The sequence below is a fragment of the Papio anubis genome, chromosome 9, assembly GCF_008728515.1.
Source record: "Papio anubis isolate 15944 chromosome 9, Panubis1.0, whole genome shotgun sequence".
Taxonomy (NCBI): domain Eukaryota; kingdom Metazoa; phylum Chordata; class Mammalia; order Primates; family Cercopithecidae; genus Papio; species Papio anubis.
In genome coordinates, this window is record NC_044984.1 from 82754340 (window position 1) to 82826428 (window position 72089).

The 72089-nt window shown below is 36.2% G+C and overlaps 2 long non-coding RNA genes and 1 pseudogene across 2 annotated transcripts; 2 read left to right on the forward strand and 1 right to left on the reverse strand.

Moving 5' to 3' along the window:
* Nucleotides 1–4848: 4848 nt before the first annotated feature.
* LOC103875935 lies at nucleotides 4849–12320 on the reverse strand. The gene is made up of 3 exons (XR_002515754.1): nucleotides 12242–12320; nucleotides 8245–8933; nucleotides 4849–7107 (listed from the first exon to the last, which is right to left on the reverse strand). It is a non-coding gene; the product is annotated as an uncharacterized LOC103875935 (long non-coding RNA).
* On the forward strand, nucleotides 12185–58868 carry LOC103875936. The gene is made up of 3 exons (XR_002515755.2): nucleotides 12185–13093; nucleotides 25192–25298; nucleotides 55610–58868. It is a non-coding gene; the product is annotated as an uncharacterized LOC103875936 (long non-coding RNA).
* LOC116269098 lies at nucleotides 19060–19161 on the forward strand (annotated as a pseudogene).
* Nucleotides 58869–72089: the final 13221 nt, after the last annotated feature.

Consider the following 72089-nt stretch of genomic DNA (forward strand, 5'->3'; position numbering starts at 1 on the left):
GATAGGAGGGACAGCCTTAAAGTTCTCTAAAATGACTTTGGAATCTTCCTTCCACTGTCTTAATAAATAGCACCTGACTTTCTTCTGTCCCTGCTAATCCTTTTAATCACAGGATTGCTTGGTTGCACCCTTGTTTGTGTTCTTGTTCTCTACATGGCCAGGCTGAGAATTTTCCAGATTTTTACATTTTGCTTTCTTTCTTTTCTTTTCTGGGTTTGTTTTTTTTTTGTTTGTTTGTTTGTTTGTTTTTTGAGACAGAGCCTTGCTCTGTCACCCAGGCTGGAGTGCAGTGGCGTGATCTTGGCTTACAGCAAGCTCTGACTCCCAGGTTCACGTCATTCTCCTGCCTCAGCCTCCTGAGTAGCTGGACTACAGGTGCCTTGCTTTCCTTTTAATTATTAATTATGTGTTTAAATAATTTTTCTCCACTCTCATTTTACTATATGCAGCTAAAATAAGCGACATCGCTCCTTCATATTTTGCTTAGAAATTTCTTCTGCCAGATGTTCTAGTTCATTTCTCTTAAATTCTGTCTTCCATAAAACCCTAGGAAACAATTCAGCCAAGTCCTTTCTAACTTTGCAATAAGGATGTCCTTGATTCCAGTGTCCAATAAAATATTCCTCATTCCCGTCTTAGACTTCATTGGAATGACATTTACTGCCCATATTTCTAATAGCATTCTGATCATGACCATTTCAATAATTTCTAAGAAGTTCTATACTTCCCCTATAATTATCTTCTTCTGACTCTTCACTAGGATTGTCCTGAAAGCTCTGTTGACAGCAATACAGGCTTTTCCCAGCCTGCTCCTCCAAACTCTTCCAGCCTCTGCTCATTATCCAGTTCCAAAGCCGTGTCTACATTTTCAGGTATTTGTTTAGAAATACCCTACTTCTCTGGTATAAATTTTCTGTCTTACTCTGTTTTATACTGCTATACTAAATACCACAGATTGGGTAATTTATAATAAACATAAATTTATTGGCTAACAATTGTATAGACTTGGAAGTCCAAGATTAGGGGCTGGCAGCTGGTGAGGATCTTCTTGCTGCATCATCCCATGACAGAAAGTGGAAAGGGCAAAGAGAGGGCAGCAGAGAGACAGAGAGAAAGGCCAAACTTTTTTTTTTTTTTTTTTTTTAATAAGGAATCCACTCCTACAATAATGATGGCTGCATCATTATTGGCTGCATTGAGGATCAAGTTTCTGACATGTGAACTTTGGGGGACACATTCAAACCATAGAAATGCCTCAACTCATTTTGTATTTAAATTGTCATTTCTTTATATCAAGACCCTTAAAAAGCATTAAAAATTTTAAACAAGAGGGCCTATCAATTGGTTATTTCATTTTTTCCAAGCAAATACATTTTAATTTTATAATGCTTGAAAAATATCAAAAGATATGAAGAAGAAATTAACAATCACCCATAATCCTACCCTCAGCAATAACCAATGCCATCAAATCTTTATTATGACAGCTTAATCTCACCTGCTATGTGAAATGCTTTCAGTCAGTTACCCACTAACGAGGAATGATTTTGTCATCTGAATATGTTGAATTTTGCTACTTTATGACCCTTTCAGAGCACCTTCTGATCACTGCCTCTAATTTCTATTTGACCTTAGGTAGTGGATTGGTTTCTATCTCAAGTCCTTTTGGAGAGGAGACCAGCTTCTAGTTTAATTTCCACCAACAAAATGACTTTCTATTGGAGAATATCAAATATGTCTTCATACTTCATCATCAATATTATTAAATACCGCTTCTGACTATAATCGTTACATGACTATTCGACCATTTTATCTCTACTGTCATGTAGGCCAACACTTTAAATATAGAATTATAGTCATAATAAAGCAATTCTGCACATCAACATGTATAGTAAGTGACTCAAAGTCCTGGTTATATAACTCTAAGTGGCTCTGATGTTGCCGCCTACTTCAATTGCCACAGTCACAGAGCTCAAAGAAGTAATTTACTTATTCTCTTAAAGAATGATTGTAGTAGTTGTCAGATGTAGTCATGAAATATTTGAAACTTTTCATCTTCTGAGTACATGATAAGAGGACACTTTCTCCCTATTTTTGAATCTAGGAACAGGCATGTGGCTTGTTTTGGCCAGTGAAACGTAAACCAACTTTTAAAACTTAATGTATGAATTATCACATTCTTCTCTATGACTACAGAGCATGTATTCAGATGGTGGCAGCTCCGTCAGTCTGTGTTGCAGAATTAGAGAAACAAACAGAGCCTCCAAATGACCTGCAGTGGACATGAAGCATGAGTGAGAAACACATATTGGTTGTTTAGGCGACTGAAACTAGGATTATTTTTACTACTATGTTGTAACGAAGACTTTCCTGAGAAAACCACCCTGCCATTAAAAGTCAGATGTGCTCAAATGGAGAGCATATGTCGAATCCAGGAGAAAGCTGTCCCTAAGGTTATCTTATTTTATCTCATGAGATCATCTGAAAGTTTCATGTCTGCATGCCGAAATTTAGCTTGCTAACATTTAACTTGACATAGCTCCCTAGACATAGGAAAAACTAAAATACTCTAAAATCTGATCTGTCATAGTGATACTCTTCCTCACAGGGATTTTACGAAGGGACAGGAAGGGAAGGGGTAGAATAGAGCTGTAATTCCCTCCTGCACATCCAGCAGAGCTTATATGCTTAATAAAAAAGCACAAAATATATATTTGATGACACCAAGTACCAACCATCAAAGGATAGAAATATGCTAGTACTGTTACATCAAAGTTTGGTTGTCATGCTTTATCTGAAAAGGACTAAATCAAATTATAAATTGGAAGGAAATGATAAGAGGTGTTTTTTTAAAATGTAAGAAATCTTAGGAAAACAAAAATACATGCCAATTTTTCAAACACTAGGACTGCAGAAACTCTATGAAATATTGTGATTTTCTGGATATTCAAGATTGCTTTGTAGAGCCTGATGCGGAATTTAAAACTATATTACACATCCCCCCTAGATAAACCATTAGGAAAAAATTCTCATGACTTATAAATCATTGAAGGTTTATTTTTCCCAGTAAATAGTCTTGTTGACATATTAAAATCTACAAGATACTCAGATTTTACCAATCATCTTCAAAATATAAAATTGTATGCTGTCAATACATTCAAGATTACCTGAATATTTTGATAAAATATGAAAATATTTATTTAAAGCAGTGCAAGAATGGACTAATACAAATTGAATCTTGGTGCACCAAATACATTTGTAATGTTCAGATTACTTTAGAGCCTTGGTTGAAAGTGCATATTATGGAAGCATATATTTGGAAGTTATTTTACAACTATGCATTAAAATAAATTTTCAATCTCATTTAATGTTTTATGGTGTGATTTTAATGGCTGTTCTCCTAAATACCACCACTATTCAAATTTACTTTTGAAGACAAATGTAGTTTTTTTAACTTTTTATCAGCCTTTCAGATGCAGAAATTTTAATTCTGGTTTGTGTGGCTCTTGCTTAGAGAGAGAGTCTATAAAATATTTTCATAGGTTGGCAATCATTAAATGCATGTTTATTCATTGGGTTGCTGTGGTTATATTTTAGCAAAATTTCTATTGAATTTCTTTTTCTTTTTTTTTTTTTTTGAGACGGAGTCTCGCTCTGTCACCCAGGCTGGAGTGCAGTGGCCGGATCTCAGCTCACTGCAAGCTCCCTCTCCTGGGTTCACGCCATTCTCCTGCTTCAGCCTCCCGAGTAACTGGGACTACAGGCGCCCGGCACCTCGCCCAGCTAGTTTTTTGTATTTTTTAGTAGAGACAGGGTTTCACGATGTTAGCCAGGATGGTCTCGATCTCCTGACCTTGTGATCCGCCCATCTCGGCCTCCCAAAGTGCTGGGATTACAGGCTTGAGCCACCGCGCCAAGACTTTAAATGGTGCCTATATTTTTCTGTCATTTTCTTTCAGTTTCCATTTCATTAAAGTTTCTTAAGTACTTTACTCAGCACGGTCTGCAAGTTATCCTTCAAAAATAAAAGTTACAATAACCCTGCTTCAAATACACTGATCCAATCTCTTAGTTCTATAACTTTAGTCTTTTATGTCCTTGTATATCTTTTGTAACAAAATTTAACACACCAAGATTTCCACAAGATCTAGTAGCATTTGGCAGATAATAATGCATGTGTGTGTTTGAATATCTTCTGGAGCCAGTTTTCCTAAGATTTCTTTAAATAATGGCCTATAGTCTGTCTTTAGTGGACTAAACAAACTGCAACATTTGAGAGTGTGACTATTTGTAATCAAATATATTACACGATTGACATTTTACAATCCAACATTTCATACTAACTAAGCAACAATAAAACTGCAATGGTTACCCAGCAAAGGATCATAGCACTGCATATATTTAGAAATCTTCAAGTAAGCTGCAATTAGATGTTGTTACAATCCCAATAGAAACAATTATCTTGAAATGTCATTATAAATTTTTATACAAATTACTCACAATTCTGAGGACTTTTAATGTGTTTTTTTCTATGCTGTTCTGTATAAGAAAACTACTTAAAGTATATTTATAGATATGTATACGACAGTTACAAAAGTCAAAAATTGGCCAATTTGTAGATTGTGCATAGGCTAATACTTTTAAAACAAACAAACACAAAAATTAACTTTTTTTTTTTTTCTTTGACAGGGTCTTGCTCTATTACCCAAGCTGGAGTACAATGGTGCAAACACAGCTCACTGCAGCCTTGACCTCCCAGGCTCAAGTGGTCCTCCTACCTCAGCCTCCTGAGTAGCTGGGACCACAGGCACATGCCACCATGCCTAATTAACTTTTTTACTTTTTGTAGAGATGTGGTCTCATTGTGTTGCTCAGACTGCTCTCAAACTCCTGGCCTCAAGTAATCCTCCTGCTTCAGCCTCCCAAAGTACGGGGATTACAGACATGAGCCACCATGCCTGAGCAAAAACATAAAGTATTCTTCATTAGGAATTTGTTAAACCTGCCAAAGTGATGAAGTGGGTATGTTCATTTATTCTTTGGGCTAGTTTTCTTTCCTTGAGCTTTTAATAAAGTCAACTTCAGGAATAAACTGTCAGTAAACCTGAGTTTCTTATTTCCTTTGTTACCAAAATGCCAGGGGTTTGGTCTAGGACCTGTTCCTTGCTATACAGAAAACCAGTCATGAGACAATGAATATTACCATGAAAGAAAGGCTTTAATCAGGTGATATCAGCTGAGGAGATGAGAGATAAGTCTCAACTCCTCTCCAACCAATTAAAATTGGGAATTTATATAAAAGGGAAGGAATTGCGCTACATGTGGGAAAACAGGAATAAGGGAGGGGGAGGGAAGTAATCATAATGAATAAAGGGTCTGTTGTCTCATTGTCTGGATGTGGTGACCTGGTGAGTTTCAGTTCCTTGATACTCAGAGCCCTGAGTTTTTGTTTTCTGAGGAAGGAACTCAGGCAATGTACGTTTCAAGCTTGAAGACCACGAGGGTCAATTTCTATATTTATTCAAAAAGATCATAAACATCAGTTCTATGGGACAATTGGGGTGGTTTCAGTCCCCTCTTTCCACTTATCAGTTCCTCAATCCTGGGGAAATTGGTCATTGATCTTTCTGACTGCTTTATGCTGAAGAGGAGGCATCCTGGGATAATGATGAGAAATGAAAATTTCACACCTATAATTGGCAGTACTCATGAGTACCTGGCTGCCATTCAGCTTGTTGGAGCACCATGATATTTGTACTTTATTTGGTTTCAGAAGAACGTTTTAAGCCACATTGAGATTGGATGATTAATAAGATAGATAAACCAAATTTTAAAATACCAGATAATATGGAACAGATCCCCTGGAGAATCCAAGAGAACAATCCTAAGCCTATTAAAAAGTCTTCCTAATTCATTACATCTTGCATGCAAAGAACCAGCATTTGGGAGAGAAGAATAACCTGAAAAGTGCATGTTCCCTTTCTGAAGTATTATCCAGGGTCTTCAACTGGACTTTGAATGTTAACTTAAGCCTGTCCGAGGATTCACAAGAAAATCACTGTTTAACTTGGAGTTATTCCAAAGGGACTGGTTTTCCCTAAGTATGAAGAATCTGTGGCTTAACACCAGCTAACTTGACAGATTAGTGGATGGTCAGCGACACCTCAAAAGGGCTAACTCATTGTGGTTGCAGCTGGTCTTCAGACTGGTGGGATCTGTAGGTCTTCAGCATGATTTTGTCCTCAGCTTCAAAGAGTGTAGGGGCACATCTGTAGGAAACGGGTGCCTATTGGAAGCACACTCAGAGAGACTAGTTAATGTATTTCCCAATCATTTTATATATGATTTAGCTTCTGTTTCAGGGAAGGAAAAAAATCTTCAGAGGTCAGGAAGTTCAGGGGTCAGAGAAATGGTCTTCCATACAACATTTCAAAGGATCTAAGACCTAGCCTACTTCTGGCAGCTATTCATATCATTGGCAGGACAGGGGGCAAGAATTTTTCCCAGGTATGATTTGTCTCTTGGAAACTGGGGTCCCCTTAGCCACAAGTAGGTCTGTTCAGTTGATAAGGGGCTTAGAACTTTGTTTTTACGTTAGCCCCTTTTGGTCAAGATGTGCCAGAGGCAGCAATGATGGCCAGTCTTGTATTTTGCTCCATTTCTTTGCTGGATTGGTGTGGCTACCTGCTTGGGGTCTATTCTGTCCCTTGTTGGGACCCCAATGGCCAAAAGACTTAGAGTCAAAAGACTTATAGCCAATTCAATGTTCTAGGCAGGACAGGAAAGGAGGTGGTCAGGCACTCATTACCCCTTAAAACGCTTTAAAAAATATAAGAGCAAAAGTCCAAAAGCCAAAAAGAAAGATTAATACTCCTGTCACCATAAAGCCAGTTTCCCATGGCTTGCATATGAAGCATACCAACTGCTTCACCTGGGGTGCTCCACTTGGCATTGATAGTTGGAGATGGACAGTTTCTATTCTCAGGGTAAACAGATCTTATAGTGCCTTTCTATCCAGTCCACCAGGCTGGCTGTTCTCTTGAGAATAACGTCCTCTGTGTCTGGATTGTATACACCCATCTGCAATTGTTCAATTGTGAGCTGTGGGTCCTGTATCAACCAAAATATACTCCTTCACTCTGTAGCATTTAAAACCAAAGACATTGCTCTTGAATTAGTAACTTTTACAATACTTTTTAGTAAAGGTTCATCAGAATGTCAACGATAGCAATCTACAAAATGGAACAATTCCTTTGTGTTATACCCTCTGGTTTCAATAGTTACTTGGTTTTGCCCTTCCCCCACACTATCTTGTTAGAAACCACATGTCTCAGAGTTACTTTCTGGCATAATTTTCTCTTTTGTGGGTAATTCTGAAGCTAGTGATCTGAGCTCAGACAGGCCCATATATGAGCGTGGTCCAGCCTCAAGGACCATCCCAACACTCTCTTACTTTTATTTTAGCTATCATAGATAACAATAAACAAGGGAATAATATTTTACTTTCTCCTTATTGGTTTGAATTTTCTTATGTGTCCATGGGACTAACTCCCTAGGAGTTGAATCTATCTCTAAATCCCACTGGTAACTTTTACCTTTAATAACTGAATGCAGAACATTTGCAGCGCCATACAATGGGTGACCATATGGCCACCCATGAATCAAAGGTTAATCTAATAGTTTTCTTCTGAAACATAATTGTTCTCTCTCCAGTCCTTCATTTTTAGCAAAGACAAATCATAGTAGGACCAATTTATTTGCAAAAATATGGTTTAGTAGTGGGCGTGGTGGCTCACGCCTGTAATCCCAGCACTTTGGGAGGCTAAGTCAGGTGGATCACTTGAGGTCAGGAGTTCGAGACCAGCCTGGTCAACATGGTGAAACCCTGTTTCTACTAAAAATACAAAAATTAACCAGGCGCAGTGGCATGCACCTGTAATCCTAGCTACTTGGGAGGCTGAGGCAGGAGAATTGCTTAAACCCAGGAGGCGGAGGTTGCAGTGAGCCAAGATTATGCCACTGCACTCCAGCCTGGCCGACAGAGTGAGACTCTGTCTCAAAAATATATATGTTTTAGTCTTATTGTATTTGTCCTGATTATTTGCATAAAGTTCAGCAAGAATTATTGTTTACGTAAGTTCTTATCAATCAACTTTGCAGGAACTTTTTCATAAGGAATCTCAGAATTGACTTTTAAAGTCTTCTTGAGCCCAGCCCAGCCAAGGATTTATCTATGCCTGAAAATACCTGTATGAATTCTTTTCTTCTCTAGGTCCCAAAATAACTTGAGAATCTTGGGCCTGTCAGAATGTGACATCCTTTACATACCACAGGTCAGGAACCCTGCGAGGAACTACATAGACAAGGTACAAGGTCAGTCTTTCCAGGGGACATTTATGACTTTACAAAGTCAAACTTGATTTCTCAAAGCAGTCTGCCTATATGTGAAAATATGTCATTTCAGTAAAAGCCTTGGTAAAAAATAACCAGTTCCTCCAATTTTGTTCTGTTATTAAGAAAAGATTTTCATTTAACTTATGCAAATAACTGTTGCCATAAATTAGGAATATTCATAAATAGTTTCTGAATTCTGTAGAAATCAGGTATAGAGATAAACATGCTTCAAATTTTGTTTACAAGAGTATACTCTACCCAATTGTTAAAGGCTATAAATACCTTGAAAGAAAAAAATTTTCTTGGCTCTGATAAAACAGAAATAATCAGCAAAGTTTTCTATAAAAAAGTCATAAAAATTTTGGTTCCCTATTAGTTCAGTCCATGTAATTAACTCCTATTTTACTTAATATTAGACCAGTAATTCTCCTGGATATATCACCTCTTCAATGAGAGTCCTGGAAGTTATCTCCCTAGTCCAATGGCACAATCTTCAAAAGTTGTCAGAAACCTTCATTCAAGAGTCATTTTTATGAACTCCCCTAAAGAAGCAAGTTTTGGACGTCAGCTGATTATAAACTGCTTTTTAAGAGGAATCAGAGTAAAACAATAATTTTGGATGACAGAAGTCTTAGGACAGCCGTGGTTAAAGATACAATTGACAAGAAAATTTGAGTATTTCTATGGCATATAACAATTTAATATAACATTCATAATTACTACTGATGACATATACTATGACATATCAAAATTTTAGGAGTCTCATAGAATTTCAAACTACATACTAGTAAACATATGGAAATTTATATATTTATATAAATATAACTCAAAGAAAATTAAGCAGTTTTGGACCTTGAGGGACCCCAGCATCCAAAAAGTTAGTCTGAGATTTAAAAGAAGACTGAATTCAGAATTTGAAATTTTGATATTGGAAAGTTTGGCAAATGTCAAAGGTTTCAAACATGTAATATCATAAAACAGCATTACATGTCACTATAAAATAGTAATCCACTTAGCCAAAATGATAATGCAAAGATTTCAAAAAAACAAAAACCATTACTCTTTGATAAAGAGTAGACTGAGTTTCCCCACCAAAAAAAACCAATAAAGACAGCACAAGACCAATTAAATCTGTTTCTCTCTCTGCTCTTTTATTTTTCAGCAGTTTACTCAAAAGTTAATCAAAAATATTTTATTACCTCTTATTAATATTACAGAAAAACATTGTTCATAAGAGAAAAATTTTACCTCTCTATTGTGTATTAATAATACTAAAGCTAATTTTAATGAGGACTTGTAAACAAACCTTTCTAATTTTAACCAGGTTGATCATAAGATCAGATCTCCATAAACCTCTTATAACCTTTTACAATTTTCTTTCTTTTTTTTTCGAGACTGAGTTTTGCCCTGTCACTCAGGTTGGAGTGCAGTTGTGGGATTTCAGCTCACTGCAGCCTCTGCCTCCCAGGTTCAAGCGATTTTCCTGTCTCAGCCTCCAAAGTAGCTGGGATTACAGGTGGACACCACCATTCCCAGCTAATTTTTTGTATTTTTAGTAGAGCTGGGGTTTCATTTATATATATATAAAAAAAACTGTACTAATTTCATCCCTCAAAATTGACCCTTATAATCTCATGCACCTACTACTTCTATGATAGCCTCTGGGCCTACAGGGATTGGATTGTTTTAATTTATGACCCTGTGTCTCATGAAAGCAGTTCATTGTGATGGTCACTTTCTCCATGTTTGAAGACAAAGCTTTGACCGATGTTAATTTCAAGATTTAGCAGGTGTCAGTGCCCTTTTCAGACCCAGGAGTCAAAGCTCTGTAACATATTAATAACAGCACAAGGACTTTAAAAGCAATATAGAAAGTTACATGAATATAAAAAAAACACCTTAATTCTTTTAAATCTCAGTTTTCCTAAGCATTCAAAAACCTAATAACAATGACATAGACATTCTTTCCATAAAATGTAATATCTGTTGGTTAGGCCAGCAGCCAGAAAGGAAAGAAGGAACTGCTACAGTGTGATTGCTTCTCCTCATGGGAAGTCCCTTTAGATAACCTGGAAGTCAAATCTGATGAAAGGATACTTGAATTAATGAGACACGGGAAGAATGTGTTCAGGGCAATGAGTGAACATAATATCAATATTATAGAGGAAATAAGAAACTAGAAAAATAGTACCTTGAGCAGGGAAATCAAGTTATGCTAGAGGAAAACACTGCTTTTCTAGACTTTTCAGGTAAACATTTTAACATCAGGCCACAAGAGCAGTTAGAACTTGAGGGAAAAAATACAAGAACTGTTGAAAAAGTTGGAGGAGAGAGTTACTTCAGGCATTTTCAAGAGAAGGAAAAAAGGCTGAAAGCAGCAAGACACAATCAACTTGAACTTCTGAGATACGAATATGAGAAGTTTTCAAAAAGAAAGATTATAGTATCAAAATACAAGTCTCTTTTAATTTTATTTATATCAAACCAATATTTTAAGAAAATAATGTTTTAACATAGGGGACCAATCGTTAGAAAACTGTTGTTAATAATTCCCCTTTAATTATAGCCAAGTTAATCACATGTGAAATTCCTTTCATAAATTCTCTTTTCATGAACCCTATCATGATTTACACAGATCGTCTATGACATGCTTGGACTTTCTTATTTGACACACTTTATATGTAGAATTCTTATTTTTAGTTACTTTAAATTTTAGTATCTTAAATTTTAGTGAAACTACAGTAACCAAGAAAACCTGAACTTTCAGATTTATTAGCATTTTATAAATAAAATCACAATTTTTATAAATATGTATTCCCATATTATAACCCTTTCTTATTTAGAAATAACCCAGACATCCAACAAGCATTTATTATTCAATCAAAATAACTTTAAGATTTTATATTCCACAAAAGGTTTACCTATAAGCATTTATTCCATTTACATGTATTCAATTCTTAAACAGTTTACCTGAATTATTTCTGAAAATGGAGATATTAGACAAAACTTCTCATCATTTCAAGTTAACTCCTCCTTAATAATTTCTTATAGTCTGTGAATATCAGACGTTCACCTAAATAAGAATGTTAACACACAGGGGTTTTTCTGATAACTCAGAAGATTCAGCTGTTGTTTTCATTGAACCAATAATATTAAATTAGTCTTACTTGTCAAAAAAATCATACAAAGATAATTCTGTTTTTGTTTGTGTTTATAATTTTATAAAAACAGTGACATCTTAAAGTATCTAACAGAGACAAATATAAAATCTGGACAAAAATGTATACTGACAATTCTGAAGACATTTTTATTTTTATCTTAACAATAATTTTAAAGTCAGCTTATTTAACAAAAGTGTACTTAAGGCACATGAACTGGAAAAATGCTTGAACTTATTTACTTAATTTATGAGTGCTCTATTATTTATAAGCCAATTTGGTGCTCTATAAAAACAACACATAACATCCAGACATGTATACTCACATAAAAACAAAGATCCAATAGCTTTCACCTTAGAAATATAGCCATGAGAGAGCAATATAATCTCATAGGTTTATAAATATGTTCACACGGCTGAATTTGGTTTGCCCTAATAGGTAATCCAATAGAGGCTGTGAACACAAATTTAGGGTAAATCAGTTTCCAAAGCAGTTTGATTTTTAAAGGTCAAATCTCCCTATCCTCCAAAGAACATCGAGACTAATCAGCATGATATTAGAACAAGGTACTAATCAATTGGGCTCGACCCTGTGTAGAATAGCAGCATAAAAGCCTAGATATACAGACCTCCACCCCACTTTCCCATTCAATAGCAAAATTAATCCAATTGTAAGCTCTGCAATTCAAAGACCTTGTGAGATGAGATCAGGTATGTTCAGAGTAGCATGGCTGAAGACTTTCCCTTACTCCATCAACACTCAACTACATTCTGGCCAACTCTGAAGAATGCACCCTGGGGTGCTGCTCTCTGGGATCAAACCCCAACCTCCCATGATTATGATGACACACACACACACACAAACTGTCACAAAAAAACACAATCCAATCTGCAGCAATGAAAAAACCACAAGAGTGTCAAAACTGAAATAGTCAGCATGCTTCCTCTTTCCATTGGTCAGGCTTGTTCAACCTGCAAATCGTAACTCCTTTGGAATGTCGCAGACTGAGAGGAGGCAATCCCATTGTCTGGTATCCACAAAAGACACCTATCCAAATACAGATGTCAAATTTTAATGGCTGTTCTTCCTAGGCAATCAGGAGTATGGTTGGGGCTGGCAGTGGTGGATCCAAAGAGAAATAAACCAAAATCCACTTCTGACCAAAAATGGGCAGGCAACTGCTTAGGAGAACTTCTGAAACTCTCCCAGCACATGGCAGCTGAGCCATGAGCAATGCATTTACAGTCAAGGAACAACAAAATTTGTTATCAAAATGCCAGGGTCTCAGTCTAGGTCCCATTGCTTGCTGTGCACAAAGCCAATGACTGAGACAATGAGTATTGTCAGCAAAGAAAAGCTGTAATTGGGTGATGTCAGCTGAGGAGATGGCATATAAGTCTCAAAGGCTCCTCAACCAACTAAATTTGGGGGTTTATATAACAGAAGGAATGTAGCTACACATGGGAAAACAGAAATTAGAGAGGGGTAAGGAAGCAATCCTGATGAATAAAGGGGTTGATGTCTCATCTGGATGTGGTGATCTGGTGAGTTTTAGTTCCTTGATACAGTTTCAGAGGCCTAAGTTTCAATTTCTTGAGGAAGAAACTTGGACAATGTAAGTTTCAGGTTTTAAGACCAGGAGAATCCATTTCTATGTTTATTGAAAAAGACTGTGAAGTTCATTCTATGGGACAGTTGGGCCAATTTTCCTTTCTCACACAGGAGAATATTTAAATACAAAATGGTCTAGTTTCTGTTGGGTAGGACTGTTAAGCATTGACTTTAAAATTAAGCTGAACATTATTATATTCCTAATAGAAGTTCTTTGCAAGAGTCAAAAAATTGGGGATATAGCTTGACTTCTGTCACACGCAATTTTATAAATTGGAGCATCTCGCCTAGTCTATCTGAGGCTGTTTGAACATCTGCAGAAGAAATGGGCTTAATTAGGGGTTGTGAAGTTTGCTCCAGCTTTACATTCTGTAATATATAATAAAGCTTCCTTTGTTAAAGTTACTCATAGGGGTTCTTAGCATTCTTAAACATAAGATTTGTTATATTTGAAGATAAGTTGATTTCTTAGAGTTACCAGATAGTTTTAATCCTAAACTCCATGCTCCCGAATCTGAGCATGGTAAAATATTATATATTACAATTATTGAATATAATCATGCAACTGATACTTTCTTTACCTGTAAGCCAATCATTAGCCTGTTTGCATTTAAATCTCTTCCCTTTCTCCTCCTGCTTTGCTGAGTGTTGCAGATGCTGACCATAGTGATCTGTGTTTTTTAGGTTTCCCTGCTGTGGCAGCCATGGGGCGTAAGATGCCCTAAGTGCCCATACCCACTTCAAGAGTGACTCTGCCACAGGAAGGTCAGGACACCAAGAGTACCCATCTGTGGTGCCTTCATAATCTGCCTTAGCTTTGGAGCAGAGGTTCTTTGCTACTTAGGCTGCCCCCAGCCTCAGTGACTGAGCATGGAGGAATATAATACCCCTCAATTGTAATCTATATGCCAGTGCAAACTATCGGGCTCATCAAGTCTTTCTCAGTACTCTATCACAGCTGGGGGCTCTTACTACCCAGTCCTTTGATCTGCCCCCGTTCCTTTCATAAGCCTCATTTCACTATCAGCTCTCAAGTCCTTCCCTACATACTCCTTTTCCTTCTCCACTTTATATTTCATAGGCATTACCTCTAGTAAACCTCTTGTACATCTAAATTCATCTTGGCATCTACTTCCCAGAGGATATGAACTTATACATCTGTCAGTTGCTTCTGACTACCTTCAGCCAATGAGATATACTGTATGGGGCTTGCAGGGGGAACCAAGAGTGACACTGGGGAACAATTTCTCTCTCTGCTACAGGAGGCATACCAGTTGTGACTGTATCTTCACCATGATACCAGCTGCTGCCCCATAGCCACTCTCTCTGTGAATCTTTGTTTCTGTCAAACTAATTAGCTTCTAGTATCCAATAATATTACCTTCTCCCAATGTATTCATGGGTATAAGTGGCTTCTTGTTATTGTTATCTTGTTTACCTCACTATTTTCACTGTCCTTTATCTGGAAGATAAACATCCAGTAAAATAGGGTTGTTAAAAAGCACTGTGTTTTACAGAATACTTTGGCATCCTCCTGTTGCCAACCTTAGATCTGAGTTACTTGAAGGAAAGTCTGTTCTCTAGCTTTCTAGTAATTTTCTTTCAAATTGTGGCTTGAAATTGACTTTTCTAAGCCCGGTATTCTTGCTCTTCTGATAACAAATTCTTTCCCTCTTTTCTTTTACAAGATGTTCCTTCTCTCCCTAGTGGCGACCCACATTGAAGGTATGGCATGACACCTAACCTTGACTAACTAGAATCCTTTTCCAGGAACTGCTAGGGATGCAGAGGAGAGAGCAATCACCATTCGCCTCTGCAATCCTGTACCTACTGGGGGCTATTTTGTAAAAAGAGTCTGTGAATGGGGCCAACACCAGTGGAGGCTGACCTAAAAAATGCCTGATAACATTTTTATACTAAACTCCTGGATAAATTTGGAAGAGAATACTATTAATGCAAAGAATAACCCAACTCATAAAACTCTCAAGTTGTAAAAGTCTTTTCTGACTATCTGAAAGGAAGTTTTGAGTAGAGTGGGAGGAAGGGATGAGTAGGGGGTTGTTGAAGATAAAGTTAATTTGGGTAACAGATATAAAGAAGGAGAACACATCTGGGTGTCTGGATGGTTGCCGAAGGTGGAGGGAACTTGGAAAACTGAAACCCAGCATATATTGATTTATCTCCACATTTTCATTTCAGAGTTTCTGGCTCTTTCTGACACTTATGATGTCTGTGGCATCTATTCTTTTTATTACACTGTTACAAATCTTCCCTAATCCTTTGAAGTCAGAACCTTTGCTTTCGCTACCACTTCATGCTGACATCTATGACTCAGCTCCCTGGCTTCTTGGGGATTTGTTTTTAAACAGATATCATAAATTAGAGAAACAGAGGTTACCAAAGATTAAACTGTTTATCAAACAAATAATGAAATACATTCTTTGTGTTAGGATAAATTATTTGTGTTAAAATATATTTTAAATGTCTATGAAAGAATTATTGAAAATGGCATCTAAACAATCATCCCTGTTTTTCTTAATTTTTGAATGAGTTGCCTTAGGAGATGTTTTCTTTAACAACAGAGTCATATGGTTTAATGTCATTGAACGTTTTACTGCACACCATGAACAGATAAATTTCTGACAGAATCTCAGCATCAGCTGGAAATTCAGATCAGTAATTTTTTTTCTAGGTTGCATAAACTTAAGTTAGGCTAGAAACGTTTTCATTCAGGTGCTCTCAGCATTCAGAACTGGGCTGGCTACCTATTATGCTTTAATTTTCTGTATGAATCCCTTATAAATTGTCATCTTTGTCCTAGACATAGTCAGAAAACTAGTGTTTGTGCCACCAAGTAGAGTTCTATTTGAATCAACTAGAACTTTTAAAAGTTTCAGCCACTATTCTGCCTGGAGAATATCAGCTGTTATGTCTTCCCATCTGAGAACTCTTGCAAATATTCCCTAGAGCCCACTCTGACTGTGGCAACCACAGGAGACTGGCAAGACTGGGAAGCTGAGGTATCCTCAAAGATCTAGCCCTTAGCATGAGCTACCCATAAGGCAAGGGGCAATGCAGCCTGCCAAAGTGCCCCTTAGGACAAAGGAAACCTGATTGTGTGTTCTCCCCATCTGCTAGCCCTCTCATTCTTGTGAACAGAAGGTGACTGTTCCCATCCCAGTGAAGATGAGGGCATAGTGCTTATCTCCGAAAGGGAGGAATGTTGTTCTATTTTAGTGGACAGGAAGCACCAGTGGCCAGGAACAGACATGAAGATGGGGGATCTTCTCTTGTCCCGCCATCCACTGCTGTGGATGCAGCCACAGGTTTTCCTACTGGGTATTGGAGTGGGTGTACCTGGAGATAGCTTCTCTAGGACTATCTAGGGTTACTACACCCCTACTGACAGTGTGCCCATGAGCCCAGGCTTGCACAAAGGTCAGAGTTCATCATCCTTTCCCTGTGTGGAGTGATGGCATCCCTACCGCTGAATGCTGGCCAGCCACATTCACAGAGTTGTTTGGGGCTAAGGGAAGAGGTTCCACTGCAGGCCAATTCAGGGTAGCCACAGGATAGGCATTTTCTGCAGAATTCAGTTCCATTTTAGCCTGGAGATAAAGGGCAGGGCCTGTCTGAACTGAAGGCTGTAAGCTCTGGGACAGAGGTGTGATAGGGAATTGGATGGGGAACTGGTACAACTCCCTCCTTTCCACCTCTGAGGAGACCTCGGCGCATTGCACCATGCACTCTCTCAACCACCCCAGTCAGGGTAGGTGTGTCCACTGATCACTGGGGTATCTGGGGATGAGCCAGCTCTTACTTGTAAGTGCCACGTACAGGACTGAAAGTTGAACTGCACAACCAAATAATAATATAAAAAACCCACTTACAGAGGGGCATAGTGCTAGGGAATGAGATAAGCTTCCTGAGATCTCAGCTCTCAGCCCCACAGAACATAGTGAGCCAGTTCATATACCCAATGCATTGTTACAACAATCAGCACTTGAGAAAGCCACCACACATAGAAAAACTATCTATAACCAAGGAATTTATACCAGACCCTTGGCCCCCCGAAAGCATTCAGAATTGAAATCAAGTGATCATATACAACATACATTACAGTCACATCCTCAAGGAGGAAACATAAATAAAAATTCCCATCCAAACAAAAGCAAATTCAAAAATAAGAAGAGCAAGCTTCTCTAGATGAGAAATAATCATAAGAACTCCTGCAGTACAAAAAAAAAAAAAAAGTTTCAACATCCCCAAAGGATCACATTAGATCTCTAGCAATGGATCCTAGTCAAAAGTGAATTTGGATCCTAATCAAAATAAAATCTCTGAAATAAGAGAAAAAATTCAAAATATGGATTGTAAGAAAGTTCAATGAGGTCCAACAGAAAGTTGAAAATCAACACAAAAAATCAGGAAAACAATTCAGGATATGAATGAAAAATTTACTAAAGGCATAGATAGTTTAAAAAAAAAAACCCAGAACTTTAAGAGATAAAAAATTTATTGATGATATTACAAAAAATAGTTGGAAACTTTTATCAGTAGACTAAACTGAGCAGTAGACTAAACTGAGCAGTAGACTAAACTGAGAAAAGACTGGTCATTTAAATTAGCCCAGTCAGACAAAAATAAAGATAAGGAAATGTTTAATAATGAAAAAAGCCTTCGAGAAATATGGAATTATGTAAAACGACCAAACCTATGAGTAATAGGCATTTCTGAGGGAGAAAAAGAAAAAGTAAAAATTTTGGAAAACATATTTGACAGAATAATTCAAGAAAACTTTCCTGGCCTAGCTAGAGAATTAGACATTAAGATACAAGAAGCTCAAAGAACACTTGGAAGATTCTCTGCAAGAAGAACTTCATGAAGGCATATAGCCATCAGACTATCCAAAGTCAAGGTGAAAGAAAAAAAAATCCTAAAAGCAGCTAGAGGGGAGCCTCTAATAGTCTATAAAGGAAATTTCATTAGACTAACAGTGGACTTCTCACAGAAGCTTTATAAGGCAGAAGAGATTGAGGGCCTATTTTCAGCCTTCTCAAAGAAAAAAAAAAAATGCCAGTCAAGAATGTATATAGTGCCAAACTTAGCTTCATAAATGAAGGAGAAATAAAGTCTTTCTCCGACAAGCAAATGTTAAGGAAATTCATCACCACTAGACCATCCCTACAAGAAATGCTCAAAAGAGCTCTAAACATGGAAATGAAAGGACGTTACTTGCCATAATAAAAGCACATGTAAGTACAAAGCTCACAGATCCTATAAAGGAATTATACAATTGAGATTACAAAGACAACATTATGACAGGAAGAAAACCTTACATGTTAATATGAACCTTAAACATAAATGACTTAAGTTTTCCACTTAAAGACATAGATAGGTCAACCATATTTAAAAAACAAGATTCAACTGCTTGCTGTCCACAAGGAGCCTGCAAAATAAGTGAAGAACCATAAACTCAAAATGAAGGGGTGGACAAAGATATACCATGTAAACTGAACACAAACAAACAGAAAAAAGCAGGCGTAGCTATAGTTATAACAGTTAAAACAGACCTTACATAATCAATAGTGAAATAAGACAAAGTTGTTACATAATGATAAAGGGTTCAATTCAACTAGAAAATATAATTACTCTCAACATGTATGTGCCAACCACCAGAGCACTCAGATTTATGAAACAAACACTACTAGACCTGAGAAAAGAGACAGAGAGCAATAAAATAGTAGTAGGGGACTTCAATACCTCCGTGGCAGCACTAGACAGATGACTGAGGCAGAAAATCAACAAACTCTGGACTTCAACAGGACTCTAGATCAAATGGACCTAATAGATAGTTACAGAACATTGTGCCCGGCAACCACAGAATATACATTTTTCTATCACTTCTCAACCTTTTGGCTAAGATCAAGTGTAGTATCTGTTCTTATCAGAAAATACATTTTTCTTATCCATGCATGAAATATTCTCCAAAATAATCTATATACTTAGTCATAATTTCTTAATACAAGCCTCAATAAATTCAAAAAATAAAAATTATGTGGAATATCTTGGATGACAGCAGAATAAAATTAAATCTATGTATACATGTACACATAGAAACCTATATATATATACACATATATACATAGAAATCTATGTGTACATGTACATAGAAATTAAGCAACTTGCTCTTGAATAAGCTTTGGGTAAATGATGAGATTAAGGTAGAAATAAAAATAAATCTGACATGAGTGAAAATAGAGACACAACATACCAAAACCTATAGGATACAGCAAAAGCAGTGCTATGAGAGAAGTTTATAGCATTGAATGCCTACATCAAAAAAGATATAAAGATCTCAAATTTACAACCTAATGTCATACCTCAGGGAACTAGAGAAATAAGAGCAAACAAAACCTAAATCTAGCAGAAGGAATGAGAAAACAAGGATATAATGAATCATTAAATTAAAAAATTGGTTCTTTGAAAATTTAAACAAAATTTATAGATGCCTAGTTAGATTAAAAAGTAAAGGAGAAGATTTATCTAAGCACAATCAGGAGGATAAAGGTGACATTACAACTGATACACAGAAATGCAAAAGATCATTAGAGACTCCTATGAACATCTCTACATGCACAAACTAGAAAACTGACAGGAAATGTATACTTTTCTGGAAACATACAACCTCTCAAGATTGAACTGAAGAAATAAAAATCTAGAACAAACCAATACATGTAAAGAAAAACAATCAGTAATCTTAAAAAATCTTCCCACAACAGCAAGTCCAGAAGCAGAGAGATTCACAAACTTTACCAGACAGACAAAGATGAGCTGATACTAATCTTACTAAAACTATTCTAAAAACAAAACAAAAAAATTGAGGAAAAATAATTGCTCCCTAACTCATCTACAAAACCACTATCACCCTGGTACCAAAATCAGGAAAGAACACAACAAAAAAGAAAAAGTACAGCCCAATATCCCTGATGAGCATAGGTGCAAAAATCCTTAACAAAATACTAGCAAACTGAATCCAACAGCACATAAAATAACATATCATGATCAAGTCAGTATTATTATAGGGATGCAAAGGTGGCTCAATATACAAAAATCAATAAATGTGAGTCACCACGTAAACAGAATTAAAAACAGAAAACATGATCATCTTAGTAGAGGCAGAGAAATTCAATAAAATACTTCCTTTATGATAAAAACCTGCAACCAACTAGGCATCAACAGAACATACCTCAAAGTAATCAGAGCCATCTGTGGCAAACCTATAGCCAACATCTTATTGAAAGTGGAAAGGTTGCATGCATTCTCCCTAAGAACTGGAACAAGACAAGGACGTCCGCTCTCACCACTCTTATTCAGCATGGTACCAGAAGTTCTTGCCAGAGCAATCAGACAAGAGAAAGAAATAAAAAGCACCCAAATAGGAAAAGGAGAAATCAAAGTATCTCTGTTTGCTGATGGCATGATCCTATACTTAAAAACTCAGAAGCCTCTTGTATTTGTTAACTGACTCCAGTAAAGTTTCAGGATACAAGATTAACACACAAAAATCAGGACATTTTTATACCCCAATAATGTTCAAGCTGAGAAACAAATCCAGACACAATCCCATTTACATTACATTGTGTGTGTTTGTAACAGCACACACACAAAATACCTAGGAATACATTTAGCCAAGGAGATGAAAGGTCTTTTCAAGAAATACAGAACACTACAGAACACTGATGAAGTAAGTCATAGATGACACAAACAGAAAAATATCCCATACTCGTGGTTTAGAAAAATTAGTATCCTTAAAATGACTATATGGCTCAAAGCAATCTACAAACTCAACACGATTCCTACTAAATCATTAATGTTACTTTTAACAAAATTAGAAAAATATTTCCTAAAATTCATGTGGAACCGAAGTAGAGCCTGAATAGCCAAAGCAATACTAAGCAAAAAGAACAAAGCTGCAGGCCTCCCATTACCTGATTTAAATGATACTGTTAGACTATAGTAACCAAGGTAGTGGTTTAAAATGGTACTGATTTAAACATAGACACATAGATCAATGGAAGAGAATAGAGAACCCAGAAATAAAGCCACAAACAGCTAATTGATCTGCAACAAAATTGACACAAATATACCATGGTTAAAGGACACCCAATTCAATAAATGGTGCTAGAAAAATTGGATAGCCATATGCAGAAAAATGAAGCTGAACCCATATCTCTCACCATATACAAAAATTATCTCCAGATGGATTGAGACTTAAACATAAGATCTAAAACTACAAAATCCCCAATAAAAACCTAGTAAAAAGAAGAAAGAGGGAAACCTAGTGACAACTCTTCTGGACATTGGCTTAGGAAAAGCATTTACGACTAAGATCTCAAAAGCAAACGCAACCAAACAAAAATAGACAAATGGAACTTAATTAAACTAAAATGCTTCTGCACAGTAAAAGAAATAATCAACAGTGAAACAAGCAGTCTACCGAATGGGAGAAAATATTTGCAAACTACTCATCCAGCGAACGTCTAATATACAGAATCTACAAGGAACTCAAACAACTCAACATGAAAAAAAATAATAATAATTAAAAATTAAGCAAAGAATACATACAGACATTTCTCAAAAGAGTATATTCAAGTAGCCAATGAACATATGAAAAAATGCTCAACATTACTAATCATCAGAGAAATGCAAATTAAAATCACGTTGAAATACCATCTCACACCAGTCAGACGGGATATTATTAAGAAGTTAACAAATAACAGATGTTGGCAAAGATGTAGAGTAAAGGGAATCCTTCTACACTGCTGGTGGGAATATAAATTAGCACAACCTAGATGGAAAACAGTATGGAGATTTCTTAAAGAACTAAAATTAGAACTACCATTAGACCCAGTAATTCTACTACTGAGTATCTACCTAAAGGAAAACAAATAATTATATCAAAAAGACACCTGCACTCTTAATGTTTATGACAGCACTATTCACAATAGCAAAGTCATGATATAAACCTAAGTGTCCATCAATAGATAATTGGATAAAGAAAATGTTATATAGATACACAATGGAATACTACTCAACCATGAAAAAGGATGAAATCCTCTCTTATGCAGCAACACGGATGGAGTTGGAAACCATATCCAAGTAACATAACTCAGAAACAGAAAATCAAACACTGCATGTGCTCACTTATTAGTGAGAGCTAAACAATGAGTACACACTAATATACAGAAGCAAATCATGGGGACTTCAAAAGCAGGGAGGGAAGAAGGTGAGTTAGAGTTGAAAAATTACCTATTGGGTACAACACTATTATGGTTTTTTTTTTTTTTTTTTTTTTTTGGTCGTTCTTGTTTGTTTGTTTTGAGACAGAGTCTCGCTCTGTTGCCCAGGCTGGAGTGCAGTGGCACAATTTCAGCTCACCACAACCTCCACCTCTCCTGCCTCAGCCTCTTGAGTAACCGGGACTACAGGTGTGTGCCACCACCCCCACCTAATTTTTATGTTTTTAGTAGAGATGAGGTTTTGCCATGTTTGCCAGGAGAGTCTCGAGCTCTTGACATCAGGTGATCTGCCCACTCAATCTCCCAAAGTGCTGGGATTACAGGCATGAGCCACCATGCCCAGCCTCTATTATGTATTATATCTATGCAACTAACCTGAACATGTATTCCCTGAATCTACAAAAATTAAAAATATATATATTTGAAGAAATATTTGAAAAATAATTTAAGATAATAGAAACAAGAAACAGTAACTTCAGTATGTGCCACATGACAATGTAAAGACATTTAACATCTAGTTCACATGGGATAACCAATAGAGAAAATTCTTTTTTTCTAGTAAAATACATACACATACACATACGCATACATACACATACACACACACATACACATACACATACACAGAAAGAGTCTACTTTTGCTGAGTATATATTCTATCCCAGCTACTACACCTAAGGTTTTATATAAGTATGGTAATAAGAAGTTCAAGTTTTGGTATCACAAAGGCATGGGCTCAGTAATCCCATACGGTTAACTAATAATGGTGATATCTTGGCCAGTTTTTAAAAATGTCCTTGAATATTATTTACCTTGTGTAAATTTGGGATAGTAAAAGCCACTTAATGGGGTTGTTGAGAGATTTAAATGTGTATGTGTAGTCGTTGATGCAGTATCTGTCCCATAGTTCATAATAATAGCCTTTATCATCATCATCATGTTTGGCTGTTACTATCTCTGGACCTGCTTTAATTTTCATTTCATCTCACATGCATCTTCATATCACTTCTATATGATAGAAATTATTATCCCAATTCAGATGAGGGAATTGAAGTTCAAGGTAATTCAGCTAAAAATTGGCCAAGGAGGAAGTTGAACCCATGTATGTCTAGCTGTGGTGCTTGTTCCTGCTCATTTTACAATACTGTACCTATGTCAGATAACGTTTCCTAGTATAGAGAATTGACTTACTTTTTTTCCATAGCAAGTTTAACACACCTTTGATGACACAAATTCCTGATTTACTGAGTCACTTGAACCAAACAATAATTTTATGTGCCAATGGACTAGAGATATATGTGTCAAGGTTTCAAATTGAATGATGACTAATCAAAAAATGAAATTCAAAAAATATCTACTAGTACTTCATTAAGAAACAAGCTACTGGGGCTGGGCGCGGTGGCTCACGCCTGTAATCCCAGCACTTTGGGAGGCCGAGACGGGCGGATCACGAGGTCAGAAGATCAAGACCATCCTGGCTAACACGGTGAAACCCGGTCTCTACTAAAAAAAATACAAAAATTGGCCAGGCGCGGTGGCGGGCGCCTGTAGTCCCAGCTACACGGGAGGCTGAGGCAGGAGAATGGCTTGAACCCGGGAGGCGGAGCTTGCAGTGAGTGGAGATCGCGCCACTGCACTCCAGCCTGGGCGACAGAGCGAGACTCCGTCTCAAAAAAAAAAAAAAAAAGAAACAAGCTACCAACATGCATATATATATACATAAATGAATATGTCCCCATATCTGTGGTATTAATTCCATATTAAAGTATATACATTTTAGTGTTAATAATACACAGTATAAACTCAAGCAAGAACCACTATGTAAAGTTACAAAAGTAAGAAGAAAGATGTATTACTCTAAATTATTTACTTCCTTGTAATCCCTCTTGAAGTTCTAGTTTTTAATCCTCTATGCAATCTTATATTTCCTACGATAATTCATCTGTAGTATAAGGATGTTCTGCTTCGTTGAAAAATAAAGAACCTTATATAACTGTGGCATCGTTTCTGTAACTGGAGTTGCTGGAGCTTGCTTCTAATATAGGACAAAGCCTAAAGAAAGTCTTATGAAATGTGCAACAGATGGTATTAGGTTGGTGCAGCTTTTGAGGTTAAAGTAATGGCAAAACCACAATGCCTTTCGCACCAACCTCATATTCTTAATAAAGAAATAAAGCTATGCCTTTAACACCTTCTTGCCAGGGATGAGTCAGAATGATTACACTTTTCCTGAGCAATGTAGGTTAAGTTCTACAAGATAGTATTTAATACCACTTAAAATTGTAACCGCAAGTTACTACATGCATAATCTTGTCAACAGTCCAAAAATTACTAACCTTTTCTAAGGTGATATATACATTTTCTTATATATGTTCATCCTGTATAATCTGTGATATTAGTGGATGGATAAGAAATTTAAAAATGCTTATGTTTATTTCATGTCTGGAGAGTCTGTGTTAACATCTGAATTTTACTGGTACGCTGGTTTAATAAAAATTTCAAGGTATGACCTTTTTTCTGTGCTAAGGCAAACGTTTTCAAACAATATTGACAACATAGGCGTAAGTAGACAAAACAAAAAGAGTCTTCTGCTAAGCAATACGAAAATCTACCCTTGCAATACAACTGGTAAACATACAGCAAAAACGACTTCTTTTCAGCCTCTTGAAGATATTCTTAATTACATGTTTAAGCTCTCTGCATACTTCACCGTTTCATTTCTTGCCTAGACCTCGAAAAATCATCAGAGAGTAAGTGACGTTTTGCAAATCGAACATAGAAAATGAAGGCATGTTACATAAAATCAAACTTCCTTGCAGCGGACCGTTTTGGAAAGGTAATGTTCCTATCTTTCATATTAAAATACTTAACCAGTCTCTGACTTGCTGTGAAAATGCATGCTTGGCAAAAATGTCTGAGGCAGGCTTCTGAGATTTCTGAAATGACTCATACCTTCTACATATATATATATAAACATTTATCTTGTTATTGTGCTTTGATGCACTTTGCATACAACTAAGAGAAAGTACTGTTTAATTTGTTAGAATAGAAAATCTGTAGCTAACTTGATGAAGCTCAACTTCCCCACTACCTACTTGTGTGACCTTGAACAAACTTCTTGCCATCTCTAAATCTTAATTTCTCTTAGCATTTTTTTGTTTAATGGAGAAAAATTATAATATGATTTATCTCCTAAGGCTATAATAAAGAATACAAGATGATTTATTGAATCTTAACAAAGTGTCCAATTGTAAGTGTTCAGTAAATGTTGAAAGGAAAAAAAGGAGAGAAGTGGAGAGAAGGAAGGGAGAAAAAAAGGAAACTGGGGCTTCAGCTTTCTAAGTTGAAGCATAACCAGAATTTGTAGAGGTTGGAGAAAGGACTGTTCGTAAGGGGTGGAATCCTAAGAAACAGTAGGCAAACACAAAATGACTATCTAAATATTTCACACTCTCATAAAAATTGCACAGCTCCACCATGAAGTTTTAGTTGCTGGACAATTAAAGATTTTAAAAGTTTGTTTTGTTCATAGAGTTTTTTTTTTTTTTTTTTTTTTCATTTAATAAGCAGGTCTAGGAGATCCTAATTAATCTTGAAGTTGTAGAAAGTAAGCAGGAGAGGGTGGGGCTACTTTTAAAAAGAACACACCTAACACCATGCTAAATTTTTCCTTTGGCGGACACAATTACAACAATATGTTTAGCATTAGTCTCCTACACCTCCTCATTACAGAACAGTGCCAAAGGATCCCCCAAACGTGCAGGTACTGTTTTACTTTGCTCTGATGACAGTTGAAGTTTTGGTGCCTCCTGTTTCTTTTCAACTAGAAAGGACATTCATTCTGCCCAGCTTAAAGTTTATCTCCCTTGTACTAGAATGTGCATTCTACCATTAAATCTAAAACTGCCTTGACATGTTGTTATAATACCTCATGGATGTGGAAAGTTTATTGCAACCCAGTGCGAAACATAGAAAAAAGGTGCAATCTGGCCGTTCCTTGATGTGTTTCTCTACTGCTACAACAAATCCAACTTCTGTGTGGGGAATGTGATAGCCAGTGCATTTATTGATGCCTTTCCTCTTACTATCCTTAAATTGTATTGCCACTTTTGTTTAGAAGTAATTGGGATTAGGTGCTAGTTTGTCTTCCCATATAGCTAAATTCTATAGTGAAATTACAACTATGAGAGAATGCCTAAAGATCTCATTTAATAGGAAAAAGCCAACTTTTTTAAAGACAAGTGTTACGATATTTCTATAGGACTACAAGAGAACTCTGATATGGAACTATTGGGGCTTACTAGATGGCAAGTTCCATGCCTGGTATTTTACTTAATATATTTGATCCTCATGACAACCTTATTATTATAAGATATTATAATAGGAAAAATTAGTCTCAGAGAGTAACTTACTCAAAGTCATAGAGAAAGCAGGAAGTAATTCTAGGTTTTGAATCCAGTTGGAATAAAATGTTTAGGAATGCATTGATTCAATACTATTTTCATGGCTAAATTCCATATATCGTCAGACAAGTTTACGGCAACTGTGCTGAGCACGGCATGGTCCTAGCACTGGGAATACACGAAAAAAAAGAAGAAAAAAAAAAAAAGACCAGACACAATCCCTGAATTCATAGAGCTCCCAATCAACTAGGAAGAAAGACATTTTAAAATTGCATTTATCAGAACAAAGATATGCCATGCATAAGTGTTCATTGATAGCCAAATGGGGAAATAAGATCTTAATCTCCAATTCTATCCTCCCTCCAAATAAGAGAAAGAGAATCATGCTGGAGGAGAAGGAAAGTCAGTCTACATAAAAATATATACTTCAAATTTTTATTATCAAATGTAGTACTGTTATAAAATATAATGTATAAAAATATAAGTGTACAGGTTAACAAACAATACTAAACCAAGCACCCATGCACCCACCCCTCTGGTTAAGAAATGCCCTTTAAGGTTCAATCTCCTCCTTGTTGATGTGTTACAAAAGTCGGTTGGTTGAAATTCTGAGATAAAAATTTGCAGAATCATGCTGTCTACCAGTAAGAATTAATAATTACTTATGCTTGGCTATAATTAATAACATTTATATTTAACTTATATTTAAGTAATAACATATTTTGCTTATTCTATTCATTACTATTCTTATAGTTTTATTTAAATTTCTTTATATTTTTATTATTTCTAACAAAGATGTTTGAAAAGCTACAAGAGAAAAAATGTGGAAGAGTTTGTGTCAATTTTTAAAAAATATATAGATATAATAATTTAGTAAATAACTTTCTGTATCATAATACAATAAATAATTTCTTCATCTTATGAAAAATATGATTAAAAGTATTATAAAAGCATGAATTAGAAGTGGTGCCAAATAGTTTGTCTGGCTGTCACACCCTCATGTCTCAGTACATGTGTAAAACTTCCAATTAGAATTGTCGTCTAGAGAATTCGCTGTGTCTGTGAAGCTCAGAGAAGTCTGTCTAGGCTGAATATTTAACTCTGAAAGCCATTGATACAGAGATGAAAATCCAAGTCATGGAAATCGTTGAAGTTACTTAAGCAGAGAGTATAGATTAGAACATGAATTGTATCTAAAACTAAGCTTTGTGGAACTCGCCTACCTAACTGTCAAGTAAATGAGACTGAAATCAACTAAAAGACAAAGAAAGAGTGGACAAAGAAGTCGAAGGGGTTTCTCAGAAGATTAAGGATATAGGTATGTATTTTAGAAACAAGGGAGTGGCAACTGAGATGCTAAGTAAGATGAAGACAAAATATTATTAGACTTAGCAACAGGTAAATCATTAAGATACGAGAGCTTGTGTCCCAGTGTGCCCAAAACTGTCCTAATTGAAGCCTGCTGCCCTACTGAAAGTGTTTCAATGATGTGGCTGTTCTAGTTATCAGTAAGTTTAGCAAAGATCATTTCAGTAAAGTGATACAGACAAAAGTAGAATGGATTTAAAAATGCATAAGAAATGAGAACATGGAGGCATTAAAGTGGACAATTGTTTAAAAGAATTATGAGTATAGAAGGAAGGAGGATGGATCATGAATGGAATGAAATGTGAGGTCAAGGGACTTTTGTCTCTTAAGGAAAAGGAAATATCCAGCCTAGCAGGAGAGGTTGAGAGATTCAAGTGAGGAGTAGTATGCAAAGGTTAAGACTTCTGAAAGGTGGCAGAGAGCAGGATCCTGAGTTGGAGAGCAAGGCAGGGACTTAAAGGGCAGGAAGGACACATGAACAGCTGCAATGGGAGAGGAAGCGCGAATGGAGAGCAATTATTATACTAGTAGCTGTGGATGTTTGCCAATGGAAAGTTAAGTTAAGGTAATTCCAATCTTTTGACATATTTTCTTTGAAGGAAGAGGTTAGAATATTTACTGAGAATGAGAAGGTGTGGGGGCTGCATTATGTGTTGAAGAGAGTAAAGAAGGTGTGAAAAACTAATGTGGGAGTATGAACAGAATAAAATCCTGTGATAGAATTGCTTGACAGCATTCAGAGCATAGTTGAGAGAGATGACCATTACTTTATAAGGATACCAATTTGTACATTGTATGATTTGCTCCAGTCAACTATCTTATAATTCCTTTTTTGAAAGTGCTTTTATAGTCTGCTTTGCCACGTGGGAAAAAATCAGTTCCATACTTTAGTCACATTTCATGTTTAACCTGATGCCATATTTTTCAGCTTGATTACAAACCTTATTTACCAGCCTTAGCTTCACATGACCTTTGGCTATTTCTATAAAATGTTATTTTTTAGGATATGATGATTTGCTTTCATTTGGAACATTTGTAAGGATGTGTTCAGATTCTTAAGGTGACACCACTCACAAATCTCAGAGACCCTTTGAGCCACAATAAAATCATTGGAATTATTGGAATGAGAGTTTCAATTTCTAAAATGAGTATGTGTCCCATACCCATATATATTGTCATTTTTAGTGCAACCTCCTTTTGGAGAGTCTTTGGCACTTAAAGATGCATAATAAAGTAATAGGAATAGTGGTAGGGGGAAAATAGCTATGGGAATGGAGAGACAGCCAAAATTTTCATTGCAGTAACAAAGGAACAAAGTATAAAAGTCCTATTTAAAAGTGTTCCTAATAATCAATAAGTCACAGTAAACAAAGTGCTTTTCATAGGTTATAATTGATTAAATTCTCAAAAATAGCTCTGTGAAACAGGTATTATGATTCCCCTGTCACACAGTGTTTAACTGAAGTTAGATAATTGAAATTAAGACTAATGACTCAGATAGCCAAGTGAATGCAAAACCCCAAATCCAAACCTCAGCCCTTTATTATTTAAAACAATATCCTTTAATTTTTACGATGCTTTTTTCGTGGATAGCATACATTTTGATGATAATTTAAAATTAGCGATTAGGAAAATATTTTGTGTGGTTGTTTTGTTATGAAATTTAAAGTCTGTTTAAAAATTTTCTTTAATATTTACTTGGTTGACCACCCATTGAAGCCATGAAATGCCTACAAACACTTTAATACTAATTAATACAGACTGGTGTTTGTGTCATAAAGCTTTTTTATTCTTATAGTATTTTGAAACTTGTTTCCATGATTACAGCTTTCTTGTTAGATTACTTTTTGTCCCAATTATGCAAAATCGCTTAGATTTAAGCAAAAATAAAAATACTATCGCATTGTCTTCGTCTCTCAAACTATATATTTTAAAACCTAGTGCATAAAATAATATAAAGAAGTTGTTAAAATTCAGATCCCAAGCATAAAATGACAGAAAGAAATTTTTAAAATTCAGATCCCAGGGTACCAGGCGAGAAATGATTCTTTAACGAGCCTCGAATGGGTACCAGGAAGTCAGCTTCTAAGCATCCTGATTGATTTGATGCAGGTGATCCTCAGACCACACGTTGAGAAATACTGCTCTTGAATTTTTATTTTTATTTTTAATACGTATTCTTTACTTTTGGATGCAACTTAGTTCTATAGCAAACCATATTATTCAGTAATAGTAATTATAGAACTGAAATTTAGATTTCTTAACTATTTTCAGGTGATTCTTGTCTTTAAAAACTATTTATGATACAATTACTTTAGAATCTCTGGCTTCTACTTTTAAGAGAGAATCAGAAGAGAATTATTTTGAATTGAGAAATAGTCAACACATATATATATATATATATATTTTTTTTTTTTTTTTTGAGACGGAGTCTCTCTCTGTCGCCCATGCTGGAGTGCAGTGGCCGGATTCAGCTCACTGCATAAACATTAAAACATATTTATTCTTATTAGTGGTTAGTGAAATGCAAATTAAAACTTAATTGAGATACATTTTTTGACCTCGGATTGGCAAAAAATAAATAGCCTAATATTATCTAGCTCTGGCAAGAGTGTGAGGAAATCACAAACTGCAAATTCATTACTCATGGGAATGTGCATTATTGCAATATGTTTAGAAAGATTTTGTTAGAAATGTAGTGATAGCTATTGGAATTAAAACTGCACTTTCCTTTGACAAGATATGTTTATATAATCATACGCACAAAAATAAGATTTTCTACCATTATAGGTACAATACTGGTTTCTTAAAACATTTTGAATGGGCAAAACAACAGCAATAATCAAAGAAAACATTTTAATCAAAAGAATTGCTGAATAAATTGTGGATTTAAAAGTTATACATCTATTTAAAAAGAATAAGTTAGATATAGTGAATTTTTGGATGAATGTTTATGACATATTTTAAGTAAAACAAAATTAGGTTACAGAGCAATTTGTGTAATGAGCTTCATTTTTCATAAAATGACAAGAAACCTTTAAATATTTTTACAAACTCTAGCTCCTGTGTTGTCCAACATGGTAGCTACAAGACACACGTGGATAATTAAATTTACATTAACTAAAATTGAATAAATATTTATAAATTATAACATCACTTTTTACCCTATAAATATATACAACTATAATTTGTCAATTTACAGTTTAAAAATAAAAAATAAATTAATTTGTAAAGCTAAATACAATAGAAAATATAACTCCCCAGTCTCATTTAGCTACGTTTTCAGTGCTTGATAATCACATATGATTAATGATACCTTACTGAGTGGCAGGAACAGAACGTTTCCACTGCCATAGAAATTTCTCAGACAGAGCTGCCCTAGAAGATTCTAGAAGGTTACACACTGAATTCATGGAGATGAGGAGGGGGAGAAGATTATTAGCATTATATTTTGCATTGCATATCATTGACTTGTTAAAAATATGAGTTCTTACTGATAGAATTTTTAAATCCAATTAAGTAAAAACTAAATAAGATATTTTGTTTACTTTATTCATTTGGGGTGTGTTTTTAAAAGCCTCCACAGTGCTCATTAAAACAATGTATACTACTTCTCTTTGTGATTAAATTTTTAGCAATTCACTCAAGGTCTACTCTAAAGTTGAATTTGCAGTCTTTTTAAAGTGACAGGACATGCATATGACAGAGTATTGACATTAGAAACACCTGGAGGACAAGAAAATATATAATCAAATTCTAACCTTTTCTTCTAGACTTGACTTTCTTCTTTCTCTGTGTCTCATGTAGCCAAGGACAGAGTTTTGCAAACTATAAGCACCCAATATTTTTTTCTGAGTTTTCATGTTGTCATTTAGTTGACAAAAGATAATTGGGCTCATATGTCTTATTTTTTCTTTCAAAAATGCTGATGGAAAGCATACTTGAGGGCATTTATTTTTGCTATTCTGTTCTTCACTTTCATTGTCTTCCTAGCTAATCGTTTAACAGATATTTATGAACAAGTGCTCCCTACAAATGTAGATTAATGAGTACGAAAGATAAAATGATGCATTCAGAAAAGGGCCCTGCCCCTACTAATTTGCTGTTGCCTCCTGACCAAAGAATTCCCAACAAGGAATCTCCATCCACTGACATTGCTTCTACATGACATGGATCAGTGCATTCTGTCTGTAAAACTTTTTCCATTTTGAAGCACAACGCAGTATATGTAGGAATGGTAAGTTAGCTGTGATGCTGGAGTTTAACCACTTCTTTATTACATTCATTCATGGAAAACAGAAAATGTGTATTGCTACAAAGGAAAGGACATGTATGTTGAGATTTGAGTATATCTAATACTAATGCGCAATTCCTGTGCAGAATCAAGTTTTTTTTGTTTTGTTTTGTTTTGGTTTGGTTTGGTTTTTTTTGGGAGCAGATGAAAACCAAAGGACAATTGTTCTATTGGATTTGTGTGAGAAACAGCCAACAAAGCCTCAGCTGGTATCCATGCTAGACAGAAGAGGAAAACAAACAAATTTCATTTCATTTTGCAATCATCGTATGTGGTTTTTTAATAGAAAATAAACTCATGAAACTCACAGAGTCCAGTTTTATGCACATTGCTGTTTTAGTTACTATAACCACTGGTGAACTTAGAGTAGTCTTCTGGAGTTTGCTTGTCTAAACATTGATCTAGTACGATTCGTTGATTGCTTGTCCATTTAAAGTAGATTGTACAAAGTGTAAGGTGTGAAGGTTGATGTGGACGAGGATCTGTGAATTAGTTGCAGTGTATGCCAGTAGGGGCTGTTAGTGGTTTTGTTTCTTTTGAATTCCTGCATGCTGATTTAGAGCAAGTTAAAATGAGGATATTTTCCAAATACAAGACTATTAATAATAATAATAAAAACCCTGCCCATACAGTTTCTATACTGAAATGAGAATTCCAGAAAAGGACCTATTGAAATCATCTCCTAAACTCTATGATTAATACCCAAATCTGCTCCAAATCCTGTATCAAGGGCTATTTATTCCAAATCTGGAGACTCTCTTCCATCTTAAAATCTAAATCCAATCCTACTCTTAGTAGGAGAAACTTTGTATCTTTATTTCTTAGTAACAAAACAATCTCTTTGTTTTTTGTGATCTAAGCTCTTTCCTTTAATGAAGACACTATTTGTACCTCAATCTAATAATGAAGTATCTGTCCAATGCTGATTCTTCTATCTTTTGCTCAAATTCCTATCATGATATTCTGTTCCTGATACTCTCTTATAATAGTTTTTCCATCCATTGGAAAGAACTATCAAGATTTTCTAGAGGAGGGACTCCTAAGCTATACCTTCTAAATACAAAGCACGGCCGGGCGCGGTGGCTCATGCCTGTAATCCCAGCACTTTGGGAGGCGGGGGGATCACGAGGTCAGGAGATCGAGACCATCCTGGCTAACACCGTGAAACCCCTTCTCTACTTAAAAAAAAAAAAAAAAAAAAAAGGCTTGGTGGCAGGAGCCTGTAGTCTCAGCTACACGGGAGGCTGAGACAGAAGAATGGCGTGAACCTGTGGGGCGGAGCTTGCAGTGAGCTGATATCAAGCCACTGCACTCCAGCCTGGGCGACCGAGAGAGACTCCGTCTCAAAAAAAAAAAAAAAAAAGAAAAAGAAAAGAAAATACAAAGCACTTAGAAGTAATTGTACTTAGAAAGTAAGGGCTAGAGTTTAGGTTGCTACATTTTTAAAAATGTTCACAGGCCATTGCCCACTGCTATGACTTTCCCAATGGGTAGTCCATCTTATCTTTAGCTTCCATTCCGCCTTTGTCTGATCTATTTATCAACTAACTGAGCTCTTATGATATAAAAATTAAGATTGTACCTTTAAGGCAGAAACATCAGAAAAACCAGTATTATTTATTTGCAATGTACACTTATAAAAGTATTATGGTGAAAAACAAGTGTGTGTCTCTATTTTGGTCTTTTATTTTTGGTGTTATTCAAAAATGAATAGGGGAAAGAGAGCATATAAGAAAAATAGTTTTAAAACAGCATACGAAACTTGCTGAAATCCTTAAATAGAGGTTCACTAACTTTACTATGCATAAAAATTACTTGAAATTATTTGAAGAGTTTATTAAATATATAACATATTTATATACAGATATATTATATATATATTATATACAGATACACACACACTTACACACCTGCACTTTGGATTCTATATGACTAGGTGGTTCTGGAGGGATGCCCAGGAATCTGCATGATTAATAATGACAACAGGTACAGAAAGTCTTTGGATCATCTCTTGAGAAATAATGGCCTAAACCAGTTAACACTGTGCATCTTAGTTTTCATTCTGATATTTAAAATTATTCTTATTTTTAAACTTTCTGCGTGACAAGTGTGGGTGAGATATATGATCATTAAAAACCAATAGTAGTTGACTTTCAGCAAGTCTGAATATAATATGATTATTCTTTTTTATTTTATATTCTTTCAAGAAGCTATGTGTCTTGATTTCCTTTAAAATAAATGATGTACTTATTTTTAAATTATATATGATACAGAATAATTAATAGTTGGCTATTAATTGGTTATTAATAGTCATTTGGTTGGCTGTGGCTGGGACACCACCACCACCTGGTGGCAATAGGTACAAATTGCAGGTTTAGTTTTTGACCATTGATACACCATGGTTGTGAAGTGCCACCTACAGAGGTTCTGCTATAAGCCATTCTATCGAGACAAAAGGTATTTGGAAGAAGTCTAAAAATTAATTTTTCAGTTTAGAATCTTTTCTGTAGGGGTATCTGCTATCGTCTTAGCCCTATATGTAAGCGCTAGCCTTCTGCTCTTTGTTTCAGCATATTAAATTTACAGTTTTAAAGTTTTTTTTTTTTTTCAAGATAACAACAACAACAACAAATCAAGGTTGAAAAGTGAAACGAACAGTGTTGACATAATTCTCTTCCTTTTTCCAGTGGAGATGTTATTTATTATTCTTTTAGCCTCAAGGAATTCTTGCTCTTTGTTATATTTTGGTGCCATCGACAATAGCCTTATTGGTTTGACTTTTTAAAAAGAGCTACAGAAACACTATATTCTGGAAATAATAATATATTAGGCCTGCCAAATTTGGCCGAGTACACTGTGGAATGTGTATGTACACGACCAATAGAATGATCTTTTCCAAAGTCTGATTCTACTACTCTCTCTCATATCTTTGCATTTATGTTAACAATACCAGTGGAAGAAGAAAATCTGTAGAAGGAGACAATCATGTGAAAGTCCTTACCCCAAAAGTAATAGTTACTCTTGCTTTTTATTTCGATATACTATAAATGTTGACATACATTTTGTGGAAAAGTATTTGAATAATTTCAAGGAAACCAACAGGACAAAAAAGTAATTGTAGCATAAAAGTAAAGTGTGGAATGAAAGGCTTGCCTTATATTTGGTGGAATACATGGAAATTATTTTATGATTTTAAGCATATGGCCCTGGCCAAAACTGCACTTCATCTCATGCCTTTAATTTCATTAATACTTAACAAATTTACTTATTGGAGAGACTTAGCATTAGAATAGCCTTGGGGACACATAGCATATTTGAACTAGTTAAATTTGAACTACCGAGCAAGACTGCAATGTGTAGGAGAAATACAACATCTGAATAAGGGATTACCTGGAGAAGGAAAATACTATAAAATAGCAAGGATAGAAGAGCTAACTGCAAATTTTGACGATTCCTCATTTTTGCTCAAACCCAGCTTCTGATTTCGGCTCTCAGTCATATCTTTCTTTCCATATTGTGCCTCTCACCCTTTCTTATGCCTAATGTGTGCTTTGAAAAAGCCATATTTGGGAGCATCTAAGCTTGTAATTAATTTTCCTGTCCCTGTGCGTAATAATACCTATAAAGTGCTCAGAAATTCATTGCAGTGCTCACATTTATTCTCTGTAGAAAGGAACTTAATGCTTCCTAATGCCTGCCCAATTTACTTGACAAGAATATTACAATGCCAAAGAGAATATCTAAGTTCTTTTAGTTATTTGAAACAAAGTATTCAAAATATTTTCATCTACCAATAAAAATATTAGTCTACCTGGAGATGTGTGGGTAAATATTTTAATTTTTTAAAGAGAACTTAATCATTTCCATTTGTGAGACAGAAATTCAAGTGAAACAAGATTACATTAAATGCCACATTTAGAGTCCAGGAAACAAATAACAAAGGAATGTTCACACCTAATCACGCTTAAGCGAAAATAGTATTACAGATTCTATTTCTGTGGAGTCATAGAAAGCCTATTTTGTTCTTTTAAGTGCATTCCCTAAGGAGTATCCTTGGGAAAACCTGGAACAAACCTTCTCCCACCATTGTATTCTGGATGTACATAGAAAGGAGTAAACAAATGAAGATCTCCCTCTTTTTCTAAACTCTTTTTAGTTGCTGATGGAACTCTGTGGTTACTGAGTTGATAAACACATTGATAAAGGTTTTAACAGGAGTTGTCCCTGTTTAAACCCTGTGTCTCTCATGATATGGTTGTGGTGTAATGTGGTGCCTAGCCCTGAGATATCCTAAGTCATCGGAGTGAATAGATGACTCTCTGCATGTCATGTCCTACAGGTTTGGATGATAACCACCAGCATTCCAAGGCTGCAGTTTAATATGAAACAGATCTATGAATACCCAGCTAGGTATATAATCCTCTGTGGGCAAAATTTATGTTCACTTCAGGAGAATAAAAATCTAGAAACACAAAGAGACACATACACATGCATGCAAACTCACTCACACACACGCACACAAAGTAATGAGGAAAAGACATGTAAGAATCACGAAAGTTTTATTTTTTGTGTCTGTTTAGATATAGCATCTAACATACCAACATTCATGGCCGTTGTTTTTTTTACTTAAAAGGTCATTGGATGTCCAAAGTTGCTAACAATGGGCTTTAAGGCAACATGGTTGATGTACAAGCTAATTAACACATTTTCAAAGAACTGAATATCCATAAGACATATAGCAAGAAGCTAATTTTGTAGTGTCTGAAATAATGTAAAACCAATGTAAACACACACAGTAATACATTATTCTTGCATGTACCAAAGAGGAGGAATGAGTTAACCACCGTACCAAAGTGATCATAAGCAGTCCAAAAATGTAATAGGCAAATTTTGTATGCAGTCTGTTTTAATGAGTGCTTTATGGAATTGAAATAACAAATAGGAATCATTTTCTAATGTAAGATATTTATAATGTACTTCAAGGAACAAACTAAATATGCAGAAAGCATTTTGAAAATAATCACCAAATAATGTGGACTTTTTCCTTGCTACCAATATATTCAAGTTTCCCAATCTTAAAAATAAAAACTATATCTTCTTTTGACACCATAAATGCCTCAGGTTATTAGAAAAAGGCACATGCTAAAACAGAATTTAGCCTGATTAAAACAAAATTCTTAAGGTACTTCTTTTTTTCTCATACTAGTTTTCAGAAGTTTTACTCCTATAGTTAAGCAATGTCCTTCAATGCAAATATCACAATGGCTAAGAGATTCATTACGTACATACATACACATACATTTATTTATTTTAGTATGTTGATTCATGTGCAACTAACTATAATGGTGTTACAGCAGGTCCTGTTGAGTAATCTCCAGTTTTTTCTCACTAAAGAATTAGTAGTTAGATAGAAGAAATGAGTTCTAATGTATGATAGCAGACTAGGGTGACTATAGTTAGCAAAAACATATTGTATATTTCAAACTAGCTAGAAGAGAGGACTTGAAATGTTACCAACACACAGAAATGATAAATATTAAAGGTGATGAATACCCCAAATGCCCTGACTTGATCATTACACATTCTATGCATGTCACCAAATACATGTGCCCCATAAATATGTAAAATATTATGTATCAATAAATTAAAATATAGACTCTCCCATACGTAAAAAAAGAATTGGTGAGAATCCTGAAGCACTGATGCACTATTACCTTGACCTGACCTGAAGTCAAGGTAATAGTCTCTGTCCCGGGTCTGGTCTGTATTATTTTCTCACTCTCTCCGAATACACATGCTGTTTGTGCTGTTATGTCCACATCTTACTTTTCCGTTTTACTTCTAAAAGTGCCCGTGTGCTTTTATAAGCACAGATTCTAAGACATGCATCTTCATCAATTGATTTTAATGAATACTTTGCTTTCTTTTTAGGATCTTTGCAAAATAGTAGTTCCATTTTCTAAATACAGTGACTGACTCTAGCTTATTATTTCTGAAGCCTAACTGTTCCTTGATGCTTTCTTTTTAATAGCTCTGTTCTTCCTCCCAGATCACTATTCTCCATTATCCTGCCCTTCCACATGGCAAACTGAGAACGGGCATTTATTTAAACATATTTAATATCATTTATTTAAACAACAGAAATATCACTTCTCATATGGAATAGATGGAGCAAAAGAATATGGCCAGCATGAGCAGAAAATAACACATCACATATCAAAGAAGTCCATCTGGGAAATATATCAAAATAGCCATGCACTTTTATTGAAATTTCAAGACAAAAATATAACATGGAACCCCAGCTTTTCTCTCATGTCTGTACATTTGTTTAACTATAGCATGTGCCTATAGAGGTAAGCCTGGGAAGAAAAGTAAAGAGTTTTCTTTGTTGTTGTTGTTTTTTATTGCTATTGTTGCTTTTAATATTAAGCAGCTTAGTTATATCTCAGAAATAGAAATCTAGGTAATAAGCCAGGAAGAAGCTTGGTATTAAAGGATGCAATCTAGCACACTGCTATATTCACAGAAGATAGAGCAGTCTGGAAGTGTCTGCTAGCACCTGATACACTGCACTACCAATAGAAATGGGAAAGGAATTAACATTTTTAAATGCTTACAACCGAAGCACCATGAAGCAGTCATCATTACCTTTCAACTCAACTGCCACTTCCCCCCCAGTTTTTCTTTTGCCCTCCCCAAATAAAAAAGAAAAATGCTTAATATTCATTTATCCAGCTTTGCCTCCAACCCAGACATAGTTATGTAACCAAGTGAAGGCTCTTGGTGTCAGAAGGGATGCTACTGGCCATCTGGGAAGGATTCTCCCTGATGAGAGACATTCAAAGATAAATGCCTACACTTCGGCTTTGGACACTGTTATATAAGGCTGTTATACCCGGAGCTACTGCAGTCAAGGGAATCACAAAGAAATTGACCTACATCTCTGATGCCATCTAGCACTTGCACCAACCCAGGGAATCCCTGCCTCTGTATTTATTGTTCTTGGAGAAAAATAAACTCCTTGAGTTGAAGTCATTTTCTGTTGAGAATTTTCTTTCTGGCGGTCATATGCATCCTAACTGAACAACATTGTGCCAGGTACTCATGATATGATCCCTTTTGATGCTTATAATCATCCTGTTAGCTAAGCATTTTTCTTTTATTTTAGAGATGAGGATATTGAGGCTTAAAAAGATGGAGGGACTCGTCCAGTGTCCAAAGTTCTTATGAACAGAAGCCAGAGTTTGAATCCCTGCACCTGTGCGTGGAGCACCTGTGCAACTCCACTTCCTCATTTTTTGCCATTCTATCAAATTACACTGCCTCTCTGTACAGCAAATATTGACTGACTGAGTTAGTATTTGAATCTGGCAAGGAGAGTGTAGGCAGGTATGTCAGTTCTGAGACCATGGAAAGCACTATAAGAAGTAAGGATTGATCACAAAGACAATTTTTGTTGCAAGACATTCAAAAAACTGAGAATAGTTTTAGCTATATTTCTTTTAGGGTAAGAGGGCTGAGGCATATGTATTCTCAGTTATAATTAAATGTGGTTTCACAAATGGCAACTTAGCTTTGCAAATATTTGGAGACTACGTGACTGCAAGACTTTCCATCATGCTTTCCATCTTCATTAGGGCTCTCTTGCCTGGTCCTCAATCTTCTAGTTTCCCACAAGTTCCACTTTGACTGGAATGATTTTGAAATCTGCCTCTAGTAAATGCTGAATGTTTTCAAGTCCTCCCAATTTGAAATTTCACAGAATCCCTGCAAAATGGGAGAGAGAGTATGAAAGAAGGGCAGAGGATATAATATTTCTTTTTCAATACTGGTTGAATTTTTGAAGGGATTTGTTTCAGCAAATTCTCAGATCTTGGCAAGTAACATTGGTTTATTTGTGTGTAATAGTGCTTTTCTAGATGAAATTTTGGAAGATGTAAGATTTTCCTGGTGGTTTCTCCTTCTCTTTGCTCTCCTAAATGAGGGGACCACTCTCTCATTAGCCTGAACATTGAAAATTTCAAAATGCCTATTGGGCCTCTTTTATTTGCACCAGTCATATTCTTACTGCATAGAAGTCCTCCTTTGGACATTTTTATTTTCTCCCCCTTTCTTCCTAAACCTCATCTATAACACCCTCTTGGTAAACTAATTTGAACTAATGTGTTATTGGTGATTCAAATATAAATTATTAGATCATGTACATGTGCAAAGTTACACATTCACAAGGCCTTACTCCACAGTAATAACTTCCTTGTTTTGGAAATTTCAGCCCACGTCAGAGAGTTTCTCTAAGGGAGCCAAGATGGTGCCACATGGGCATTGCCTTCTATATCAGCCAGCCCTAGAGTTTGGCAGTGTGTCCAGGAGGCTTAAAACAAAAACTGGGAAGTGAACAGGAAAATGTATTACTCTAGTATATTCTTTAATAAGAAATAGAATCTTGGGAAAACATTGGCTTAAGAAAGGCTCTATAAACTAAGCTAGCCACTGTTAATTTCCTAAACTCACTAAATTAACACTAAAAGCAACCAGAGTGGAAAAACAAATAAAATCCAATTCTCACTGTTTCTAGACCAAGTCCCTAATATCTGTTAACTGGAAGTATTGAAGTAATTTAGTGGTCTCTCCACTTTTACACTTACTCGTACACACCTCTTCTCAGTCAAGTCTCAAAATAGCAGCCTGAATTATCTATACCTCCAAAAATGAAATGAAATCAAGACATGCCTCTGCTCAAAATCCTTCAATCAGGATAAAGGACAAATTTCTGACAATGGCTTCAGGACCTTCATTCGCTCTCACCCAATTCCTTCTGCATCCCCATCTTCTAGTCTCTTCTGTTACTCCAGTCACACTGGCTTCCTTCTGTTCACAGAAATATCAGGCACACTCCTGACTCAGCCCTTAGTTACTTCCCTTGTTCAACAGCTGTCTTCTCAGTGAAGGCCCTGTAATCACCCTATTTAAAATGTCAAAACTCCCATTGACCAAATGTCCCTCCCCAACACTCTGTCCCCCTTCCCTGCTTCATTTTTCTCCAGAGCATTCCATGGCAAATATCACATACTGTACATTTGACTTGTTTATTTATTGTTGTCTTCCTGTTGTGTTGCCCAGACCCCTGACTAGAATACAGCTCTGTGAGGGGAGAAGGGTTTATTTATTTATTTATTTAAATACTGTATCTACAGTACTTGTTACATATTAAATCTTTAATAACTATTTGTAAAATGAATAAACCTTCCACCTGCCTAATTAGTCAGGTGGAACAATATATAGTTGTAAAACTACAATATTGCCCAGTTCTAAATAACTTAAGCAGAGAAGTAATTTATTGAAATGAGATTTGAAGGCTAAACAACCAGACTCAGAAAACTCCTGAGGCTGAAAAACTTCTCAGGAATTAAAGGAGCTGGGCAGCAGGACACCTAGGCATTGTCTGGGGGCATCTTCGCCCGGGATAATCCCCATTCATCTTCAGCTAAGGACATGCCCAAGGTTTCTGCCCTTTATCCTCATCACCATGAGCAATTTCTAAGTGAACCTGCATCTTTGCATATTTCCTCTAGAGCTGGTGTGTCTCTGCCAGGCCTAGGTCATGTGCCAACAATCCAACCATTAATGGCCAGGGGTCAGCTGCCAAGGGAAAGGCTGAGTTCCGCTCCCCACCAAAATGTAAATAATGAGGGATTCTTTGACATATGAACAGGTTTAGATCATGAGCAGTCAAAAAACAAAACACATACCAACATGCACCTAATTTTAACCTATAATTATACATAAAGCATGCCTTTTATTTGCTTTATTTTGTTTTTCTAGTTAATTGATATTAAATTTTCCTAGTGATACAAAATAGGTATATGAGCTCACTTAATGACTTTTGCTAGAGAAAATTAACACTAAGCCATATCAAGGTCATAAAAATTTTAGCCAGACCTCTATTTTTCCCTTGACACAGCCTATAATTTGTAGTCTGTCTCTGTATTTACTCATTAGAAGAAGTAGTCAGTGAATTGAGGACCTTCAATGACCTATATGATCTCTTCAGAGTAAACTTTTATGCAAAGGCTAAGAAGATATCTTCTGTGTTCACTAAATTAGCATCATAAAATGAACAGAATCAATGGAAAGCAGATGCTCATCTGACTAAATCATTACTCATTCTATTCCCCACAGTGAAACAGTCACGCATAGTATTGAACTAGAGTTCAGATTTATTGCACAAGTACTTTTATTTGGTGTGGGAGTGTTCCAAAGATGAACACAACAAGACCTCCCATCCTACAGGTCCTTTTTCAATATGACTTCTCTATTGATCTCATCAGACTCACTCTGAGTCTGAACTGGCCCTGGTGACTTGCCTTAACTCATAGAATGTTGTAGAGGGGACATATATAACTCTCAAGCCTAGTCCTTAAGATGCTGTGCAGTTCCTTGTCTTGACCTGTCTCAGAAGCCAGCTACCATGTAAGGAAGTCTGGGTTATGCACTTGGGGAAGTAACATGGGGAGAAAGGCCCTGAAGGATGAGAGGCACCACACACAGAAGTCAGCATCAACTGCCATACAGTGTGAGTGGGGCCATCTTGGTGTTCCATCCCCATTTGAGCTACCAGTGGAATTCAGTTACATGATCAGCTCAGTTGATACCTTGGGGAGTAGAAGAACCAACTCTGAGCCCAGCCCATGTGCAAAATCATAACAAATAATAAATTGTAGTCTCAAGCCAATATGTTTTGGAATGGCTGGTTATACAACAATACATAGCAGAAATATTTAGAACACAAAACTTTTATGAATTTAATGACATTAAACGTTTTTTGAAAAACCATTAGGAAATATCTACCTTCCTTTGGGCTATGGAAGAATGCAGTAGGTAAAAATTGTCTGGCTCCAGTTGAGCTATACTTATCAACACATCTCAAGCCGTTTCTATCCCAGTTCCAACATCCTGGGCAGGAATGATATCATCTACTTCCCCCAAGGTCCATAGGAACTTATATGACCAGTAGATCCTTCTCTAATGTCTGAAGATGTCTTTTAGCTTCTGTGATGAATCAATGCTCTAACAGAATAGGAAGACAGGACTGCTTTCTGACGATGTAGATGTTTTGACCAACCTTAAGAGATACTGATTCCCTTCCTCTCAACCTGGAAGCATCCCTCTCCTTCCACTCCTTCACTCTACAATGGAATATTTTAATTATGTATATAGTGAGAATTTTAGTCTAATTAGACGGGGTATGCATGGCAACAGTAGGATGATGGAGAAGAGATTTGGGCATAAATGATTCTATCACGTTGGAAGTATTTTGTTTTTTAAACATTATACTTTGTAGCAAACTTCACAACAGGCCCAAATTTCAGACTATTCCAGGTATCCATTTCAATGAAGTTTGGATATCAGACATTTAATTTAGATTCAGTCAATATTACAATAAAATAATAATAGTTATTATTCTTTATTTTTTAAAAATTCTTTTGAGTTACTTAAAATATTTAGTCTCTGATGTTTTGCTATATTTCTTTTTTGTTTGTTTGTTTCTATTGTGATCAAAACACTTAACATGAGATCTTCTTTACTGTATTTCTTAAATAAAGTTTTTTATCCATTGTTTCCAGAACATTTCTGGTGTAGCTACAGTTTCAAAGATCTTTGTTAAAGCTCCCAATAGTTACGTTAAAGAGACAAACTTAAGTAAAATTACACATTTCAGTGAGGCAGTTTTTTAGAAATTGAACTATGATCTTCATAGTAAGTTTTTGCTTATGTACCTAAATGATGTTAAGAAACAGATTGTTATTGCACCAGTTCTAGGATAGGCAATTGGAAAAATACATTAGAAATATTAGATGTGGTTCCTTCCATAAAAGAGTTAACATTCCATTCAAAGGAGAAAAGCCTTAAACAAGATATGATGACTGTTAAGAATAAGAAAGTGCCTGGGTTCAGGCTCCACTCTACCACTTTAGGCAAGTACTACTCAGTGCCTCAGTTTCCTCCTCTGTAAAACGAGGTAGTACTATTACTTATACATAGATAATCCATGTAGAGTACATAGGGGCATAATAAATATTGATTTATGTAAACCCTTATTGCTGTCAGATACTCTCATGCCACTGAGAAGTGTATGCCTCCTTGGTCATATTGTTTTGGCTCAGTATTCTATATCTCACGTCCACATCTGTGAAAAGGCATGTTTCTCATAATATTCTTCAGTGCTGAAATTCAGTTTTATATATATCAATTTTAGAATAAAACAAAGAATTACATGGTAAAATTTTTGGCATGACTTGTGATCCTTATCATTACAATAATTAATGTTTTAAAATCATGTAAACATAAAGATGCTTTCTTTTAAAATAATTTTGTTTTCTACCTTTAAAATAAAAAATGTTATTAAAAACCTTAAAAACAGAAGGAATTGGAACTTTTGTTCATTTAATTTATGTTGTCATTAAATCTGGATGTCATGAATTAGCTTCTAAATATATCAAGATCAATGATTGTACTGATAGTTCAATCAGTAATGTAGTTATTTGCTTGTTTAACTAACAGGGTTTTTATTTCTCTTGATTAAGGCACCTATTACATTTAAACTTCATTTTTTGAGAACATAAAATGAACTAAGTATTTCATTCTTCGTTCTCCAAAATACTAGTTTTTGTTTTGTCTTATGTTAGTATATTAGATGAACTTGGTAAAGCCATCAGTCATCAGTGAAATGAAAGTCTTAAAAACTAACCCATCAAAACAGTTATATATGACTAAGAGCTTATTGGTAGAAGTTAATCAGTAGCAAACTCATCTTAAAGGAGGAGTTATAAGTTTACATACTTTATTAAGGTAGAAGTTAATCAGTGGCAAACTCATCTTAAAAAAGGAGTTATAAGTTTACATACTTTATTAATTATATATCATTAAGAAGTTGTTTTTCTATACTTGCCGGGGGTTTTTTTGTGTGTGTGTTATTAATCCTGGTTCTATTAAAGGAATAAGCATTTCCTCCCAGTGCCTGTTTTGTTACAAATATGTTAAACTGAACAAAGGGTCACTGTTGTTAATAACCATTTGATAAAAAGGTTTCATTTATTTTTTACTCAACATTGTTTGCTTTTAGAAGATGAATAATCTACCTTTCCTGATAATTGAGCAATCTGAAGAATGGGGAGGGGGAGGTGGGTAATTTTTTTTTAGTCTTGTCTCCAAATGTAACAATAATGTGTTGCCATTGTAATTTACCAAAGAAATTTTCAGAAAACAATTTGACCAAATAACAGGTTGATGAATTAACAACTCCTGTGAGCTCAGGGCCACAGAGGTTTATAGTCTGCCACTCTAAATTAAAAGCATAAAAGACTGTCTTTGAAGATTTTCTCTACTGGTAAGTTGCCCAATCAAATTTTGTCACATCACCGATATGTTTTTATCATGTGTTTTGGAAAAAGAATTATTAAAAACTGTATATAATTAATTGAGACATATTATATTAAAATTAAAATTAAAACATTTTCTATGAAAAACTATAGTTCTTTACAACATAGTGCAAAATATCTACCTATCTTTTGAAAAAAGCAAGCAAACACAAAGTAAATCTTTGGGGAAAAAGTTAAAAATATTATTTATGGAAGTCAAGCTTTTTTTTGTCCAAAAGGCCCTAGGACAGAAGCTTTATATTCCCACAATTTAAACTGTTACCTACAAAAAAGAACTACTTTAAATAGCATAGTACTTTATGCATTAGTATTATTAGTATATATGAGTATTATTAGTAGTATTTTTTGCTATTTTTGGATAACAAAACCTATGAAAATATCTGTGACCAGTAAAATCTGGACATGTTTTAAGTGATGGAACAGTAACTTTAAAATCCTTCTGAAATTTATGATTAAAATGAACTATGTTTCTTAAAGGTATGATGGACTATAAGATGAGACAAGACTTTAAAATGTTTGAGTTACTAACAGTCTGTTCTCTAATTCCAGTTCTTAGAGCTGTGCTGAAATAACAGCATATCCATTCTATAGTATGCAAGGAAACAAAAATAAACTAATGTAACCATATTTTATTTACTTAGACTGTATTTAAGTGCATCCATGCTAAGATATTATTCATTAGGTAAATATTTGAAAAAATATATTTATTAAGATAGGGGAAAATAATCCGATTATAATAATCTAAAACATCTTTAAAAATGCTTGAGTTTTCGTAGAAAGTAAAGGCATTTTCTAATTCCCTCAATAAGCAAAAAAGAAAAAGAAAAAAATTAGCATTCAGATCAATATATGCTACCTACATGAGAAAATTATGATATCAATTCTTGCTGAAGAATAATTTTTCTATTAAATTATTTTTTAGATTATTTCAATTTGCTGGACTTTTTGAACGGCTTTTCTGGTCCAACTTTTCGGAAACATTTCCCTTACTTTACTAGAGTAAAGTTCAGCTCATGTCTGTCTTGAATGTACAGTAATACCGTTTACCTTGTCAAAAAAAAAAAAAAATCAATAGATTTGAATCTGTTAAACTTGGGAGCAGCTGTTCTGAAAATGCAGCCTCTCTGCTGTGGTGGAAATTTAAGGCTATCACACAAAAATAAAACAACTCTAGGTTAACTCAATGGAAAACTGTGTGGGAACATCAGTGCAACAGTAAGCATTGTGGCTCCATTCTTTATTCAACTTATTTCTAGAAAAACCACTACTGATGTGCAGAAGCCTGTGAACACTACCAAGATCTACAGAGCATTTCTAACCATAGTGCTTTGTACTAATTTAATCTCAAGAAAGACTCCAGGTTTCAATTCAATTCTGCAAATATTTGTTGAGCAAGAGCATTCAATATTTGTTGTACAAATGAACCCAGCACTCTGCCAAATGCCCTGCTTTGACAAAAATCTGAAATCTATATTTAACCTTAGGCAAAGCTTTTAACCTACCTGGGGCTCAATTTCTTCACATGTAAAATGAAGAGATTGGATTAAACAACATCTAAGATTTAAAAATTCTATGATTATGGGATTGGCTTGGACATAGTGACGTCAGATTATCCTTTGCTTTTAATCTTTGCCTTTACCTCACTAATAGGATAGACACAGTGAGGCTGCCATTCCATTGGATGCAAGGTACAGCAGTCATTGGAGGAAGGAGGGAATGTGTTCAGGGAGGCAGGCAAGCACTGTGGTGGAGAGCATGGCCTAGGGAGTGGGACTGTCTGGGCTGGGGCTCTGCCCTTCTCAATCATATGATTTGGGACAGTTACTCTACCTCTTGGGGCTTCAGTGTCCTCTTTTGTAAAATGGGGAAAATATTTGTATTTACCTTATAGAGCTGCTGTAAAGATTAAATGAGTTATTGCATGTAAGGCACTTAGAACGGCACCTAACACAGAGTACATATTCAATAGGATTAGCTATTATTATTCTGGTCCAAGGCACAGATGTCAATGGCCTAGTTCAAATCTAAGCACTAACATTGACTAAGACATAGCTTAGTTACTTTAATTGATAGTAGCCACCTCACATGATTACGCATATAATTATGTATAAATAAATATCTATATCTCATCAGCAACAGTATCTGACATAAAACACATAAATTAATAAGCACTGGAGCCAGGATTACATATAACTACACTCTCGCCTAACACATAGCAACAACAGGAACTCAAACATTGGGAAATGAGTTAAAAATGGATGCATGTACAGAAGTCTTCAGGAATTGGATTTTATATATAACAGGTTTATAAATGTAATTGTAGTGAGTTTTTGCAAAATAAATATTCAGAACAAGAATGTATAGCCTTCAATAACATGCAGAGTGTACAGTGAATGCTCAGTAAATATTACTGTTTATTGTTATTAAATCCTTTTTCTACAGAGCTGAAACAGTCTTCCTTGGCTTTAATTTAAAAGTTAACTTTAATATGTAATAAAAGTATATTCAATAATGGAATAAATTTTTACATAACGAAGTTTAAGGAAAAAATAGTTTTCTCATGACAAAGTTAAACCTATGTCACAAATATGACACAGTAGCTTGAAGGACTAAAGGACAATTAATAATTACGGCTTAATAAAATAGGATTCATTGAAATGAAAAGATATTCTGCTTCAATTAAGTCCATTGAATCAAATGAATCCCTTGCAGTGTATAAAAGAATAACTGACAAGTGCTTTGGCTGCTAAGCTTCTCTGTACTCTTCACAGAAACCACTATTTTTTAAAAAGGAGTTCTCTTTCACTTGGCTAAAATTTGAAGTTACAAGTGCATCAAAATAATTGTCTAAAGACACTGTTGCCCATGAATTGACACACAGTGTAATGAAAGAGGATGTATGTCAAACCCCATTAGTAAGTCTTTAGAGAATGTACATACTATTGAATTAGGTTAATAATATATACAGTCAATAATAAAGACTTTCTAAAAAATTATTTTATAGAAAGATAATATGTGACATCTACACAAAAGAATTTGTATAACCAAATATGAATTCCAGTTAGGGCAAAATGTCAGGATAAATATTGCAACTTATGGTTGGAAGTAAGGCCCTGATAGTGTTAGACTCTATAGTTAGATGCACGATGCTAAGAGATAACAAAACAACCATTGACTCCAGTGGCTAACTTTTATTTGTTTGCTTGTCTGCATGTGCTGCAACAAGTTCATTTGTGCAATGTATAGCACATGCACAGTTAAAATTGGGAGTATTTCATCTACATGTAACGTCTTTCCTTTCCCATTAGAAAGAACTAAAATGGATTAGAAGTGGCATTATTGGGGAGGATTTTTGCTTTCAGCTAAGGTAGAATAAAAGAGATTGGAAGAGATTCTCTTACAGGAAACTACTAACAACCCAGCAAAAAATAAAACATTCATGTTCAGGCATTGGACACCAAGCAATGCAGAACAATGATCCCTAACTTACAGCCTAGAGAGAGTTTTCATGATACCATGAAGAGAGAGAAAGCCCAAGTGGAGCTTGGACTCTCCCAGAGTTGAGGAGACAGAGGTGGGAGTATGGGGAAAGCAAGTTGGTTAGGGTTTTCAGGACAAAGTTCCAGAAAGGAGAAAATTGCAGAGAGTAAGAAAGCTCCAGTGATATGCAGAGGGTCCCCCTCCAGTCTTCAGTTCATTACTAATCAGCACATGTGAGAAGGAAACTCTTCAAATTTATGGATGGCACCAGCCAACCAAAAGGAGCAGGAAAACAACTCCTGGAACTTGCAAAGGCCCAGGAAAAGCTTGTGTTGCCACCAGTCAGTGTGGAAAATGTCGCAATTCATAAGACATCAGGAAATCAGAAGTGTATTGCCTTAATAGTGGCAATAGCCCTAGGCTAAAGGCTAGTCTATTCCTGCCTAACAAAGCTTTAAAGCAAGGCTCAGAAGATTCAAACTATTTTTTTTTTCGGTTTTTAATTTTTAATTTTGGCTTTTAACTTAATTATACATATTTAAGGGGTACAGAGTGATATTTCAATACATGTGTATAAAATATAGTAACCAATTAGAGTAATTAGCTTATCCATTTATCATTTGTTTGGAGACACTCAAAATCCTTTCTTCTAGCTATTTAAAAATATACAACTTATTATCATTAACTATAGTAACCCTACAGTGCTATAAAACACTAGAATTTATTTATAAATAATTGAATCTCAGATCAAGACTCAGCTAATATTTATAGGAATATAAAAATATCTAGTACCCCCAAAGGTAAAATTTACTACCATGTCTAGCATTCAATAAAAACTTACCAACTATGCAAATAAATGGAAATGGTTCACAATGTGGATGAAAACCTACCAATAGAACATATCCAGAAGTTGCACAAATCGTATGATTATTAAGCAAGGGCATTATAACTGTTGTTATAACTATTTTATATAATTATAGACATTTTATGTGTTTAAGAAGCTAGAGGAAAGATTGAACATGTAAACAAGACCCAGATTGAAGTCCTAAAAATATCTGAGGCAAAAATAACATTTAATGAGATTAATAGCAAATTAGACAGTGCACAAGAAAAGATGAGTAACCTGAAGATGACAATTAAACATGTCCAAAATTAAAGAGAAGAAAAAAGACTGGAAAACAAATGGACAGAGCATCAGAGAGTTGTGAGACAACTTCAAGTGGCCTAATATAGTGAAATTGGAGTCCCACAATGAGAAGGGAAAGAAGAGGAACATAAAAATATTTGAAAAATTATGGTCTGAAATTCTCCAATTTTGATGAAGCCTATAAACTGATAGATCCAAGAAGGTCAATGCATACTGAGTACAAGTAATAAGATGAAAACTATACTAAGGTACACCGTAATCAAATAGTTTAAAAGTGGTGATAAAAAGAAAATCTTAAAAGGAGCCAGCGGTACTGTACACAGTGGTTCATGCCTATAATCTCAGCACTTTGGGAGGCCGAGGCGGGCACATGACTTCAGGGCAGGAGTTCGAGACCAGCCTGGCCAACATGGTGAAACTCTATCTCTGCTAAAAATAGAAAAATTAGTTGGGTCCAGTGGCACACGCCTGTAGTCCCAGCTACTCAGGAGGCTGAGGCAGGAGAATCGCTTTAACCCAGGAGGCAGAGCTTGCAGTGAGCTGAGATCACACCACTGCACTTCAAACTCGTTGACAGAGTGAGAATCTGTCTCTAAATAAATAAATAAATAAATGAAAACAGCCAGAAGGGGGAAAATACATTATGTACAGAGTGGGAAAAAAGATGAAAGACAACAGATTTCTTCTTGGAAACAATGTGAGCCAGAAGATAGGGAAACATCTTTAAACTATTGAAAGAAAAAGAAATCCCATGAACACAAAATCCTATACACAGCACAAATATATTTGAAAAAGGAAAACAAATGACATCCTTAGATACAGAAAACAGTAAAATGATTATCATCAGCAGAAATGTCAACAGTAGTTCCTCCGGGAGAAGAAAAATGATGAGATGGAAAGCTGCATTCAATTGAGGAGCACATGAAATGATAAAAATACAAGTAAATATAAATGACATTTTTCCTTTTATTTTAAAAATCTCTTTAAAAGCTAATTGTTTAAAGCAAAAGTAGTAACAATGTATCGTAAGGGTTAAAACACATGCAGAAGTAACATGAAAGTATGATGTCATGTGGTAGTTATACCAGGAGTGGTAGCTCACACCTGTAATCCAGCATTCTGGGAGGCCGAGGTGGGCAGATCCTGAGGTCAAGAGATCAAGACCATCCTGGCCAACATGGTGAAACCCTGTCTCTACTAAAAATATAAAAATTTGCTGGGTGTGGTGGCACGTGCCCGTAGTCCCAGCTACTGGGAGGCTGAGGCAGGATAATTGCTTGAACCCGGGAGGCGGAGGTTGCAGTGAGCCGAGATCATGCCACTGCACTCCAACCTGGAGACAGAGTGAGACTCTGTCAAAAAAAAAAAAAAAAGGCCGGGCGCGGTGGCTCAAGCCTGTAATCCCAGCACTTTGGGAGGCCGAGACGGGCGGATCACGAGGTCAGGAGATCGAGACCATCCTGGCTAACACGGTGAAACCCCGTCTCTACTAAAAATACAAGAAAATTAGCCGGGCGAGGTGGTGGGCGCCTGTAGTCCCAGCTACTTGGGAGGCTGAGGCAGGAGAATGGCGTAAACCCGGGAGGCGGAGCTTGCAGTGAGCTGAGATCGGGCCACTGCACTCCAGCCTGGGGCACAGAGCAAGACTCCGTCTCAAAAAAAAAAAAAAAAAAAAAAAAGCATAGACTATCACTTGAAGGTAGACCATAGTAACTCAAAGATATATACTATAAACCCTATAGTCACAACTAAAAAATATAATAAAGTAGGGAGTCATACATAATAAGACAGCAAATGAAATAAAATGAGGAAAAAATAACATTATAGGTATAGGTGTGAACTTTCACAGTCAAGAATTAGGTTTTTCAAAAATATGGTACTCTTGTCTGCTACTTAGCTCATGGGCCCATCTTATCTTTCAAATCTCTTGACCTCATGACCTTAGCCACATGTAGCTTAAAATGCATACTCTTTTAAGCAAATTCAGTGCATCCAGGAGTCTTTTTCCTTCCTTATTCCCTGACGTGTCCCTGAATTATCCTTGTTCCTGGGGATATTGTTCTGATGTTTAGTGAGAGCAAGTTCCTGAACCAGACCCTTGGGTCTGATGTTAACTCTATGTTAACTGTGTGATTACTTATCTGTCATAGGCTGGTTGCTTAACCTTTTTATTTTTTGGTGCTTTTTCACCTGCAAAAAAAGGGATAATAGGAGCTACTTTAAAGGATTACTGTAAAGAGTCAATAGATAACATATGTAGATGGTCCGAAGGTAGTGACTTATCTCAATTGATTATTCAGTCAATTACAGATAAAACTCCTTGTCCTACTCTTTCCCCCATTTTCACTACTGCATTTGATGTCTTAACTTAAAAAAAATAACATGTGAAAGCACTTAGTACAATGCTCTTTGCTTGTCAAGCCCTAAATGAGTGACATTTTTATTCTTATCCGTATATAATATTCTTTGCCCTGCTGCAGCCACATAACTGTTGATTTTGCCTTTTGTCTTCATGAGATGCCACCCGTTCAGTCAGTATCTCCACACTTCCTTTCTAGGTTTCAGAAACATTTTTGCAGTATTTACAGGCTGGGATGTTCCAGGATTCAGTGACACAGACTTCCAGTCCAGCTTCCTAGACTCTTAACTCCACCACTGCTTCTCTATCGCTCTGTCAGAAACATCCACTCTTCCCAGGCCAAACTCTACAAAGCAAGATAGAAATTCTAACCATGCTTTTCTGGGCCACCAGGACCTGCTTTCTGACTTTCAAACTAATATTTTTGATTGGAGCATTTTATTTTTATTTATTTTTTATTTTTTTTGAGACGGAGTCTCGCTCTGTCGCCCAGCCTGCAGTGCAGTGGTGCGATCTCGGCTCACTGCAACCTTTGCTTCCTGGGTTCAAGTGATTCTGCTACCTCAACCTACTGAGTAGCTAGGACTACAGGCACCTGCCACCACGCCCTGCTATTTTTTTTCTTTTTTTTTTTTGTATTTTGTTGTAGAGACGGGGTTTCGCTGTGTTGGCGAGGCTAGTCTTGATCTCCTGACCTCGTGATCCACCTGCCTTGGCCTCCCAAAGTGCTAGGATTACAGGCATGAGCCATTGTGCCCTGCTTGATTGGAGCTTTTTAAAACTTCTGTTTGGAAATTCAATTCTACATAGTAACTGCTGTTATTGTAGCTATCCTGTACACGGCAGTCACTGCGTGTGGCCAATGACACTCTGCCTACATGCTGAGGGCTATAATAGTAGTAAGAAGGGTGGCAGGAAGAAACCTAGTAATATAGTCAAGGACTGTCTGCACCCTAGTGGCGGCAGGAAAGTTAATCATTTACTTTTGCTGTTACTAGATTATTTATGATGTATTGGGAAGTATTTGGTGCCTTGATGCCACAGTGAACTGCTGCCTGTGACACTGGAGCTCTTTATTACCAAACACAGGCAGAGATATGGAAACATCTGGAAGTTCCCTGAGGTACCATAACTATTGAGGTGGCCCTGGATATCATTGGAGGTTGCAGCTGCCTCTTGATTCAGTCTAGAAAAACTGAAGTCCATAAGACAACAGGTTATCAGTTGAGTTTCCGCTCTACTGTGAATGACTTCGTGGAACAATTTCTGATTATTAGAGATGGAAACATCTTCTTGCATCTTGCCTTTATGGTGATTATCTCCTCTGCTAGTCTAGGAGCTCTTTGAGCAGTGGGACTTATTCACACCTTGACATTCCCCATAGGGTCTCGCAGAATCTTAAAGGATGCTGCTACTGACATTACCACCACTATATATGAAGAGACCATCCCAGACATTGCTCCAGGGGCTCCACAATCATAATTCCATTTAATCCTCACAGGCCACTCTAAGTTATATGTCACTTTCCTATTGATGGATAGAACGATTGAACTTCTAAGTAGTTGTAAGATTTGTGCAAGGGCACAAAGCATGGGGCCAACATTCTACCCAAACCTGTGTTACTCTCATCCTTTATTTCCCGTCACTGCAATAACATATCTCCTTCACATAACACCTCTCAGTGGTGACTGTTTCTGAGCTTGTCTGCTTGCACGGTATCCACACACAAACCTGGTGGTTAGACAGTCTTTGGAGGGAATTTGAACACCAGAGAGTAGAAACAAGATTCATGACTATCAAGATAATAGAGGCAAGAAGTATTACCAAATATACAGTCCATTGCTTTAGAAATTTTGCAAAGAACAGTCAATAATAATTAGTTTTTACATACATATAGTGAAAATATGATAAAATGTTGTTCAAAATTTTATAGCTAGAGGTGAAAAGAATTCAGAGGAAGTTGTCTCAGTATTCCTAATGTTTTCAATCTATAGCAGCCAAAGCCATATTTATTGTTTTCATAGAAACTAAAAAGTTTGGGATCATAGTTACTAACTTTGGTCTGGAACTTCTGGCCTGTGGCCTGTGTTTTAGAACTGCTAGATTGATTGCATCGTATTCCAAAGATGCATATGACCAGTGAGCAAAACCAGATGGTGAAGTATGGAAAGTCTACCTTCTGCTGAACTTACTTTTCTCTTATGAAGTCCTCTGACCTCCCTGCCTGCCCCAGTTCTCAGTGCTCCGCTCCACACATCCAGGAGAAAGCAAACCATTAGTGCTTTCAGAAAAATTTGTCTGTGTTGGACGTTCCTGAGACTTTATAACTACCCCAAAGGCAATAACTGAAAATAATCTTTGGTGATACAGATGACTAATAATGGTATTTCAACTTCTATGTCTTCTGATTAAGGGAATTATTTTGGTGCTAAATTATACTCTGTAAAGGGCAAATTGTATTACTAGATCCGTCACTTGCCCTCTCCTCTCAGGTGGGCTTGCTTAGCACTACAAAGATGGTAGAAAAACAGTTTTCTAGTAACCACATAAAAGACAATGCACAATTCCAGATTTGATTCCACACTAGTATAGAGGTGGAAGAGTTGCTAATAGTAGAACTCAATGAATGGAAAATTGCAAGGTGGTTTTTCATTTAGGATGGGCTGCTGTTGACCTCGCTGCTGACCTTGCTGCTGACCTCACTGCTGACCTTGCTGCTGACTTCACACTTCTCCCAGTATATGTCAGCTGAGTGGACTTTTGGCTGCCGGACATGAAGAAATCATATAATCAATTAAGCAATCAATCAGCAAATATATAGTGGACTCCTGCAATTTGCAAGGCTCTGTGGCAAATTGTACAAGGTATGCAAAGATGATTTATAAGCAATATTCTTGTTTTTAAGTAGTATGTGACAACTACCAAATGAAGAGTCTACATGATACATGCTACAGAAGTCAGACAAGAAAGCTACTCCTGTGGCTGAAGTTATAGAGGAAGTTTTGTTTTTTAGGAGCATTTGCCATATAGAGTAATATTGTAGGAAAATAACATAATTTTTAAACTGAATACTTTCTTCGTGTCAGGCACTATGTTAAGCTGTTTACACAAATAGTATGCAGAACACTTAGATGAATACATGGCACATGGTAAATGCTCATTAAGTATTACTTTTTGTTTTTAATCATTGCATTAATCCTTCCATACCATTTCAATAGGAGTTATTATATCCCCCATACTATAGTTGAGAAAAAGGAGGCAAATTAAGGTTATATAACCTGTATAAGCTAGTAAGTGTGAGCATAGATACTGACTCCAGAGTCAATAAGCTTGGTAAGTAAGGCAGAAGCTGGGGACTGGGGTTGGGCTTTACACGCAAGGAACACCAGGGGCATGTGAATGCAAGTCATAATGTTCTAATCCTGTTCGGGAGGTCAGAAAGTTAACTAGGGTAGAGAACTTAAGATAAAAAGCTATGAGAGGTCTGCCTAGAAAAATAATTGAGCATAAATTATGATGAGTTTGAATGTTGACTGGGAAGGATATTTTCAAAATCTAATTTTATCATGTACTAGAGAGCCAATGGTATTTATACACACACACGCATGTGCAGGCACACATGCTGACATAAAGGAAAGGACATTTTTGTGAAGATTAAACTAGGGATATTATCAGGGCTAAGTTATCCATTAAGCACAGTAGGCACAGTGTCTAGAGCCCAAAGTACATTTAGTACATTTCAAATGTTTTATAATATTTTAAGTGAGAAGGACAAATGAATATAATCATAATAATTAATATTTAATAATGAATACAGACTAGATTATGTTTATCTTTATACCAATATAATCATAAAATCTAATTTTTAATTTTTTTCCTGGATGGGGAAAAGTGTTTGTGGCCCACAAAAGTCATGCTGCAGCCCTGGATGATATGTTGAGACCTCTGGGGGAGGAAATGACTAAGCATAAGTAAAACAGGGAACTACTAAAATCCTTATGCGTGCAGGCTTTGACTAAGTTTGTGACCATGACAGTGTAAAACGAAAGCCAAAAGCATTACAAATAAAAAGCTTAGAAAAGTTAACTGCCTCTATATATGTGGGCATTTGGTGGAGTGTGAGATTATGAGTTACACCTGGGGGCATAAAATGTACATTTGATTCCAGATAGTGGGCAACTATATGCATTTACTTTCTTTGCATTTCAATGAGGCAGGCAGTTAGCAAATTGGCGTGATATTTGCAGGAGGCTAAAAGCAATACAAGTGGGCCTACACAGGTTAGCACAAGGACCCATCTCCCCAGTAGAAAGGAACTGTTAACAACAGGCTATAACAATGAAGAGATTGCAGACATCCTGCTTTAGGCACAGATAAGAATGTAACAAAAAATAAACTGGATGGCAACTGGTTAAATCCAAAATGGCCAAAAATGACTCACTGTTGATCCTTGGCTTCACTATGCCCCGTTACCATAACATTTCTGTTGGGGAAGCCTCCCACTCCTATCATGTACCTGATGCCATGACAGTTTCTAATTAACCATATTTAGTTAAGAAAAGGGTGGTACCCCCATTCCAGGTGTTGCCCACCCATTTCCTGGAAACCCCCACCCCCACCAATTATAGAATATTCTGTGCCTTCACTATGCTTATCCATATAGTACAGGAGCCCTGACCACGTGGCACGCGGCTCATTCTTTTGAGCATGCATGCACTCCTCTCTTGAGTGTGTGCTTGCTTTCACTCTGCAAGAGAGCGTCTCTACTTTCACCGTGGTCTCGCTTCCAAATTATTTTGTGTGGTGAACACAAGAAACTGAAATAGTCTTCTGGCAGCACCAACATTTCTTGAAACAACCGAAGAGATATATTTTTCAAAATCTACCACAGTGCTGTAAAAGTAAAAGCTGAAGCGGCAGACTAGAGAAAGTTCAGGGCTCTGACTGACAAAGAGAAAATCAAAGCTGAGAAACCTGAAATAAGCACAGGGAGAGTTACAGAATTCATGTCAGACTAAAGAAGCCTAAGAATAGAAACTCTCCATAAGACGAGGAGTGTAATAATTCGTTTAAAGGATTGTGAAACAACTAGATCAGTTCTATGTAGGGCAGCTGGCTGAAATGTTTGCCTCTGAGATATAAACCTAATGATAGCTTTCAAAACAAAGCAGAAAATCTGCCGGGCCGAGACAGTTGGTAAAATCTCAACATGACCTTGGTGCTAAAAACAAAATGATGCAGATCCTGGGTGACTTTAAACCCACACAGATATGGAATAAGGGTGGGAGAGAACAAATGGCTCAACACTGCGGCGAAATACACTGTAATGTTCTATTTCCTTTCATATCTCGGCATTTGAGAGAAGTTCTGCCTTCCTTTCCAGCTTTCTGTGCAAGAGCCCATCAGCCAGCATAATATTGCCCTTTCAACTTCAGAGTCTAACCAGATTTCTCATTATTTTGGGGGAAGGGGTAGTAAAGAATCAGACACACACCTTTTCTAAGAAAACCCATGTAGGTAGCTAACCAATCCAGTCCTTCATTTGTAAATCTGTAAGAACAAAAGAACTTGGGAAAAGGCAACAGCATTAAAGAAAATCCAATAGAACAGCTCAGCTATGGAAAATTTAAACATTTTAATTCATTCTTAGACAGACTGAAGAGGCTATAAAAGCCATGAGTCAAGTACAAGCTGCCAGGAAAAAATGATGCCATAAGAGAATTTAAAAGAGAGTTCTTAGAAAATAAAATATGATTGCCAAAATAAATAAATAAATAAATAAGTAGACAACACATACATATACATATAGGTGAAAAAACAACTGATAAAGAATTATCAGACAAGATGGTCGAATAGAAACAGCTTTGGTCTGCAGCTCCCAGTGAAAACCAATACAGAAGGGAGATGATTTCTGCATTTCCAACTGAGGTACCTGGTTCATCTCACTGGGACTGGTTAGACAGTGGATGCAGCCCACAGAGAGTGAGCAGAAGCAGGGTGGGGCATTGCCTCACCTGGGAAGCACAAGAGGTTGGGGAACCCCCTCCCCTAGCCAAGGGAAACCGTGAGGGATCATGCTGTGAGTAACTGTGCTATCTGGCCTAGACACTGCACTTTTTCCATTGTCTTTGCAACCCGCACACCAAGAGATTCCCTCAGGTGCCTATACTATCAGGGCCCTGGGTTTCAAGCACAAAACTGATGGCCATTTGGGCAGACACCAAACTAACTGCAGGAGGTTTATTTCATATCCCAGTGGTGCCTGAAATGCCAGTGAAACAGAACTATTCACTCCCCTGGAAATGGGGCTGAAACGAGGGAGCCAAGTGGTCTTGCTCAGTGGATCCCACCCCCATGGACCCCAGGAAGCTAAGATCCACTGACTTGAAATTCTCACTGACAGCACAGCAGTCTGAAGTCGACCTTGGACACATGAGCTTGGTGGGAGTAGGGGCATCCACCTCACTGAAGCTTGAGTAGGCCGTTTTCCTGTCAAAGTGTAGACAAAGCCACCAGGAAGTTCAAACTTGGTGGAGCCCACTCTAGTACTGCAAAGCCGCTGTGGCCAGACTGCCTCTCTAGATTTCTGCTCTCTGGGAAGGGCATCTCTAGAAGAAATGTAGCAGCTCCAGTCAGAGGCTTATAGATGAAACTCCCATCTCCCTGGGACAGAGCACCTAGGGAAAGGGGCGACTGTGGGAGCAGCTTCAGCAGGCTTAAACGTTCCTGCCTACCAGCTCTGAAGAGAGCAATGGATCTCCCAGCACAGCACTTGAGCTCTGCTAAGACACAGAATGCCTTCTCAAGGCAGTCTTGACCCCCAGGCCTCCTGACTGGGAGACACCTCCCAGGAGGAGTCAACAGACACTTCATACAGGAGAGCTCTGGCTGGCATTTGGCAGGTGCCCCTCTGGGACGAAGCTTCCAGAGGAAGGAGCAGGCGGCAATCTTTGCTGTTCTGCAGCCTCTGCTGGTGATACCCAGGCAAACAGAGTGGACCTTCTGCAAACTCCAGCAGACCTGCAAAAGAGGGTCCTGTTAGAAAGAAAACTAACAAACAGAAAGCAGTAGAATCAACATCAACAAAAAGGATGACCATGCAAAAACTCCATCTGAACATCACGAACAGCAAAGACCAAAGGTAGATAAATACATGAAGATGAGGAAAACCAGCACAAAAAGACTGAAAATTCCAAAAACCAGAGTGCTTATTCTCCGCCAAAGGATCACAACGCCTTGACAGCAAAGGAACAAAACTAAATGGAGAATGAGTTTGACGAATTGACAGAATTTGGCTTCAGAAGGTGGGTAATAACAAACTCAGAGTTAAAGGAGCCTGTTCTAACCAAAGGCAAGGAAGCTAAGAACTTTGATAAAAGGTTAGAGGAATTCCTAACAAGAATAACCAGTTTAGAGAAGAACATAAATGACCTGATGGAGCTGAAAAACAGCACAAGAACTTCATGAAACATACATGGATATCAATAGCTGGATCAATCAAGCAGAAGAAAGGATATCAAAGATTAAAGATCAACTTAATGAAATAAAGTGTGAAGACAAGATTAGAGGGAAAAAAATGAAAAAGGAATGAACAAAGCCTCCAAGAAGTATGAGATTATGTGAAAAGACCAAACCTACATTTGATTGGTGTACCTGAAAGTGACAGGGAGAATGGAACCAAGTTGGAAAACACTCTTCAGGATATTATCCAGGAGAACTTCCCTGACCTAGCAAGACAGGTAAACATTCAAATTCAGGAAATACAGAGAACACTACAAAAATACTCCTCGAGAAGAGCAACCCCAAGACACATAATTGTCAGATTCACCAAAGTTGAAACGAAGGAAAAAATGTTAAGGGTAGCCAGAGAGAAAGGTTGAGTTACCCACAAAGGGAAGCCCACTAGACTAGCAGCAGATCTCTTGGCAGAAACTCTACAAGCCAGAAGACAGTGGGGGCCAATAATCAACATTCTTTAAGAAAAGAATTTTCAACCCAGAGTTTCATATCCATCCAAACTAAGTGTCATAAGTGAAGGAGAAATGAAATCCTTTACAGACGAGCAAATGCTGAGAGATTTTTTCACCACCAGGCCTGCCTTACAAGAGCTCCTGAAGGAAGCACTAAACATGGAAAGGAGCAACTGGTACCAGCCTCTGCAAAAACATACCAAATTGTAAAGACAATCCACACTATGAAGAAACTGCATCAACTAATGGCAAAATAACCAGCTAACATCATAATGACAGGATCAAATTCACACATGACAATATTAACCTTAACTGTAAATGGGCTAAATACCTGAATTAAAAGACACAGACTGATAGATTGGATAAAGAGTCAAGACCGATTGGTGTGCTGTATTCAGGAGACCCATCTCACATGTAAAGACAAACATAGGCTCAAAATAAAGGGATGGAGGAAGATTTACCAAGCAAATGGAAAACAACAACAAAAAAAGGGGTTGCAATCCTAGTCTCCATAAAACAGACTTAAACGAACAAAGATCAAAAAAGACAAAGAAGGGCATTACATAATGGTAAAGGGATCAATGCAATAAGGAGAACTAACTATTCTAAATATATATACACCCAATACAGGAGCACCCAGATTCATAAAGCAAGTTCTTATAGACCTACAAATAGACTTAGACTCCCGCACAATAATAGTGGGAGACTTTAACACCTCATTGTCAATATTAGACAGAACAAGATGGAAAATTAACAAGGATATTCAGGACCTGACCTCAGCTCTGGACCAAGCAAACCTAATAGGCATCTACAGAACTGTCCACACCAAATCAACAGATTATACGTTCTTCTCAGCACACATTGCATTTATTCTGAAATTGATCACATAATTGGAAGTAAAACACTCCTCAGCAAATGCCAAAGGACAGGAATCATAACGAACAGTCTCTCAGGCCACAGTGCAATCAAATTAGAGCTCAGGATTAAGAAACTCACTCAAAACTGCACAACTACATGGAAACTGAACAACCTGACCCTGAATGTCTACCAGGTAAATAACAAAATTAAGGCAGAAATAAATAAGTTCTTTGAACCCAATGAGAACAAAGACACAATGTACCAGAATCTCTGGGACACATCTAAAGCAGTGCTTAGAGAGAAATTTATAGTACTAAATGCCCACAGGAGAAAGCAGGAATGATCTAAAATTGACATGCTAACATCACAATTAAAAGAACTAGAGAAGGAACAGCAAACAAATTCAAAAGCTAGCAGAAGACAAGAAATAACTAAGATCAGAGCAGAACTGAAGGGGATAGAGACACAAAAAAAAACCTTCAAAGAATCAATGAATCCAGAGGTGTTTTTTTGAAAAGATTAACAAAATACATAGACCACTATCCAGACTACTAAAGAAGAAATGAGGGAAGAATCAAATAGACACAATAAAGATATGATAAAGGAGAAATCACTACTGATCCCACAGAAATACAAACTACCATCAGGTGCTATAAACACCTCTGTGCAAATAAACTAGAAAATCTAGGATAAATGAATAAATTCCTGGACACATACACCCTCCCAAGACTAAACTAGGAAGAAGTCAATCCCTGAATAGACCAATAACAAGTTCTGAAATTGAGGCAGTAATTAATAGCCTACCAACCAATAAAAGCCCCAGACCAGACAGATTGACAGCTGAATCCTACCAGAGGTACAAAGAGGAGCTGGTACTATTTCTTCTAAATCTATTCCAAACCACAGAAAAAGAAGGACTCCTTCCTAACTCATTTTATGAGATCAGCATTATCCTGATAACAAAGCCTGGCAGGGACACAACAACAACAACAAAATTTCAGGACAATATACCTGAGGAACATCGATGTGAAAACCCTCTCAATAAAATATTGGCAAACCAAATCCAGCAGCATAGCAAAAAGCCTATGCAAGATGATCAAGTCGACTTCATCCATGGGATGCAAGGCTGGCTCAACATACACAAATCAATAATCATAATCCATCACATAAACAGAACCAATGACAAAAGCCACGATTATCTCAATAGATGCAGAAAAGGCCTTTGATAGAATTCAACACCCCTTCATGCAAAAAAACACTCAGTAAGCTAAGTATTGATGTAACATATCTCAAAATAATCAGAGTTATTTATGATAAACCCACAGCCAATATCATACTGATAGGGCAAAAGCTGGAAACATTCCCTTTGTAAATTGGCACCAGATAAGGATGTCCTCTCTCACTACTGCTATTCCACATAGTATTGGAAGCTCTGGCCAGGGCAATCAGGGGAGAAAAAAAAAAATAAAGCATGTTCAAAAAGGAAGAGAAGAAGTCAAATTTTCTCTGTTTGCAGATGACATGATTGTATATTTAGAAAACCCCATCGTCTCAACCCAAAAACTCCTTAAGCTGATAAGTAACTTCAGCAAAGTATCAGGATACCAAACCAATGTGCAAAAATCACAAGTATTCCTATACACCAATAATAGACAAAAAGAGAACCAAATCACGAGTGAACTCCCATTCACAATTGCTACAATGAGAATAAAACACCTGGGAATACAACTTACAAGGGATGTGAAGTACCCCTTCAAGGAGAACTACAAACCACTGCTCAAGGAAATAAGAGAGGACACAAACAAGTGGAAAACCATTCCATGCTTGTGGATAGGAAGAATCAATGTCATGAAAATGGCCATACTGAACAAAGTGATTTATAGATTCAGTGCTATTCCCATCAAGCTACCATTGACTTTCTTCATGGAATTCAGAAAAACTACTTTAAATTTCACTTGGAATGAAAAAAGAGCCTGTATAGCCAAGACAATCCTGAGCAAAAACAAGAAATCTGGAGACATTACGCTACCTGACTTCAAATTATACTACAAGGCTACAGTAACCAAAACAGCATGGTATTGGTACCAAAAGATATAGGTATAGACCAATAAAACAGAACAGAGGCCTCAGGAATAACACCACACATCTACAACCATCTGTTCTTTGACAAACCTGACAAAACAATTAATGAGGAAATATTCCCTATTTAATAAATGGTGTTGGGAAAACTGGCTAGCCATATGCAGAAAACTGAAAGTGGACCCCTTCCTTATACCTTATACAAAAATTAACTCAAGATGGATGAAAGACTTAAATGTAAGACCTAAAATCATAATAACCCTAGAAGAAAACCTAGGCAATACCATTCAGGACATAGGTATAGGCAAAGACTTCATGACTAAAACACCAAAAGCAATGGCAACAAAAGTCAGAATCAACAAATGGGATCTAATTAAACTAAAGAGCTTCTTCACAGCAAAAGAAACTATCATCAGAGTGAACAGGCAACCTGCAGAATGGGAGAAAATTTTTGTAATCTTTCCATCTGGCAAAAGGCTAATATTCAGAATCTACAAGGAACTTAACCAAATTTACCAAAAAAAAAAAAAAATCAGAAAGTGGGCAAAGTATATTAACAGATACTTTTCAAAAGAAGACATTTATGCAGCCAACAAACATACTTAAAAAAACTCATTATCACTGGTCATTTGAGAAATGCAAATCAAAACCACAATGAGATACCATCTCATGCCACTTAGAATGGCGATCAGTAAAAAGTCGGAAAACAACAGATGCTAGAGAAGATGTGGAGAAATAGGAATGCTTTTACACTGTTGGTGGGAGCATAAATTAGTTCAATCATTGTGGAAGACAGTGTAGTGATTCCTTAAGTATCCAGACCTGAAATGCCATTTGACCTGGCAATCCCATTACTTGGTATATAGCCAAAGGATTATAAATTATTCTGCTATAAAGGCACAAGCACACATGTGTTTATTACAGCACTATACACAATAGCAAAGACTTGGAACCAATCCAAATGCCCATCAATCTTAGACTGGATAAAGAAAATGTTACACATATACACCATGGAATGCTATGCAGCCATAAGAAAGGATGAGTTCCTGTCCTTCGCAAGGGCATGGATGAAGCTGGAAACCATCATTCTCAGCAAACTAACACAAGAACAGCAAACCAAACACCGCATGTTCACACTCATAAGTGGGAGTTGAACAATGAGAACACATGGGCACAGGGAGGGAAACATTACACACTGGGGCCTGTCGGGGCAGTGGAAGACAAGGGGAGGGATAGCATTAGGAGAAATATCTAATGTAGATGACGGGTTGATGGATGCAGGAAACCACCATGGCACATGTATACCTATGTAACAGTCTTGTACGTTCTTCACATGTATCCCAGAACTTAAAGTATAATTAAAAAAAGAAAACCCTATATCAAAGGCAAAAACAAACAACCAAAAAAAAAAAAAATAACCAAAACTGATAAAGCTGAAGGTCATATTAATAACATAGATGATAAAGTCCAGAATCTATGGAAGCCAAAGAGATAGAAAATATTAAAAATAAATAAGAGTCATGGAGAATAGTGCCAGGAAATTTAATAAGCATCTAAAAGAATGGAAAGAATGAGGAAAGAATAAAACATAGAGGTAGAAATAACTAATATCCTGGCGAAACCTTTGAATTCCAAGAATAAGCAGTACGTTTTTAAAGGTTCCACACTAAGAATCAGTACTTTTCATCCTTCACAATAATTGCTAGAAGAAATGCAATAATGTCCTGAAGGAAAAGATTTATAACTAGGACACTACACCTAGCCAAATTTTCTGCAGATATTTGGGTAACATAAGGATTTTGTTGGACTTGAAAAGTCACAGATTTTTCATGTGCATTTTCAAGAAAAAAATTGGTCAAGATGTATTTAATGAACTCAAAATCAATTTCAAAATTAATCCAAAAAGAAGACATAGTATATATTCCTGCATATGCATTTGAAAAAATCCATTGATTTTATTGTTAATCCTAAGCAATTATTGACAATTTGGACATCAATTTCAGTATAGTTCATTACAAAATGAATTCCTAGAAAAAGGGCATTTCAAAAAATAAATAATGAATAAATATAATTACAAGATGATACTTGGAAACTGTGGGGGGTGGTTTAGCTGATATATGGGAACAAGACATTTTGTAAACCTAAAACTGCTCTTAAGCATAAAGTCTAGTAATTAAAAAAAAGTGAGAGATGGGAGAAGAGGCAAAATAAAGGCATATTAATGGTGTTTCTTTTTCTGAAGAGGGAAAATAGATACTTATTATATCTCTATTTCACTGAAAAACAAAGTTTGTGTTTATATCTTAAGAAATTAAGACACACAATGAAAATAATTTGAATAGCAGTTAGAACTTCCAAACCACTAAAAGTGAAAAGGGAGCATATAAAATGTGTTTCAGTCAGCAGACGTTAGGAATAAAAAAGAAGATTAAAAAAATGGATGGGGAGAAAAAAAAGAAATTGTGTAAAATGTGAAGTGTAAGATGGTAGCATAAAAAGGATAGTATTAGGGACCACAATAAATGTGAATAAATGAAAATCCTAAGTAAAAAATGACTCTCAATTAAACAAAATTTAAAAAGTAAAAAATTCAATTATATGCTGTATACAGGAGACCCATTCAGAATAAAATTCTTTTCCACTCAGTGGAACTTCCTTCCTTCTTGTTGAGACATTTGATTATGGACTCTGTGTTGAAAGGCAGAGATCTGGGAGGCAGGGTCTAAGGGGCTGTAGATTATGTGTCTGATAGGGACACTCAGAGGAAAACTGAGAGCTTCCAATGTATTCATAAGAAGACAAGAAACACTGAACAAAATTAGCAGTAAATTATACTCAACTACAAAAGATTTAATTAAATAACATAGCATCAGAATACATAAAAAGGGAGCAAGCTCTAAGTTTTATGAGTAGATTCACCAAAACCTTCAAAAAGCAGATAATTCTTGTGTTAAATTGTCCAGATCAGTCAGAAACAATAAAATGTCTCAAGTTAATAACAAACCAAATACAGCACAATTTCATACACCAGAGTCAAGTAGGGTTTATGTAAGGAATGCAAGTATGGGAGTGAGGGCATCAGAAGATGCAGTAAAAAAGGGTAGAAGTGAGAGAAGGAAAAGAAGCAATTGCTTTGCGGGGCTATGGCCAAGAATTTGAGGAGTGGTTTCATGAACTGGTTACAGATTTTAACAAAGCTCTAATATAAAGTGTTTTTCAGTACTGACATTCCTAGGCAGGGTTTGATATGTGAGAAAAATTCCTCAGTCTTTGTCAAAATATTATTTTCCAATGACCGAAACGGACTTCACTTTCCAAAGGAATTATCAGTAGCCTTTGGTACTGGGGGAATATGCCACAAGAATAGGTCAATACATGATTCAGCTGATATGGTTAAATATGCTCCCAAATTTTTTTGCAGACGTTTTGAGAGGATGACATTTCTTTACTGTAAATTTTAAGAAATAGAAAAAAGATATACTATAATTATAAATCTCTAATTCTAAACACATAGGGCTACATGCAAAATATTCCTAAATCAAATGCTAACAAAGGCCAAGGTAAGGAAGTTTCCAAGGTTTACAGCTTAGGTTACTAGGATTGTGGTAGTACTCAAGACTATAAAAGGGAATTTAGCAGATCAACAAATTTTAGGGAGATATTAAAGGGTCAGGTTGAAGTGATCACAGGACTCCCACATGTAAATATCCATTGCAAACAGTTTAATATGTGGGATTGAGGTTTAGAAACAGGGATCCATCTGTGTTTATAGGTTTGGAAACTATCACAAGGAAGCATATTAGTGTAACTTGTGAGTACAGATGACCTGAAATAGAAAAAGACAATCAAGAGAGATGCCAAAAGATGCAAAATGAACTTGGAATAAAGACAAACTTTATGGTGGTTAAATTAAGATGAAGGCAGGGAAACAGAAATATCAAGAAACAAAGACTGTTGCAGACAAAGGAATAAGAAATATGCAAGCAGAGATCTTGAGATTCTAAACTACAGATTGTTTTAATCTTGAATTACAGAAACATTAGAAATAAATTAGATACTATTTATTTATTCTCCAAATATACATTGAGCACTTCCTATGTGTAAAATAGACTAAATGTCCTCACCTTTCTGATGCTTTTAATTTGACTTACAGAGCAGACAAAGGGGTATGAAAAGATAATTTGTTTATTTTGAAGTAGTAAGGGTAAATTTCTTACATAATCATCCTCACATTTCTTTTATTCCCCTCTATATCTCCTTAACAGTTTTCATCTTTTGGCTCACAATTCAGGTTTTTTCGTGCCAGGAAAAAAAAATTATTGTGTAGTGTATTAGTCCCTTTTCATGTTGCTGATAAAGACATACCTGAGCCTGGTTAATTTACGAAGAAAAAGAGGTTTAATGGATTCACAGTTCCACATGACTAAAGAGGCCTCACAATCATGGTGGAAGGCAAAAGGCACGTCTTACATGGCGGCACCAAGAGAGAATGAGAGTCAACCAAAAAGTGAAACCCCTTATAAAATTATCAGATCTTGTGAGACTTATTCACTAACACAACAACATTATGGGGGAAACCACCCCCATGATTCAATTATCTCCCATCAGGTCCCTCCCACAACACATGCGAATTATGGGAGCTACAATTCAAAATGAGATTTGTGTGGGAACACAGTCAAACCTTATTATATAGATGTCTGAAAACATCTGCTTGATGTGTTTGATAAGTAGAAGTTTATTTGAACTGTTCTGGATGCTGGAAATACAGAAGTGAGTACACCAGATCCTATGAACTTTTGTTGGATTCTAGCAAACAGGACAAACAACACACAAATAACTACATTAGTAATACATTAGGTAACAGTACGTGCTGTGGGGGAGAACAAAGCAGAGTAAGGGTGACAACTGTGTTGCAAAGACTGGGGGAGGGTTACTATTTTAAATAAGACAGTCCAGGAACACCTCTCTGTTAAAGTAGCTTTTCAGCAGGCAACCAGAGGAAATGAATTATGTGGCTATTTTGGAAAAGAACATTCCTAAAAGGAAAACAGCAAGTGAAAAGGCCTTGATGTGGAAACCTGATTGGAAAATCAGTGTGTCTGGAGCAAAATGAATGAGGGACAACGGCACAGAAGCCAAGGTGGGAGCTGCCACAGGACCAGATCATCTTGGTCCTTGGAATATACCGAAGGACATTTGTTTTTGTGCTGGATGAAATGGGAAGTCATTCTAAGGTTTCACACAAAAGAGTGAAATAATCCAATTTATAGTTTTAAAAGATTGCTAAGAGTGAAGTACAGTGGGACCACTCAGGAAGTTTTTATTTTTATTTTAAATTTTTTAAAATCAGGCCCCATTTACAGATAAATGGTCTTTCTATTTTAAAAGAACTAAACAATTTACGTATGAGTCCCAACTAAATTCATAGGTGATATAGTAATCAACTTGGAGTTGATAATATGCTACAGACATTGCTAGTTGTCCCCCAAAATCTGTCCCTCTTCCTTAGAATGTTATTTTGCTAGTGTTGCCATTCAAAGTACCATGGACATCGTCTTATAGCTATAGTCACAGTAAAATTTAAACTTAATAGTATAATTATAATATTCAACAACACATAGAATTTTTAATTTGGCTTAAAATTCAAAGATACAATAATATGCTTGTGGCAATTAATTTTGTTTTTAAAATTTAATGATATTTTTAAGCAAGTAATTCAGTACTGTATATATACCAACTGAAATGTGTACATGTGTTCACATACTGTGCAAACGTATTCATAACAGCACCATATGTAGTAGTTCCAAACTGAAGTCTACTCAAATGTTCATCAATAGTAGAACTCATAAATAAATTATATGTTACACAATAGAAAGCTATAAAACTATGAGACTAAACAAACTACAACCACACACAACAATACAGACGAATCTCATAAACACAATGTTAAGAGTAGGAAGCCAGACACGAGTATACATTGTGTGATTTATTTATACAAAGTTCAGAGAGAGACAAAATTCATCTGTGGCATTAGAAGTCATGATCGTGGCTATCCTTTGGTTGGGAGTGGAGAGACTTAAGGGAGCACCACAGGATAATCTGAGATTCTGCTAATTTTCTACTGGGAGCTGGTTAAATGAATATGTTCAGTTTGTGAAACTTGTGAAAATTTACATGGTATATCATTATGATCTATGTAGTTTTCAATATATACCTTGTACTTTGGTAAAATTTCCAAGATATATAATGATACATAATACATAGTATTTATACATAAGTACATATTCCCCTTAGGAAAATGGGCATTACTCATCACATGGAGACCAGACTGTTAATAGACCAATAGCGGGAACCGAAATTTTAAAAGATTGGGAACACTGGTAGCAATAGTCAATGAATTCTTGAAAGGAGCCCTTTCAAAATAAAATAATACAAAATTATAAATACAAAATTAGGCACACAATGAATATTTATTTAGAACAAGAAAGAAATTACAAAATATAACAAATATTTTTATTAATTACCTATAACAGCTATAAAACTTATTTCTCTACATGCTATAATTATAAATTCTTTGTTCACACGATGTGCTTTATAATATTTGATACAGAGCTATTAGAAAGATTTGTTTACCCCTATAGTATGGTTGATGCAATTTTTTTATTTAAAAAACCTGAGATTTTATAAACAGACATATTGTTTGATATTGTTAGTACATGCTTGGGCTTTAATACCACAGGAATTCTGATAAAGTCTATTTCTTGCAAGTCTCATAAAAATGCATGCTGTCTTTATAATTTCATACCTTACCTTTTTAAATATAATCCCCAAACTAGAGAACTTCCATTTTGATTGGAAATTTTAAAGAAGCGAATCTTCCACTTAAAATTATGCATATCTAACAACAAGGAAGAATTTTCAAGAGAACTAGCCTCCTTTCCCTCCACTACCTACATTCTTCCAATCTCTGTGGATGGAACATGTTTATAATGGAAACACCTTTATGTTAAGACTCTGGGTAAATCTACCCCACAAGAAGTAGGAGTATTCCTGGTTTTCCTGCACCAGGACAGATAGGGAGAACTTAACTATAGACAGAAGAGACATATATATCTCACTAAAGCCAAACTGAATGTATCTTCAAATCAACTTTCCTGTACTTGAATCTCAGAAATGCCCATGACTACTCTCACACTCTCCCTACAAGGGGAAATGTGAGGAAGGCTAAGGTGGATTGGAAAGAGACTGTGATCCCAACCAACTGCTGTCAAAATATTATAATTTTGAAAATGTTACCAAAACAAATGACCATATGAACCCAAGTGCTAGCTCCCTTGCTGGTGCCTTGAAAGATGCCAGTGCAAGCTTCACTTGCTTCTCTACAAAGTCACCTCTGCTTTTTTTCACTGCCTTACTGGTTGCATACAGCTTCTCCTGGAAGTGAGCTCTTCATCTCTAATTACTGTCAAAACACTACACGCACCTATGGTTGGCTCTTATGTCAGCTGTGATTGTCTCCCCACAGTCAACAACAATCTGTGTGGCACTATTGAAGTTTCTCCTTCAGTGACTTTTTATAGAATTTCATCTGACTACTTCATAGACAACCCTTTTTAGCTTAGTGGACAGCAGCTAGTGAGGTATCTGGGTTTTGTTATCGACCATTGTTAGGAGATGACCAGCTGAGCACAGTGGGAAGGCGGCCATTAAGCTTTGATGCAGCAGAACTGGCTATACTTCAAGTTCTTAATGTTTTTCTCTTGCCATGTGATGTAGATTTGATACCAGTACCTAGGGTGGAGCCTCTGTGGATACACATGCAATGGCAGTATTATCAGTGTTCACTAAGATTACATGGTTCTTGATTCAATTCATCAGTTGCCCAGGCAGGAACTGCTTTTACTTATTTGTGCTGACACCTGACTCTACTTTACAGCTTGAAAAAGTACTCAGAGCTTTTATTTCCTTTCACCCACAATGTAGATTTGCTCAGCAATATGATATACATTGGTGCTTACCATGGATTTTGCAAGCACTTCGATCAGAAGAATACTTCCATAAGGAAAATGTTTACTGAATAAAGGGATTTTTGCAGTCTAATGTTATTCTGTGTTGAGTACCTAAAAAGGTAGTTCATTATTCTAAGTTAATTAAAGTATTCTAAAGCTTTTGTATGCAGCACAGAAATTTATTTAAACTGGCAATATTGGATTAAATAACATGAATTTAT